At 44.2% G+C, this 72,089-nt stretch overlaps 1 long non-coding RNA gene across 1 annotated transcript; it reads left to right on the top strand.

The window, feature by feature from the left end:
* Positions 1–35,951: 35,951 nt before the first annotated feature.
* Positions 35,952–47,755, top strand: LOC118628890. The gene is made up of 3 exons (XR_004959320.1): positions 35,952–36,002; positions 42,836–42,955; positions 46,763–47,755. It is a non-coding gene; the product is annotated as an uncharacterized LOC118628890 (long non-coding RNA).
* The last annotated feature ends 24,334 nt before the right edge of the window (positions 47,756–72,089 follow it).

Raw genomic sequence — 72,089 nt, 5'->3', positions numbered from 1 at the left:
CTCTCTCTCTCTCTCTCTCTCTCTCTCTCTTCCCCCTCTCTCCCTTCCATTCTCTAAGATAAATGCAAAAATGTCCTCACGTGAGGATAAAAAAATAAACCTAACAAAAATGTTTTAAAATATACAATTGTAATAAGTTGAACATTAATTTAAAGCCCAAGTAACTGTGAATGGTCCTTTTCAAGCAAAACTACCCTCCTTGTGCATTTTTGAAAACTCAGTTAATGGCCCTGGCCAGTTTGACTCAGCAGTAGAGCATCAGTCTGTGGACAAATGAGTCCCAGGTTCAATTTCAGTCAAGGGCACGTACCTCAGTTGTGGTTCATTGCCAGCCCTGGTTGGGTAGTGCAGGAGGTAACCAGTCGATGTGGCTCTATCACATCAATGTTTCTCTCTGTCTCTCTCTCTCTCTCTCCCTCCCTCTCACTCTGTCTAATGATAAATGGAAAAATATCCTCAGGTGAGGAATAAAAACAAAAACAAACAAAAACACACTGTTAATGACCATTCTTCATACTTTAGCACTTAGTAGAAAGAATATTCAACTAAAACGTGAGATCAGAATTGTATTTCTGGCCCAGTCTCAAGGTAATTACTGCCTCTGAAAAAGCCAAATGAGAATATTTGGCTGGGTGATCTGTCTAATTAGATCATTTTTATGATGTCGTCTCTTTTGGTTATCTATTGCTGCATAACAAAGAATCACAATTTTTTTTTTTTTTTGGTACATGCCCCTAACAGGAACCGAACCCGGGACTCTCTGGTCCGAAGGCCGATGCTCCAACTACTGAGCCAAACCAGTCAGGGCCGATCACAAAATTTAATGGCTTAGAACAACAAAATTTGTTTTAAATCTCTCACAATCTGTGGGTCGGCCAGGCTCAGCTGGGTGATTCTTCTGCTCCTGTGACTGTGGTCAGCTGGGGCTCAAATCATCAAGAATATTCAAACTAGCTCACTCACGTGTCTGGCAGCCTAGTGAGGTTGGCTGTAAGGTTGAGCTCAGCTGGAATACTGGGAGGGCTGGTCCTCTTTCTTTCTCCACTTAGTCTCAGGATTTCTTTGCTCCCATGTGGTCTCTCCAACAGAATAACCAGACTTCTTTTCATGGTGATTCAGGTCTCCTCAATGAGCAATGCAGAAGCTGTCAGACTTTCTCAAGGCTTAGGCTTAGACCTGGCCCCCTATCACTTACTTCTGCTGCATTCTACTGGTTAAAGCAAGTAGCAGGGCCCTGGCTGGTTTGGTTCAGTGGTTAGAGCATCGGCCTGCAGTCCAGAGAGACCCGGGTTCGGTTCCCGCTAAGGGCATGTACCTCAGTTGCAGTTTGTCCCCGGCCCTGGTCGGTTGTGCGGGTGGCAGCCACTCGATGTGTTCCTTTCACATCGATGTTTCTCTCTCTCTCTCTGTTCCTCTCTCTCCCTCACACTCTACCTGAACAAAAAATGGAAAAATGTCCTCGAGTGAGGATTAAAAAAAAAAAAAAAAAAAAAAGTAGCAGGGTCAGCCCAGCTTCACTGGGGCAGGCGGCTACACAAGGGTGTGGCTACCAGGAGGAGTGGTTCATTGGGGCCATTTCTGAGACCAGCTCCTGTACCTTCTAATGCTCAGTCTATGACATATTTCCATCCAGCCTCTCCTCTTGTCTGTGCTCCTTCCTCAGGCTGGCAGACGGGACGTTTCACTGATGTTATCTAGCGTATGATTTTCACATCTTACTTCGTGGTTGCGTTAGAGTAAAGTATATATGTGTATTCGTGTATATTTACATGCACCAAAAGGACAGTGGAAAGATATACTATTAAAATTTAATTGTGTTTATTTGTGACTTTGTGGTTAGAGGTGATCTATTTTATTATCTTGTGGGGTACCAGGAAAAAAAAAACCTCATAAAATAATATAAAAAGTAAGAAAAATCTAGGAATAAAATATGTAAACGTGTGAGTTTATGGGTGTATGTGTGTAGGTAGGTGTGTGTGTAGGCAGGCATGTGTGTGTGTGTGTGTGTGTGTAGGAGTGTATGTGTGCATGTTGTATGTAAAGGTTTTCCTCCAAGGAAGTTGTCATTTGTTTTCGTCTCTGGAGTTGCCTATGGAACTGACCTCTTGGTTTTGGGAAACTTACCTCAATAGGCTCTTCATTTGTTTATAAGTAAGGCAAATATTCACCCACTGATCTCCAACAAAGCTATGCAGCTCTCCTTAAATTTGCATGCTGATGCCACAGACTGAGATGTTGTGTTCTGCTTAGAAATGCAAATTGAGCTTGACTTTAGCCAGCCTGTGACTTTGAAGGAGGAGAAACAGCTTTTTAAATTTTTAATGATTTCCATAGGACTGTTCAGAGAGGTGGGGGGACTGTGGACTGTCTGGATTGCCTTATGGGGACAGGGGTCTGCCTTTAGCTTGAGAGAATTTACAGTGACGACTGTGTCCTTGCTTAGAGCAAATACTTCAGGCTGAGCAAGTGGTGGATTCTAGAACCTTTCCTGACCAAGCTCTCTGAGTAATCACTGAGGGAAGAGACGGCAGCAGCGAGTCAGCATTTCCTAGGATTGCCCGGTCAGTCTAGTTTCGGGGTAACAACATGGAGCAGGCCCCATGGGCTTCTGGGAGGGTGAACTGCAGTAAGTCCTGTAAGTCCGAGTCCTTCATAGTTAACTGTTAAAAGATGTGACCTACATTATACTCCAAACTGGTGAAGTGGAATATTTCAGATCTATTTTAGACTTAATCTTTTTTATTACAATTTTTGTATTTTGATTAAGCATCAGAATTCCATTTGCAATGGCATATTGAATATCTTTGTTTTTTTGTTTTGTTTTGTGTTTTGTTTTTATTCTCATCTGAGGACATTTTTCCATTTTTTGTTCAGATAGAGTGTGAGGGAGAAAGTGGAAGAGAGAGAGAGAGAAACATCAACATGAAAGGGACACATCGAGTGGCTGCCACCCGCACAACCCAACCAGGGCCGAGGACAATCTGCAACCGAGGTACGTGCCCTTAGCGGGAACCGACCCTGGGTCTCTCTGGACCGCAGGCTGACGTTATAATCGCTGAGCAAAACTGGCCATGGCCATATTGAATATCTTTGTAATTAACAATAGCAACCTAGATGAATAGGTTTCTTTCACATTAAACAAAAAAAAAACCTTTTTATTTTGAAATAAAGATTCACAGGAAGTTGCAAAAATAGTACAGAGAGGTTTCATGTACCCTTCGCTCAGTTTACCTCCTGGCATCATCTTACATGTCTATAATATTTCACAAATTTTCTATAATATGTTGTACTTATAATTAGAAAAAAAAGTCTTTCTCCAGTTCTTGAAAGTGTTTTGTTTATCCTTTTGTTCTCAATTAGGTCAGTTCCAGGCACAGAGTAGGACATCAGTAAATGTTTGTTGAATTAATCAGTTTGTCACATGTGACGCAAGAGACAGAAAATTTCAAAGCCATTATCATTTCTGATAATTGGTCCTGATATGGCTTAGCAATTGCTTTCTGAACTAATTATGAAAGCTATGGCTACTCAGAAAATCAATTCCGCTTTTGCAATTATCAGGACCTCCGGCGTCTGACTTACTCTGATCAGCTGAAAAACCAGAAGAGATTCTCAAGCTTCTAACCCTAGACCAACAGCCAAGATGCTCTTCCCAGTCCCAAGGTCTTATCTCAGTCCCTTCCCTAGGGAGGCCACATCAAAGACCCGGTGTCTATGGCTAGACCCACGCGGGATCTTGGTGAGTTAACTGACTTTCTAAATTTCACTTTCTTTATCTATATACACCTCTTGGAAGAAAATTCAAACATTAGATGCTGTTAACATTCCCTTTAGCCACAATCCCAACAACAGTTTCTCCTTGCCCTTTTGCCTGAACTGGACACCTGGACATCAGTCCCGGCTTGGACATTTTGATAGGGCATTACCAGACCCGAAGACCTGGACACCAATCTCTGCTCCTTCCCTGCTACAGCTTCTGCCCGTTTTCGAATTTGAAGCATTCCCAGTCTGTTTCCTCAGAGCCCAACTCATGTCGCATCTCAGATTCACCTTTGTCCTTAGGGTAATTTTCCAAATCACTATCAGGCTCAGAATCCACAATCTTAGAAGGGTCTCTGAGGACCCTTCAAGTTTCTCTTTAGTTGTTCCTTTCTGCTCTCGCCCTGGCCCACCCCCATCTTTACTGACCGCAACCCGGCACAGACGCTGACAGTCCAAAAGGAACAAAAGCATAAGAAATTTCAGTTCTTTTTCTCCCCCAAGTAGAGCCTGTTGGGAAATATCTAATTAAAAATAAATGATCCTGAGGTTTCATATAATTGACGCAGAAGCGTGTGCGCTGCTAACCAGTGTTTGTCTTTCTGCTTTTGTTGCCTGGAGAGCAGGCAATGTTGGCGGGAGCTTCTCCACGCCGCAGACTTTGGACCAGCTTCTTCGGCTTCTTCCACTGATAACCAACTCTGTTAGGGACGAGCCTTTACCCTTCGAGTGGCTCTGTTTTGTTTTGTTGTTTTTTTATCCTCACCGGAGGATATTTTTTGATATTTTGTTCAGATAGAGTGGGCTCACCGGAGGATATTATTTGATATTTTGTTCAGATAGAGTGGGTGGGGGAGAGAGAGAGAGAGAAAGAAACATCGACACATCGAGTGGCTGCCACCTGCACAACCCAACCAGGGCCGGGGACACACTGCAACCGAGGTACATGCCCTTAGCGGGAACCGAACCCAGGTCTCTCGGGACCGCAGGCTGACGCTCTAACCACTGAGCCAAACCAGCCAGGGCTCGATGTAGCTCTGAAGTAGCTCATGTCCTAGCCCTGGCATTTACTACCAGTGTGAGCGTGGCATGTTTCTAAACTCCTCAAACCCTCAGTGTCTCCATCCATAACACGGGCACAGTAATAGCAGTAGTAGCTGCTAAAAGAAAATGAGCTGATACACATAAATTACTTGGCTCAGTGCCAGTACAGAATAAGCACCAAATTGAGAGTTAGCTCTTATTTTTATTTTATTTTTTTACCAAGGATCAGATGGTCCATAAATAATAAACGAATAAAAGCTGCTGCCATCAAGGTGGACGATGGCAAAGGTAGATTTTGCACAACTAGGTGACCTCGCCAGGAAACTAAGGGATACTCAGAAGCTCCAGATGCAGAAGTTTGGGCATCTTTTTTATTTCCAGATGTTGCTGCATTTAAAAAAATTACGGCAAAATACACATAACATACAATTGACCATTTTAACCATCTTTATCTTGGGCATTGTTTAGGACTGTTAACACTGTAAAATGATCAGGGATTAGTTAGAACTTATGTTTCAAGTTATATAAAATTCATTTACCTAACAAAGGGAGTTTAACCGAAAGTACAGTGGTATCTAACTTCAGGTATATTTTGACCCAATAGGGCAAGTGACTTGCACTAAAGGTTGTTTCTCTCCCTGTTTTGTCTCTGCCCTCTGCTGGGTGGGCTTTATCCACAGCAAGGCAGATTCCTGGCAGCGCTGGGCCCTGCACTCTCAGTAATGAAATGACTACCATGCAGATCAGGCCTCTAGTCCTTATAAACCACCCTTCAGGGAAGAGTCTCTTGTGATAATCCCACCGAAGGGAAGGAAAGGTTGTTCCCAGATGTTCCAGTGTCTCCTTGCACCTAGTTGTCTTCGATTGCATTGTGTGCCCATTTTGGAAAGTCCATGGTGACCAAGGGGCCTAGGGTGGCTTAAACCTATTTCATCCAACCCTAGAATTGGAACTGAGGTCAATCCCACCCAAACTAGATGGCCAGTAGTGGGGGAGGGCTTCTCCCCTCGAAGTAAAACCTGGGGCTACTAGCAGGAGAGAAAATGTCTTTCGCAATCACCTTTTCCTGCCTCCATCCCAGAGTTTCCACCCACCATACCAAATAGAACGGTTTCGTATATTTTCTCTCCCTCATCCGTATTCCAGAAGACTCTGCTGCCGCGCTGGTATTTCGCCCTCATTTTCCATTGCTATTCATACGATGGATGACAGGATAATTGGACATGGATACACAGTCACTGATCTTACAAGGCAAGGTGAAGTTACTTCGGAAGGAAGGAGTCTTTCAACGAATTTGAGATATAGCTGGAATGACCGACCCAGCCCCATAAAAGTTGGTCAACATGAGCCCTGAAACTCAGCTTTGAAAATCTCACTGTCTAATAAAGAAGACAAGTCAGCTTTAGAATCTAAAGTCAACTTCAGACTTTTGACAAGCAAAGTCTAATGGATGTGGCCTTAATCTTGTTGCATCCAGTTTAACACTGAACCAGAAGGCATTGTGAATTTTCCCAAGGAATGTGTATGCCATTACATGAATTGAACTGGTCTTTGAGAACCTTTTCAAATCCACAGATTTCTCTGGAATAGGGACTTCTGTTTGGCTACTCTGACACACTTCTCTCATGCTCTCTGTCTACGTTGCTTGCTTCTTTTTTTTATCCTCACCCGAGGACATTTTTCCATTTTTTGTTCAGATAGAGGGGGAGGGAGAGAGAGGAAGAGAGAGGAAGAGAGAGAGAGTGAGAGAAACATCAATGTGAAAGGGACACTTTGAGTGGCTGCCTCCCGTACAACCCAACCAAGGCCCGGGACAAACTGCAACTGAGGTACGTGCCCTTAGCAGGAACCGAACCCGGGACTCTCTGGTCCGCGGGCCGACGCTCTAACCGCTGAGCCAAACTGGCCAGGGCTGCATTGCTTGCTTCTTAAACGTTTCCCTTTCCAAAGAAAAGGCCCAAAAGGTATAACAATTGGAATCTGCAAGAAAAGAATCAAAGTATACTTCTCTATTGATATCTAAAATTGCTTTTAAAAAGAAAACAAATGGACATAAATTTTAGAGTTTTCATTGAGTCTTTCTTATTTCTGCTGCTTTCTCTCAGTGAGTCACACCTGAGGTGGAAGGCCTGTTGATCCCTGGTGGCTGTAGTGACATGGAACTGCTCTCTGGTGACGGCATACCTTAGTTGCAGGCAGAGCATCTAGAAGGAAGCGAACAGCATCTCACCTACTGGTGGACCAAAACCTAAACAAAAGCCATCATTAGTAGTGAAATCCTTGAAGTTGAACTATCTTGAACAATGTATACTTTAGAAAGGCAGCCCTGGCCGATTTGGCTCAGCAGTTGGAGCATCGGCCTGCAGACCCGGGTTCGGTTCCCACTAAGGGCACATACCTCGGTTGCAGTTTGTCACTGGCCCTGGTTAGTTGTGCGGGTGGCAGCCACTCAATGTGTCCCTTTCATGTCGATGTTTCTTTCTTCCTCTCTCCCTCCCACTCTATCTGAACAAAAAATGGAAGAAAATGTCCTCGGGTGAGGATAAAAATAAATAAATAAATAAATAAATAAATAAATAAATAAAAACAAAAGGTATGGCATCTTATGATTTAACATTTTAATATTTTGTGAGATGACCACTTTCTAGTCAAGTCTAGCCAATCTGATTTCAGTGTCGTGACTGTTAAAGGGTGAGGCCTTGTTTGTATACACACATACTTTCCACTGTTTTCTTTTTTCTCCATATATAATAGCTAAGAATTAACATTTTAATTTCAGTATATATTCCCTGCTGAAATTGGCAAATAAAGGAATACATAAAGTTTTGTTTACTTTTTAAAATGTAATCTTTTAAAAAGCAGATTTATTCAAGTATAAGTGGCATATAATAAACTACACATATTTAAAGCATATAATTTCCTACATTTTGACATATGTATACACTTGAGAAATCATCCCCAAGAAACAAGATAGTGAATATATATCCATCATCCCCCAAAGTTTCCTCATGCTCCCTTTGTCATCCCCTCTGTGAAGTCCCCTCCCAAGCAACCACTGAGCTGCCTTCCATCACTGTAGTCAGAAAGCTTAACACAAATGGACTCACACACTGTGTATTCTTGTGCATCTCGCTTCCTTCACTCAGCATAATTATTTTGAGATTTATGCATATTGTTGCCTATATCAATAGTTTGTTCCATTTAATTGCTGAGTAGTAAGGAATACAGAGTTTAACATCTCATCTTGAAATTCATAAAACAGAAGTTTGTTAATTCTGTTTAATCATTGACTTGAATATAAGAACAGAGGGCATTTTTGTCAGAGGTATTATGCCTGAAATTCATCCAACATGAGGCCTATTGCAACTCTTGGGATACCGGATTTACCTGTGACTTTAATTAGGTTGTCTTAATATTGCAAATTATATGTATTAGGAGAAGGTTTGACATGAATTTGAATTGTAGAATCATAGAATTTCATGACTAGAGGGAGCTTTGAGATTATCCCACCCACCTCTTCATTTTACAGACAAGGAGATGGATACCCAGAGTGGTGAAGGGGTCTGTCCAAGGTCACACAGAGCAGGCTTCTTTCAACAACATTATCTGGGGGTGGTGCAGGGTTGAAGTGGAGGATGTGATCAGTTCTTCCCTTTGCTCTCTTGGCCTCCTCTCATGGTTCCTGGCTGCAGACAAACGAGCCTCTGCATCATCCTCCATCTGGCCCCTAGCCAGTGTCCTCTCCCCAACCCCACCAGTGTCCCACCAGCTTCTGAGATGGGTAGGTGGCTTATTGCAGCCCCTCGATGCTTGAGAGAAGCTCAGAAAACCTAAACTTCCAGACTGCCTATGCCCGATCTAGCCAAGCTACCAAATTTATCTATTTTTATTGAATTTATTGGGGTAACACTGGCTAACAAAATTATACAGGTTTCAGGTGCACAATTCTACCAATTCTACAACACATCATTTGTACCTTGTATTATATGTTCACCATCCCAAATCAAGTCTCTGTCCATCACCATTTATCCTCCCGATACCCTCCTCCACCAGCCCGCCCCCGCCCTGCCCTGGCAAACACCACACTGTTGTCTGTATCCCATGAGTTTTTTTTCTCTTTTTTTGTCTTTTTTGCTCTATCCCTCCACCACCTCCCCACCCAGCCCCCTGAGCTATCAACTTTACTAGACGTGACGTGGCTACTCTCCTAGTTGCTTTGGAGCAGCCCTTAAGGTGTCTCCTTTCCAGAGACCCAAAGGGACAGCACGGAGTTTGCCTCCTTTTCTTTACCTCTCCTCTTACAACACCTCTGGGGCCAAGAAGGCCCTCTTCTTCTTCTTCCTATGTAAATCTCTATAAGCCTGGGTAAAGATGGAGGTAATGGAAGACAGGCAATCTTCTCTTGATGGTCTGATCTGCAAAGCGAGAGTCGTGTAGAAAAGTCCTGTTTTTGAGAGCCAGGAGCTGGGTTCCCCTTTGCATTCCTCTGTAACACTTTTACTCTCCCTAGGCAGAAGGATGCCTGAGAAAGCCCAGGGTGAGGATCATGTGCTCTGACAGGCTAAATATAAAAGCGAATTAATAATTTTCAAAATACATAGTACCTCCATTCCACATGCTATCAGTGTCCTAATTAATACCCACCTACTCAGACTTACAATAAAATTGCAGCTGTCCAAGTACCAGAGACCCCCTCCTTTCCACAATCTGTCCTCTCTCCATTGCAGTGGTGATACTAGCTAACGTTTTTGAAGCTCTACAATGCGCTATGTGGATGATCTCACTTAATTGGCACACCAACCCTATGTTGCAAGTAATATTACCCATTTTACCAACAAGGAAACGAGGCTTAGAAAAATGGTCACGTCTTGTAAGTCACGGAGTCAGGACTGTGAAGCTTGGCTTTTACCTACTGGTCTCCACTGCCTCGCTCCTGGTCACCATAGACACAGTAGTTACACTCCTGGAATGAACTGGCCAACTTAGTCCAGCTGGAGGAGGAGTGGTTTTTCCAAGTCCTGTCCTACCAGTTGAAATGCATAGTGAAATCTGAGGGGATCGGTTTATGGCAAAACTACAGGTGGTGAATTCAACAGATTTTATTGCTTCTAGAAATCTTGGCACTAATGACAAATTAATGATCTTCAGCAAAGATACCAGCTTCAAAGCAATCAATGTTGCAATTAAGGTATAGCTTAATAAAGCATTGTTTCGACCTTTATTTTCTCTTTGCCTTAATTTCCCCAGCTACACTTTATTGCTTTATAGTTGATGATTTTTTTTAAGCTTCTGCAAATCCTCTTGGGAACGAGGTGGAAAGAGTTAGCAAATCTAATGAATGAATTAGTGAATCACTGTATTTAAAAGTGAATTTTTTACATTTCACTTTGTCATCTCGTACACATTCTTTCCCATTAACTTTGAACTTTTCAGAAATCAATTCTACATTCCTCTTTGTGTCACCAGGATCTGTCACAATTCACTCATTCAGTACCTATTTTTGGAACTTTAGAAAGAGTGAGAGGACAGAGAGCTTGTTCCCAAAGAGCTGACAATGCAGTGGGTCGAGTGATTGTATTAGAAGAGCTTGGTAAATGTTTGTGGACTAAATCTCACTTCATCACCACAAAAGGACCTTGTGTGAAAACTAAGGGTTATTTCTAGTTTTTAGACAGACACAGAGAGGCAATATGTCTTGTTCATGACGGCTCACTGGGAAGAGGGAAAGCTACGTATTCAAATCCAGGTGTTTGGATCCCAAAGTCCTTGCTTTTTCTGCTACATGAATATAAACCCCATGAAGCAAGTGGACATGGGTTTTTTCCATTTGCCTAGCATTTCTAAGAGCAGCCACTGAGGTTTCAAGGGAGGACACAGATAAAGATCATCTTTTCCCATCAGAGGTCTGTGTGCTCCGGGGCATGTGATGTTATCCACGCCAAGCCAATTACTGTAAAAACATCCATCCCCAAACTTGGTAACTAAACAACAATAATTTATTATTTCTCACGATTCCATGGTTTGACTGGGCATTCTCCTGCCCCCTGTGGTGTTGGCTGGGTTTACTCATGCAGCCGTGTTCAGCTGGTGAGTAGGCTGAGCTGGGAGGGCTGGGGCCATGATATTGATGACCTTCAACTGAAGTGCCTCAATTTCCCTTCTTCCATGTGGCATCTCATCCCACAGGGCCTTTCTGTGTAGCTTTCTCCAGTAGTATGGCCTGGACTTCTTCTGCATGACAGTGAAGGCAGAATCTGCTGGTATTTTTATAAAATATGTTTTTATTTATTCCAGAGAGAGGAAGGGAGAGGGAGAGATAGAAACATGGACGAGAGAGAACATCCATCGGCTGCCTCCTGCATGCCCCCTAGTGGGGATCAAGTCTGCTACTTGGGTATGTGCCTTGACCTTGTGGTGCATGGGATGACGCTCAACTCACTGAGCGACAACGGCTGGGCTAGGCTGCTGGTATTTTAAAGGTCAGGGCTCAGAGGTCCCAGAATGTCACTTCTGTCACCTTGTATTGGTCAAAGGAAACCACCTCAGATTCAGTAGGAAAGGAAATAGACTCCACTTAGCGATGGAGGAGTAGCATGCTCACGTGGGCAAGGACAGGCTTGTTGGTGACCATTTGGCACATTGGATGAGAAACCCTTTAACTCATAGCAAAAGATCTCCTAGGTCAGAAGCCTTCTAATGAACAGATTCTTATTTCCTCTTTAAACATATGAAGCCCCAAATAACAAATCCTTGACTTTAATCTTGGGAAAAAAAAAAAAGAAATCTTAAGTAATGCAAAGTCCTATACCAGACACCTTTGATAGGTGAAGAACCAAACTACCATTATCACGCCAAGAGAGTGGCACCACTGAAACCTGTCACATTTTATTTATTCCCATAAAGCTGAATTCAAATCGTACAGCTGTTTCTTAGAGGTCAGACAGATCCGGGTTTTGGTTCACCTTGATAAACTGAAGGTCACTTGTATGACATGGAATACATTTATCTGTTATGAACGATATTGTTACATCTCTTATGCATCTCTGTCAATTCATAAAGTGACTACTTCTCTCCGGTTTCTTTCCTGGAATTGTAGTCCAATTCTGTGCCTGGTGGATTAGTCTTTGGATCTCAGGCGTTAGCAGTGTATCATTCTCCCCCACTCCCTCTCTTTCTCTCTGTTTTTATTGTAATAAAGTGCACATAACATAAATTTACCAATCGTGACATTTAGTACATTCATAACATTTTGTGACCATCATATCTAGGCCCAGAATACATTTTCTCTGAATTCTCTTCTGTTTTTTTTTTTAAATCAAATGTTAGAACCACCCTGACCTGTTTGGCTCAGCAGTTAGAGCATCGGCCCGAGGACCAGAGAATCCCAGGTTCAGTTCCCACTAAGGGCACGTACCTCCGTTGCAGTTTGTCCCCAGCCCCAGCTGGGGTCATGTGGGTGGCAACTACTCGATGTGTCTCTCTCACGTCGATATTTCTCTCTCTCTCCTCCCTCTCTCCCTCCCGCTCTATCTGAAGATAAATGCAAAAATGTCCTCGGGTGAGGATAAAAAAAAAAAAAAAATGTTATAACCAACTCCTCGGTTCCCTTAGTTTATAGACTTGGTCAGAGCAGGAACTGAAGGAGGTTGCTTGAAGCCTTGTGGCCTGATCAGACTGGTTTGACAGGGCTGAGAAATCTGTGTGACCGTCTGTGAGGACCTGGGCCCTGCTGCCTGCAAACCCCACGTTTGCCAAGGGCCTGGGCCGGGAAAGGATCAGCTGCCTTTTGCTAATTGCGTAACCAGTATTCTCTCTCCTCAGAAACTGGAATAAAAAAGCTTTACATTTGCTGAAATACATCGTTATTTTCGATGACTGACAGTATTTGTAGAACCATGGTTTAATTATTATTTACCTTTTTTTTTTTTTTTTTACAGAAAATTGTCAACGCTCTAAGTGTTTAATTGATTCCTTAATCAGCTAAGGTGGAGGCCCATCTTCATTAGCCACATCTTACAGAGGAGACTAGGAAGTCTGTCTGACCACTCTGCTGCATACCTGAAACTAATATAATATAATACTGAATGTCAACTGTAATTGAATAATGAAAATTTAAAACTGTATGAAGCCTCGGAGAACTTAAACAACTTGCAAGAGCACACATGTAGTGAGTGTAGAGCCAGGATTCAAACTCTGGTCTGTTTAACCCTAGAGCGCATGCTCTTAACTAACAGTGAATATGGCCATTTTTACTCCACAATGCAAAGAGCAAAGACAAACAAGACGTGTGAGGAAAAACGGCCTGAGTTTCAAGAGCAAGAAGCATCCTCAAAGAAGCTGCCTGAACAGGTGAAACCAATCCCACAAAACTGCTAGGTAACATATCTCACAGAAATAATAACAACCCTACCCCTTGTCTGTTTCATTCTTCGTCAAGAGCTGACTTTTCAACCCATGTGAAAGCCTGCTGTGGACCTCAGCCTGCATCTCCAGGGTTTGTTCACACCGTTTCCTCTTGCCTCGTTACATCCTTCCACCCTCGTTTTCATCTTCCCAGTACATGTTTCTCCCTTTGCTTCCTTTTAGCTCCTGATTCTGGCTTTCCATACTTCTGGCTAAATCCATTTAGACTTGCCACAGTCCATCTTGACAATGATCTTGACACTGACCTGTTGAATTGCAGGTGAGAAGGGCTCAGGCGTGGCTCCCCACCTCTGCCTCAGGCTCTGCCACACAGGAGACACCCACTGGCAGAACAGCAGAAGAGAACACCAGTTCCCATTCATGCAAAACTATGTTGTGTATAGACATTTGAAAAAATATCTTTTAATGCTTATGGAAGAAGACAGAGCAGGTACTATTTCCTCTATATTTTTAAATATCACAAACATTTTAAGCATACAAAAGAAATACAGAGATTAATATAGAGACATCTCTGAACACTGCCCAGAGTTGACACATTTACATTTATTTTTCCTTGAAGAAATAAAATGTTACAGATATGATTGAGTACTTTCCCATTCCATTCCCCTTCCCCCTTCCCCAGGGAACCCACTCTCTTTAAATTGGTTTGATCATCCCATCCAGGTCTTAAAATTACTGTATCAATATTTACCTAGCTATCTGAATCCACTATGGATACTATTTTTTGTGTTCTTAAAACTTTTACATGATGTTATACTATATGTATCCTTTTGCAACTTGCTTTTTCAAAGTTTTGTTTTTAAGAGTTATCTTTGTTGAAACAAGTATTTATGTTCATTTCACCTACTGTTGTCTCCCTCTTTCTATACACTATATGCATATACATACACATATATTACTTATCTAGCTTCTTATTAATATAAATTTACATACCTTTCTTTTTTGTACCATTTCAAAAGATACGGCAGTGACCAGTGTTGTACATCTGTTCTTATAGACGTGTGCCAGATTTTTTCTAGAGCAAATTTCTGGAAGTAAAATTGCTGGGTCATAGGGTGTGTGCAGATCTACAGTTTTAGAAGGCATTGCCAATTTCTCTCCCAGTGGCTGTACCAATTTACATTCCTATCATCTGACTTTGAAAATTCCCATTTCCCTTTACCCTTGACAATTCTTGGCATTGTCAGATGTTTTGATTGTTTAGCAATCTATCCACTTAAAAATAATTTCTTTTTGTTTTATCATGGGTAGGTTCTTAAATTAATGGTTCGACTCTTTATTATAATGTCCATTCAAGTTTTCTATTTCTTCTTGACTTAATTTTGGTAATTTATTGCTTTAAAAAACCTGCTTATTTCACCTGAATTTCAAATGTCTTGGCATAAAGTTGATTATAATATTTTCTTATTATTTTTAAATCTACTGTAGTTATGTACTTTTCATTCTTGATATTATTTATTTATGTCTCCTCTCTTTATTTTAAAAGACCTCCCTGGAGGATTCTCTCTTATACCAATTTTTTTTTTTTCAAAATATAAGCAAAGTATATTCTTTCTTGTTCCCTTTTTTCTGTTTTATCAATTTCTGTGCCTATCTTTAGCCTTTTGGGGGCATACAATCTGTGGGTCTTTTCCTAACTGCTTTAGTTGCTTCATAAATTAATTTTTAATCTTCCTTTTTATTTTTTTCTAATATGTGCATTTAAGGTTATAAATGTCCCTTTAAAAACTGCTTTAGTTCCCTGGCCAGTTTGGCTCAGTGGTTGAGCGTTGGCCTGCGGACCAGAGAGTCCTGGGTTCGGTTCCCGCTGGGGGCACGTACCACCAAAAAAAAAACAAAACAAAAAAAACTGCTTTAGTTGTTGGATATATAGTTTTTTGGTTGTAATTTTGTCAATATTTAATAATTTTAATCATATTTCTTAATTGATCAAGCATTTATTTTGAGAGTGTTTTAAATTTTCTAACTATATCAGAATAGAGTATGATGAGGTGATTGGTTATGGTTTTGCTAAAGAATTTTAAATTTTGTTATATTTTAGACAGCTAATGCAGCTTGAGTGAGACAAATTTATGTTTGTTGAGACTTTTCTATGATCTAGGTTGGGGTCAATTTTTATAAATGTTCCATGTGTGCTTGGAAAGAATGTATAATATTGAGTTATTGAGAAAACTGAGGTTCATAGACGTTAAATGACTTGTCTAACAAGTGGCAAATTCATTCAGACCCACCTTCGTTTGGGAATGAAGTATCTGTAGACTAAACTTCACTTGATCTGCTGACTAGGTAGTTTTTCTATGACCAGCTTTAAGGCACAAAGAATAGGTATCTAAAAATATCTCTCAATAGTAAAACAGATAAAATGGGTATTTTGTCCTGACTTTTGGTCCTAAATTGAAAACTGAATTCTTATGCATCTTGCATTCTCCACTGTGTGTACAGAATCTTATTATTACTATAAAGAAGTGACAAAAGACAGGTGATGTGCTGAGAGTTAGATTAATGATAGAACATAGAAGAGATCACATCTTCCTTCCCTATGTAAGATTGTTATCATACAAACAGAGCCATCCTTGAGACTTCTTATTTGAAATTTCAGTCTATATGCCCACCCATCCATCCTTTGATATGTGACAGCTTTATGGCTAAGGTTGGAATTGTAATTGCACAAATTTCCAGCCTACTGCCTCAATCCTCCAATCATGTTTCATATTAATAAGGCTGAGATCCCAAGTGAAACAGTTTGTGGATTGCTCACAACCTATTGTTATTGTAAGAAAACGAACAAAGCCCATTGAAGGTGAAGAGTGTCACCATGTCATCTCTGTTCATGAAAGACAACCCAATTTTCAGTTGGGGAACAAAGAGTATATTTGAGGGTGAAAGGCTGGTGAAATAGCTTGGCTGAATAAATGCTCCTGCAGCAACGATTATTGCCTCATCACTCAAAGGTGAAAGAACAAGAAAATAAAATGGTACAGATTACATCCACCAGGTAACAGATGAGGAAAAAAAGAGTAATGTAGTCTGAAAGCTAGCAAGCACTCACATGGTCTTCTGTAGACCCTGAAAGAGGACATTGGTACTAATTTCGAATTGTGCAATCAAAGTGAGCACTCATACCGCATTAAAAAAATAGATCATGATTAAGATTGGGTGCAATTTAGATAGACTCAGAAAGAAACATTTGAGAAACATATCTGTGGCTGGCACTGCAAAGTGAGGACCAGACCAAGGGTGGAATTAGTATTAAATGTCCACTTGGCCCTGGCCAATTTGGCTCAGCGCTTAAGCATCGGCCTGTGGACCAGAGAGTCCCGGGTTCGGTTCCAGCTATGGGCATGTACCACAAAAAGAAAAAAAAAAAGTCCACTTGTGTCAGGCCTTGCGTTCAGCAATTCATATACATTGTTTCAAATTTTCCTTATAGGTCTTTTGAGGAAAATCTTCATATCCTTAATTTACAGGCCATATTGAAGCCTGGAGACCTGAAGCGATTCATCTAAATTCATATAGCTAATAAGTGGAAGATCTGGGATTTAAACCTCAGTCTGCTTAGCTATCACTCTATCTTGCCTTTAAATGAGTTGATATCTGCAATTTAGCAGTTTAAGAGGTTAAACATGTGATTGCAAGGTATCCATTCTGGACGGATCCTTTTCCCACTTCCCTGAGCCAATGAAGAGGAATTCTGCACGGATGTTTTCCCCACCTAGACTGTGCAGTCCTGCAGCCTCCCCCCCCCCCCCTCCACCTCACAGTCATCACCATTTAAAAACAGGACTTGAGCCCCCTCTCACCAAGTCTTACCTCTTGTCCTGACCTGTTTCAAGGGCTGCACTCTGATCTGGATTTCAATGTCCCCTTCAAATTCCACCCCTCCACCTCTAATCTCTGTTTTTACCCTTAGCGCTCTTCTCCAGTTTCTCGCCTCTCCTTGCATGACCATCTGCATGCCAGGGATAGCCTTCCTGGCCAAGGATATGATTCTCATCTCCTCCCTGGCGGTGTTGCCAGCGTGCCTTGGGCCACTCTGGCTCAACTCCATTCCTGGGAGACCTGCCTCCCACGGCCTCCTACGCCGGTTCAGTGCAGTCTCCTGTCCTCTGCCCTTGGATTTTCACCACTTTTCCATCGTTCATGAGTGGAAGTGCGCTGAGTAGCTCTTACGTGCCAGGCACTGATCCACGATCAGGCGGTGTAAATAGGCCCACGGAGATCATGGGGTTGCGAAAGAGACAAACAAGCTAACAGAGCCCTCAAGCCATGCAGTAGGTGCTGTGATACAGCTGTGCACAGTACTCCATGTTGTGGAAACTGAGGCTGAAGTGAGGACTCGGGGAGGCTTCCCAGAGAAGGCGGACACTCACCTGACTCTAGAAGGATGAGTAGGAGTTTCCAGTTTCCCACCAGCTGGGTTGCTATGGTTATAGGTACAGTAGGCGACTGAAATGTAGGGAGGAAGGGTAGAAGGGTAGGTGGGAAAGTAAAAGGAAGGTTACTTCAGGACCTTTTATGTCTTCCACTCCATCATTTAAGGTTAAGGAAATGTTATATTCCCGACTCAAGTTTCATTCTTCTGCGGGTAGGGAGAAAGTCCTTCTCTTTTTTCCATTTTGTGAAAACTAAATGGTGCTGGTGGGGAGAGTTTGTGAGTGCTCACCCTTCCTAGGGTAATGATGACTGTCAGCGTGCTGAGCGGCCCTCTTCCTGGGCACGGTGTTCGCGGCAGTTGATCGCATTGTTTGCGGCCCCACCTGCTGGTGAGAGCCGGGAATTCACAAGTCCATCAGCCTGCGCTGGGGCTTCGTGCTCTTTTCCTTCAGGCATCCCTGAACCCCGGAGCCCCGACATGTATCTTGCGGTAAGAAGTTCAGGTGGATTTGGTGCTGATGCAGTGGATTGACTGCGTGAAAGTCACCGAGTGTGGCGGAAGCTGGTCCTGGTGGGTGGCGGCAGTCACCCAGTTCCCTGCTCCTGTAGTAACCTGGTTGTTAGAGTGGAATCTCCTGCAGGGGAGAGGTGGGGGTCCTTTGGGGATGGACTGTATGTCCCCCAGGGCTACACTCCCAAGGGGGCTCACAGCCAAACCATCCACAGTCCTCATCTGACGCCCCCATGGAGCCATATCCACCAGGCTACTCCAGGATGGTGGGGGGCGGGGGACAGCTTCTCAATGACTTTGCAAGATGGCAGCAGCAGAGCTGAGTGCAGCCCAGTCTTTGCTTGAGATTCTGCACAGACGGAGCCTCAGCTCACCAACCCAACTCCTCACTAGCAGTTTTTCAAGGGAAAAGGATGCCTTGTACTTGAAAGGCCCCTTGTCATTCCTATTAGAGCTGAGTTTCTAGGGCTATTGGTCTTAAAACACACTGGCCCCAAGGGATGTGCAGCTCGAATTACAGCGCCAAGCATTTAGAGGACCCAGAATCCCCACCTCCTCTCTGGGTTTATTGCCAAAGCCGACCACAAGTCCCAGGTCTTTTGACTCAGTTGGACCTGTCGCCTTTTCCCATTTCTGGGGTGCCCACATTCACCTCCATATGTTTCCCTAACTTCAACTCTCAGGGAGAAGGTTTGGGAATAGAGAAAGGAATCAGTCTTCTCCCTCCAAGAAGATCCCTGGGCTCACTCTGCAAACTCCTCCCTCACCCCGGAGCCCTGCAGACAAAGATGGGCCCCTTCCCTCTGTTAAAATTAGGCTTTCTAGACATTTCCTTAGGTAAGGAAGCTCTAAAGAACTCTTTTTTTTTTTTTTGTCATCCTCACCCGAGGACATTTTTCCATTTTTTGTACAGATAGAGTGGGAGGGAGAGAGAGAGAGAGAGACATCGATGTGAAGGGACACATCAAGTGGCTGCCACCTGCACGACCAACCAGGGCCTGGGACAAACTGCAACCGAGGTACATGCCCTTAGCAAAAGGAACCAAAACCCCGGTCTCTCCGGACCGCAGGCCGATGCTCTAACCGCTGAGCCAAACCGGCCAGGGCTCTACAGAACTCTTTAAAGGTAATCTATACCAAACTGTTGGCAGTTTCTTTTGCTGAATAAGAAAGAAAAGACCTGCTAACATAGGCTACCCATTTACTATTTATACGAGTCCTATCAGGTAGGCATTGTTACCCTTATTTCCTATGTAAGAATGCTGAGGCCCAGCAACGTGCAGTAACCTGCCCGAGTGGTCAGTAACGGAGCAGAGATTCAAAGTCAGCTCCACTGGACTCGACAGCCCCTGACACACGCTGCCTTTCTGCCACGAAGAACTCCTCAACCTCAAAGGATCGTATTCACCTAAGAATAAAGGACACATTGCACCAAATACTGAAATCAAGGCTGGGTTGCATATGGACCTACTTACACATGTTATTTCTGTTTGCTTTTGTCCTCTGTATTAATGATGGGCAGAATTGTGTACCCCCTTAATTCATATGTTGAAGTCCTAACCCCCCAGAATATGACTGTATTTGGGGACAGATCCTTTAAAGAGATGATTAAAGCAAAATAAGGTCATATGAGTGGGTCCTAATCCAATATGACTGGTGTCATTCTAAAGAGAGAACATTGGAATGCAGACATTCACAGAGAGAAGACCATGTGAGGACACAGGGAGATCATGGGCCATCTACAAGACAAGGACAGAGGCCTTAGAAGACACCAACATTGACAACATCTTAATCTTGAACTTCTCACTTCCAGAACTGTGAGAAAATAAATGTCTGTTGTTTAAGTCACCCATTCTGTGGAACTTGATGGCAGCCCTAGCAAACTAATATAGTATTTATAGCTCTTGTTACGGGTAGTATTTTTCATGCTGTCAGCAAAGTAGGTTTTCATCAAGAATAAGCAGGTCCTACAATATTTTCTTAACAGAATTGCTTTCTCTAAGAGTATTTTCCTGGGTGCAAGGTGAGACTGGAAAGGGGGAGAGGTTGTTGCTATGAAGAAAGACGTCATGTTTTCTTTTCCATGGTGGTCTTAGGCTTGGCTACCATGTAAAGCATTGAGGTAGTTATTTTTATTGAACACTCTGAATGTGAGGTACTTCGCACAATGTCATCCTCACAACTAGCCTCTGAGGTGATTGTTATCCTTCCCATGTTGCAGATGGGAAAACTGAGCCATGGGGAGAATATGTAATTGATGAGGTTTCACAGAGTAAGTGGCAGTAAAGATCCATGCTTTTTTTTTTTTTTTGCTTAAAAAATTTTTTTCTTTATTGATTTTAGAGAGAAAGGAAGGGAGAAGGAGAGAGAGATAGAAACATTGATGAGAGAGAACATCAGTTGGCCGCCTCCTGCATGCCTCCCACTGGAGATCAGGCCCACAACCTGGACATGTGCCCTGACCTGGAATCAAACCGTTGACCTCTTGGTGCATGGGTCTACACTCAACCACTGAGCCACACAGGCCGGGCAAGATCCATGCTTTTATCTACTATGATTTTGACAGCTATGATTCACTGTCCCCTCTTCTCCATGGCTTCTCAAACTTTCCCAGCTAAATATTACAAAATGTGGAATAGACAGAAAGGCTGGGTCTTGCCATTCAAAGTGTGGTCCTTGGACCAACAGCAGGCATTACCTGGGTATTTGTTAGAACTGCAGAACCTCAGCCTCACTCCAGATATACTGAATCAGGATCTGCATTTTGTCAAGAACCTCAGGTAGAACCAGCTAGATAATTTGCAGGGCTCAGTGCAAAATGAAAATGCAAAGTCTCTAGTTTAAAGATTAGAATTTTAAGGCGGTGGCAGCAGAGCATTAAACTGAGTGTGAGTGGGACTACACAGGTCTCACACCCATGGAGCCAGCCCTGCCCCTCAGGGATGCACGTGAACTCTGAAGTGTGAAAGTGTTACCCTAGAGGATTCAGAGATGCAACCTTTCACCAGAGGGTACTTTTATTTTCTCTTTTTGCATTTTATCTTAAGCACACAAAACATTTGCATTACATTCCTTAATATTTCCATTGGTGCGACCATAAAATAACATTTTACCCCAAGAAACCTGCAAGGGAAATTGATAGTCTTGGATGATGCTCCATGTTTACCTATAGCATCAACAGCCAGTGGCATTCTGACCATTCCAGTAGGTACATGCATCCCAGCTTGAAAGCCTAGGGTTAGCCCATCCTAGTGCAGACTACAGAGCCCTTTATTAATAAATGTGTCAACAGAATCACTTCATACAAGTTTCATGCCCCTTTCTTGCAAAATGCTGAGCATTTATCTAGTATCACTCTGGGCCATTTATATAAGCTCTCTGAACCTCAGTCTTCTCATCTGTAAAACGGGGAGAAGAATAGTACCTACTCGAGAGGAATGTTGTGAAGTTTAACTGAGATAATGCATAAAAAGAAAGCACAGAGAACATTTTCTGGTGTATGTTAAGTGTTCAATAAATGTTAGCTCATTATTACATCCTGGATATTATGTTCTTGTTTCACTTTGAAGAAGACAGAAATGAGACGGAGAGGGTGTCACAAGGGGAATTTGCCCAGTTTCCAGAGAGAGCCCCATGAGATGGTATTTATTTTAGTGAGTTCACCTTGTCCTTGGGTCTGGTCTTCATTCTGCTGATTTAGAAACATGATTTGTCAGCACCCCAAGAATGCAGCTATAATGGGAGGTGTATTTACAATACTGGACACTGGTGTGTGTGTGTGTGTGTGTGTGTGTGTGTGTGTGTGTGTGTGTAAAAGAGAAAGACAGTGAGTGGAAAAGGAATGGAAAAGGAGAAAGAAGAGAGGGATTAGAGAGACTTGGTAAGTAGAAGTTTAGAGTCTGGTGAGAATAACCTTTATACTTTTCAGTGAGAGAAGCTATTTCTGCAAAGAGCTCAAAGTTTTCTTGCAAGAATGATAGCACCAGCGGTGACAAGCCGGCCTCAAGGGACTGATCAGGTTTCAGTTGACACCATTGCCCTTTGTGGGTTGCATCCTCTAAGACATCTAGAGCTGAATGGCACTGTGGAATCTGCAAACCTCAGGGGGGCGCTCTAAGCTCCAGCTCTAGGAACTAGGCAAGAGCCTCTAGCCAGGGCTCCTCTTTTGGATATAAGCAAACCCAGGGGATTTTTGGAGAGAACAAAGTGGGTAGGTGGGTGGGCTGTGTTTGAGAGAGACTGAATTAGTCTTGGGCATGTGGGAGCTTGAGAAGTGTATTTGGGGACATTGCTAGAGAAATGCTTTTTATTGCTGAGAGTCTACAATTGAATATGATAATTAATATGTGTGTATACATATGTATATACAGGGGGTGGGCAAAAGTAGGTTTACAGTTGTTCATATGGAAAAATATACAATACAAGAATAAATAATAGTTCCGGCCAGTTTGGCTCAGCAGTTAGAGTGTCGGCCTGCAGTCCAGAGAGATCTGGGTTCGGTTCCTGCTAAGGGCACGTACCTCGGTTGCAGTTTGTCCCCGGCCCTGGTTGGGTCATGCAGGTGGCAACTAATCGATGTGTCCCTTTCATATCGATGTTTCTCTCTCTCTCTCTCTCTCTCTCTCTCTCTCTCTCTCTTTCCCTCCCTCTTTCTCCCTCCCACTCTATCTGAACAAAAGGTGGAAAAACGTCCTCATGGAAAAGTGTCCTTGAGTGAGGATAAAAAAAAAAAAAAGAATAAATAATAATACAAAAACAAACTTTTGCATACTCACAACTGTAAACCTACTTTTGCCCCACCCCTGTATATTTGATTACAAAAGTTAAACATGCTATTGTAAAATTTTCAAATATAAGAGAAAGTATAGCTCTGAAAGTGAAATCCCCTTCTACTCCCCCCACCCCAAAAAAAGCACTGTTAAGAAGAGTTTGGTATGTTTGCTATGACCACACTCACTACCTGGCCAGCAGAATGACTAACTGTATGTGTACAGGAACATGTGCATATGTACTTCTACATAAGCATGGTGCCCGTATTAAAATTCACAATGATAACCTGAGCTATGAAGCTAACTGAAAAGCTTGTTGTGTGGCCCAGTGCATTCCCTTTCTGTGATCAAGTAGCACAGAAAGCAAATGATCAGAAATGTATGAGCTGAGTGTGGGAACAAAACAGGAGTGAGTTCATCTGAAATGTCCCTCAACTAAAAGAGTGCTCTCCAGCCCTGGCCGGTTTGGCTCAGTGGTTAGAGCGTTGGCCTGCGGTCCTGAGAGACCCGGGTTCGGTTCCTGCTAAGGGCGTGTACCTCGGTTGCAGTTTGTCCCCAGCCCTGGTTGGTTGTGCGGGTGGCAGCCACTCGATGTGTTCCTTTCACATCGATGTTTCTCTCTCTCTCTGTTCCTCTCTCTCCCTCCCACTCTACCTGAACAAAAAATGGAAAAATGTGCTCAGGTGAGGATTAAAAAAATAAATAAATAAATTAAATAAAATAAAAGAGTGCTCTCCAGGTCCATCAGTGTATCAGGGACCTACTGTCTCACAGACCTCATCTTGAAAAATGTTCACCTTCTCTGTCTATGTCATTTTGAGGTCTCCTTAAGGCAGAAATTATTACTATGTTATATTGGTGTTTTTTTTTAATTGCATTTGAGTGAAAATTAATTTTTTTCACCTACCTCTAGGTTCTTTGAAAAGATATTTAATGACCTATTTAAGATGATTAAAACTATTATATTAATTTTTTGTTTATGTTTCAAAAGAGACTGAGAAAATGTAAATTTCCAGTAGTGGTTATTTAAAATAAAAGGACAGACCAAAAACCTATTAGTATGAATAAATTTAAAATCTGCCATTAATACATCAATAAAGCGGTATTAGGAATGATTGCAAATATGTAAAGTGTTATCATTATTCCTATAATCGTGTGAGTTACTTTTAAGACATGTAATACACAAACAGATGACAAATGCTACCTCAGGCACCAAACTGTTCTGCGCCTCATCCACTAGAGGGTACCTGAGGGTTGTTCAACGAAAGCATTGGGCACTCAGGAAACCAAATTTAAAAATCCGAACTAGAAACCCCAGACCTAAAGTGATATATATAAATGTGTTTCTGGTACGTTATTAACCAAATTCAGTGTGATAAAAAATGGTCACCTGTTTTTTCCCCTCTAAATTATAGAGTTTTGACATCACTTTTGAAAAAAAAAAAATTGGATCTCGCCTACATAGAAGGGTGCTGTGTATTTTAAATACATTAAACACCAATGCTTTCCTGGTGAAAACTGTGGTATTTAAGTTACTAGAAAAGGTCGGCAATTTTATTATCATAATCCCAGAATTGTTTCTCTATTTTGTGTAATTAGTATATTACTTAATTGGAATCATCCTGAATAGTCTCATGAAAGATGCAGAATGTTATTTTTTCCTTTATTAGGTTCATCTTCTACTTCTCACTCCCATTCCATGTTCCAGTAAGAGCAAATTACTGTACTGCAAATTAAAACTAAAAATTGGAAATACTTAGTCCAAATGGCCAGTAGTAGGGAATAGGAAAGCCAACAGTGATGTGTTATGGCAAGGGATATTTACAGTAATCAATTAGTTATAGTATATACAAAGTACAACACGAATGCAATAGGATTAGGAACGCATGGAAAAAAGTGTGCTGACCATCCACGAAGGATCAGTCCTTTTGCTATGTGGATGATGAATGAGAAATAAATCCAAGCTCTTGACGAGTATAAAATCTGGTGTGGGGTAGAGTGGGGTGTGTGTGTGTGTGTGTGTGTGTGTGTGTGTCTGTGTAGACCCATACTTGAGTATGTAGAAGGTAAGGTTTGTGATCATGAACGTTGGAGTCAGAAATTCAAGCTCTTCCAGTCCTTTGGTATATGACCTTGAGTAAACTATTTTACTGGTCTCTGAGCCTTGGTTTCCTCACCTGTCAAATGGGGATAGTCATCTACCTTAATTTTATTGTGAAAATTAAATGGGACCATGAAGCACCTGACACCTAGTGCTGATTATGGAGTTCAGTAAATGACAGTCGCAGCAGTGGTTTTTGTTGTTGTTGCTTTCTGTGTGTAGCAGGGAAGAACCTGTGACACCTGTGTGATTGGCTCTCAGCCGGCCGCCCCCAGGACGAGATGCAAGCACTGTTGCAGAGCCAGACAATTTCTCTGGTCAGGCGAGCTCCAGCCATCCCGAAAAGCCAGTTCCCTGGAGAACCCAGTGGTTTTGGCTGCCTGGCATATGGAAAATCCCAGGAAGAGATCTCGCCTCTCTTGGCGTGGTCTGCTTTCTGTTTTTACTTTAGCTGCTTCGAGGTCCAGTGTGCCGTGGTCCTCTTCACAAGAAGCCGCCCTGTAGTCCCGAGAGCCAGTGTAGACTCTACTTCCACTGGGGCTAGCAGACAGAAACTCCCTTCCCTGAGAAATGGGCGGGGCCCCAGGATGACAGAGGCAGTGTTTCTCAAGCTAGACCCTGGGTAATGCTGGAATCCAGGGAATCTGCGGAACCGAGTCAGATGGGGTCAAGAGTCAAATGAGCTGAGGTTAGAAAGTGAGACAAGGAAATCCAACCAGATCGCCACGCCAGGGGAGACGGAAGCTGCGCTGGACTGCAAGGTGGGAGCAGGATTGGAAACCGGGGGAGGATGCAGAGAGCAGCGAGGACCTACTGCTCACCAGCTGCTCTTCCTGGTACTGGGAGCTTACATGCAGTGAGCTCCTTTTCCGTGCTGGTCAGTGCTATAAACAGAGAGTCGAGGGTACTGGAACAGAGAGCTCCTGGGGAGGCTCTTTTAGCTAAGGAGGTGTTCCAGGCAGCAGGAACAGCAAGGGCAGATGCCCTGAGGCCAGAATGACAGCAGAAGCTCCATGTAGCCAGGAGGATAGTGAGAGGCTGAGAGGCAAAGGAAGTGAGTTTAGAGAGGTAGGCAGGGCCATATCCTGTAGGACCTTGTGGTAAGCCATCATGAGAGTTTGGATTTTATCATTGCCATGGGGAATGATCAGAAGTTTGAACTAGAACAGGAAGGTTGGCGTGATCTAAGTGATGCTTTAGAAAGACCACTTTGGCTGCTGTGTGGAGGATGAATGACGATACAAGAAACATCTTGGATTAAGGAAGAAGTAGGGAATTCTGGGTTAGATCAGACACAAATTCCCATGAGCGGGACCTGTGGAAAATCTGTGTCAAATACCTACCCCTTCTCTCCAACCCTGAGGTTGTACTTATATTCAAACCAGGACAATAGGCAGGCCTCTTGACTTCTTTGCCAGGAGAGCCTGGATCCTGGGGCTTGTTTATTCAGATTTCTTTTTTTTTTATCCTCACCCGAGGATATTTTTCCATTTTTTGTACAGATAGAGTGGGAGGGAGAGAGAGGAAGGGAGAGAGAGAGAGAAACATTGACGTGAAAGGGACACATCGAGTGGCCGCCACCTGCACAACCAACCAGGGCCGGGGACAAACTGCAACCGAGGTACATGCCCTTACCGGGAACCGAACCTGGGTCTCTCCAGACCGCAGGCCGACGCTCTAACCGCTGAGCCAAACTGGCCAGGGCTGTTTATTCAGATTTCCAAAGACATACAGAGCAATCTAAAATTTTAAGGAAACGTAGCTTGAGCCTGCCAGGATGGGGCTTCTGCTACATCTCCTTCTGTTTAAGTACAAATGAGGAGAAACAACTTAAGAGTTTTTTAAAGTGGGGGTGGGGTGGAGAAGTAGATTGATTTAAGTAGCATTTCAATGAGATGAATTTGGTTATTTAAAGGTATAACTTCAAAGTATATACAAGTAATTGCAATAACTACAACTTATTGAGTCACTATCATGGGCTAGAGGCTTCATAAATGAAACAAAACAAAAATGATTGACAGAGGAGTCTTTTTCTTCCCGCCGTGCATTTACAAAGGATTTTGGTTCTGGGACTGATCCAGGTGGGTCTTTGGCTACAATGTGGTTACGAAAGTATTTCTTTATTTACCTCCTTGAAAACTAGGCATTGCTTGTAGATGAAGTGACTAAAGTTTAGAGAAGTTGTAAACCTGGTCCGATTGAGTAATAAGCCAGAATTTGAATGCAGGACTATTCAGAGCTCATGCTGGAAACACTCCACGTGAATCACACAGGTATGGTGCAGAGAGTAAGGGTGTGAACCATGGTGGCAGAGGGTCTTGGATTTGAATTCTGCTCCATCACTGACTAGCTCTATCATCTTGGATTGGCTACTTAATCTAGGAGCCTGTGTTTCTTTATCTGTAAAACAAAGGTTACAATAGCTCCTTCTTCAAATGTTGTTCCCAAGAGTCTGTGAGACATGCAGGCTGGACCGGGCAAATGGAAGTTCAGTAAACATTAGTTATTATTATACCATACCACGCTGGCCTCTGAGAGGGTGGCATCTGTCTGAGCCAGTCTCGTTGCCAGCATCAGAAACATATATCCTGCCTTGGAAATGTTTCACATAATAGACTGTGTCCATTTAACTTACTCTGCACTATGCTTCGAACACCAAGCATCTAAGAAGTGCTCTGGATGATGATATTACCCAACTGCATGAGTGGGTTTGATAGCTTTTCCAAAGGGCTGGCATTTCAGTTGTGCAACTGTAACTGCTTCATGGCAATAGAAAAGATTTATTTTTTGGACCTCAATCAACCCTCGGCTCCATTTCTCAAACTCCAGCTATATCACAAGATGTCGAAATCGTGCGCTATTAATGTTTGGTCAAAGGTGCTGAAAGCATTTTGCAGGTGTGATGAAGAACCCATATTGTCCAAGAATGCTTTGTGAGGCTCCTGCCCCGAGCCCTGCTTGCCCTTTAAGGCCCAGATGGCAGGAAAATTCAGCGGCAAGCTCACCTGGAAGGCAGTGGAAGGACAAAAAACTGTTTGTTCAACTTTGCAGGAGCCTGGGACCTTGGGCTGGGGTCAAAGATACCACTCAGTGAGGGAAAGGGTCTCATAACCATCTTCCCCCGATCCAAGGAGGGCAAAAGAAAAGATATGTTATACTTTTAAAAATGCAGACACAGCAAAGTCATTTCCGAATGTGGATGATTGCCTGGCTCCTAAAGAGGAAACAGGAGTGGGGGTGGTGAGCAGAGAAAGATGAGGGGTCTCTGTCAGAGGCTACTGTTATCGATGAGGTGAGCTGTTATAAAATCATTTCTAATGGGTCAGTGGGTGCAGAATTCTTGACCTGAAAATGAAGAATTGTGTCCTCGCTTCAATCGAGGTCCCTTCCAGCCGGTTTGTTCTCACTCGTGTCGAAGAAACCAAGTCAGCCTGACATAGTGCAAGGGTCACATCTTCAGGGCAGTCTCTGTGCCTTGCAGCTGGATGTCCTCGTTCTCCTCTAAGTCTTGGTATGTTTGGGGTTGGAAAGGCCTGGCTCAAATAGTGGTCCAGCCATGAACCTACATTGATGCCTCAGGCAAGTTACCTGACCTCAGTTTTCTCATCTGTAAAATGGAACTAGTAAAAGAACCTACATCAATAATATGTGTAATGGAAAAATAGAGCATTTTAAATCCAAACTGACCATAGACACTTCTGCCTTTTAAGGGAGGTAGGCATACTTCATATCAGTGAGGAAATACATTTTATGCCTTTGTGCCCTTCCCAGAGAGGGACGACAGAGAGAACACAAACAAGTGATTGGGTGGAAGGTCTGTTAAGACAGCGTGTTACTGGATACACGATGCTGGAACTGGAGCTGAACGTGGCTATAGAGGCTGGACAGGGCTTTCTCATTCCATTCCATATGATTGATCTGAAGTTTTTTTTTTTATTTTTATTTTTTATCTTCACCCGAGGACACCTTTGCATTTATCTTCAGATAGAGTGAGAGGGAGGAAGAGAGAGAGAAACATCGATGTGAGAGAGACACATCGAGTGGTGGCCACCCACGCAATCCCAACCGGGGCCTGGGACAAACTGCAACTGAGGTACGTGCCCTTAGCAGGAACCGAACTAGGGACTCTCTGGTCCGCAGGCTGACGTTCTAACTGCTGAGTCAAACTTGCCAGGGTTGATCTGAAGTTTAAATGAGATCATTGAGATAATTTATGTGCTGGGCACTTAGCCTTCAGTGAATGTTAGCTCTTACCAGAATTCTGTAACAGTAGCCTTGTAACAATGGTATACCATCCTAGAACAGTGCTTTGTGGGTTTTATTTTAAAACTTACATGTATATTCAATGCAAAAAAACTTGCACAAACGTTTAAAGAACACAGAAAAACAGCAATCCCTTCAACAAAAAGATCACCAGTGTTAACATTTTGGTTTCTGTCTTTTCATCCCCCACCCCTCCCAAGTGTGTGTACATCTTTGTTCTATCTCTTCAACATGGGATACTGTTCTATAGTCTGCCTTGTTTTTTTAACGTAGCAATAGACTGTGAACTTTTCCCCATGGATGAGTTGCTCCTTAAAATAGATGTTCCAGTGAAGCAGTCATATCCTGGACCAGCAGATTCATTACTATTCTTCTTTGAAAAAAAGGGGAGAGGGTGCCTTATGGCCATCCAAATCTGGGAAACACTGACATTACATTTCCTTCTTGGAAAATTAATAGCACATATTAGCATGTTAAAGGCTCCGAGAAGCTCTTCCATAAAGAACCTGCTTGATTTTGATTAGATCAGTGTTTCCCAAACTAATTTAACTCTGTGGAGTCATTTATTCTCATAACTCCTATTAACGTCTCAGAAATCATTTGAGGGAAACACTGTAGGCTAAAGAGTCTTTATGAACAAGGAGCATGTCTTGTTCACTTTCATGTTTCCACATGGTTTTACAATTGAGTTTTTAAGAAATTATGAAAAATAGGATTGGATTGATGAATCCACTTTCTAACCAACAGCCACACATGTGTGAACCGGAGGCCAAGGTTACAGACTAGACGTGTCTCTCAGTGTAAAGCTAATTGGCCCCTTTGGGGATGAACCTGTGAACTTGGCCTCGTTAGCGCCAGCACAAAACAGCTGAGTTCGTTTATCTGGGGCCATGAGATTGTTTTCTTACCCAGATTCTCATGCTGTCCTCCAGGGGGCGATGCGGATTTGTCAACCTTCTGAGAGCCTGAAGCTCCCGCCAAGAAAAGCTTGAAATTGAGGGGGAAGCTGATGAGAATGAGGAATGAGGTTGGGAGTGGAATGATTATTGAAAACCAGAGGACACACCTTCAAGTTTGCAGCTGACAGGAAGCTGGGGTACAGCCCTACACCTGGTGCATCGGACACAAGGATTTAAAAAATCTTGCTGAACCAGTAAGCCAAGAATAAATCTTGCTAGCATTTATTGAGCACCAGCTATGGGGCCGGCAATATGCCAGATAATTTTATTAATTGTTTCTTTTATTTCCCTAAACAGACCTACAGGGCAGGGCCGACAGCTAGAAGTAGCAGAACTGGAAATTCAACCCTGGTTCTGAGGCCTGGTGCTGTTATCTGGGCTCTTTCCTAGACTGAAACAAAATATTTACCCAGGACGAATAAAGGTGAAGTGTTCATCTATCTGTCTGTTTTTCATGTTGTTTGGATCGGCCTCAAAGCACTCCCTGAAATTAAGACCAGATGTTTTTAGGGGCTGGGGGTTTGTTTTGTTTTGTTTTGTTTTTTTAGTTAGCCATCCGCTAAATACATGAGTTATAGTCCTGGGCTGCATTTTTAGAACCTTTAATATAACATTTAAATTTCCATTTAAAATAACATTTAAATCAGATTGGTGGAGGTAAGAACTCGTCTGCTCTTTTTAGTCCTGGTGGTCACTGTGCAAGATGAAATCAGCCAAACTCAATAGCTCCAAAGTGGCTGGTTTGAAACTGTTGTGAGACTCAGTGCTTTGACCGTCCTGCCATCTCCCTCCCACAGCACTTGCCACCTAGGACATGTTGAAATTGTTTCTTTAAATGCCTCCTTCCCCCAGGGGACCCAGTGTTTCTTGAGGAGAGGAACTATGCCCTTCATTTCTGTCTTCCTAGGAGCCAGCAGAGTAACTGGTACCTCGTGAGTCATTAGTAACATTTAAATGAATGAGTGAGCAAACGAATGAAAGATGTTTCTTGCAGAGATGATATCGGAGCATAAGCTGAGGTAGGAACCCAGGCAGCTTGGCCTAGATGAGAGGAAAGAAGACCTGAGGGAGATAGGAGAACCAGCTTTACACACACGACAGGCGGTGTGGACGAGATCGTAGGACAAGATCGTGCCTCTTCAAGTGGAAAGCCCGGACCCGTGTCTTCAACAAAAGAGAATCTAAGAGCTGTCTAAAAATAAAAGGAGCTACCTATTGGTCAGTGACCTTCCCATCTCTTCAGCCAGATGGCTTCTGGTGAGAATGTGGGAGAAGAGGTTCCTTCATCCAGCTGAAGGCTGAACAAGGGGGTTACGGAGCATGTGGCTGTGCCCAGTGCCCAGCACAGTGGTGGGCACATACAAGGCACTGCACATTTGTTGAACAAATGAAGTAACAGTCTTCTACTAACGGAAGATTCATTCGTCAAACATGTCTTAAGTGTTTTTGGTTTAGGTCTGTGCTCAGCGGCAGAGGATGCATCAGTGAAAAGGGTGACTCAGCCCCCATTATCAAGGGGGAATGTGCCATACTCCCCCTGGGAGCACAGGATGGAGCCACACTGCCTGGGTTCGAATCCCAGCTCTGCAAAATACTTTAGTTTTTTGTGCCTCAGTTTTCTCAACTGTAAAATGGGGATGAAATAGTACCTACCTCAAGGAATTATTTTGACAATTAAACGAACGACTATTTGGCATAATATCAACCACTCAAATGTTCATGATGATCATGGCACATGTTCTAGCAAGGGCTACAGCTATGTTACTGTCGTGTGATGGATGCTGAGGTGGGCATGTTTGGACCGAAATATGTGAGCACCCGGACAGGCTAATCACGGACACCCCATCAAATCAACATGTTCTAACTCTTTATTCAGCTTTTGTTAGAGGAGAGGCTGAGCACGTTGTGAGGCAGAATTGTGGCTCACCCACCAGGGTTTTTGTGATGGCACCTCCCTCTCACCCCAGAGCTGTCTCATGCAGCTAGACAGGGGTGTAGGGACCCTGTGGGGAGGGAAGGGCAGGGAAAGGAGCCTGCGGGTGTCAGCACTCAGCTCTGCACCCAAAGTCCACTCAGGCCCCAACACTGAGGTCCCCACTAGGCCAACCAAACCCTTGGAAGTTAAACAGACAAGCCACCCTTCAATGCTCATCTAGTGTCTCTCAAGCATGTCCCTTGGGGGGGTGTTGCCCCACCCCTGAGGGACTTGTCAGAATATTCTTCCTAACCACACAGAATACTTCCTAAGGGGATCCTAGGAGAATTTTTCTGATCTCATTACCTTCCCTATGATTTTTATTGCCTCTTACTGATCATCTGCCCGATCCTTAACCTCACCCTGCTGATGGGGGCTGACGGAGCGCCACGGCGGCTGGAGGGTGAAGGACACTGCGGGATGAGCGGTTAGCTGTGCAAAGAGGTGGCAGGGCCCGCTGCTCCAGGCAGAGGGAACAGCCATGCAAGGGCCTGAGGTCAATGAAAGCATGGTGCTTTTATTTATTTACTTATTTTTAATCCTCACCCGAGGATATTTTTCAATTTATCTTCAGACAGAGTGGGAGGGAGGGAGAGAGAGAGAGAGAAACATCAATGTGAGAGGGACACATCGATTGGTTGCCTCCCACACGACCCTGACCAGGGTTGGGGACAAACCGCAACTGAGGTACGCGTCCTTGACCGGAATCGAACCTGCCACTCATTGGTCTGTGGGCTGATGGTCTACTGCTGAGCCAAACTGGCCAGGGCAACCATGGTGCTTTTAGGGGACTAAGAATAGTTTAGTGTGGCTGGCACATAGGGTTTAGGGGATGTGATGTGGGGCGAGAGAGTGAGGAAGAGGCTGGAGAAGTATGCAGGGTCACGATTGAGAAGGGCACTGTGGCCAGTTTGCTCAGTGGTTAGAGCGTCCGCCTGTGGACATAAGTGTCACAGGTTTGATTCCCAGTCAAGAGCACGTACCTGGGTTGCAGATTCTAACCCAGTCCCCATTGGGGTCCTGTGGGAGGCAACCAATTGATTGTCTCTCTGACATGGATGCTTCTCTCTCTCTCCCTTCCTCCATCCCTCCCTTCTACTCTATCTAAATTAAAAGGAAAAAAATCAGTGGAAAAATATCCTCGGGTGAGGATTAACAACAAATTAGCAACAACAACAGAAAGATTGTGAAGGTCCTTGTAAATTGTGCTAAGGAGCTTAAACTTGATGCTGCACAGGGAATCTCTGAAGGGTTTTAAGGAAGGTGGTGCAATGAACAAGTTTTCCTTTTAGAAGGACCACGCTAGCTGTGGAGAAGGGATGCGGAGGGATGGGCGTGTGCCTGTGTGCATGCGCCAACTGTCTCCAACTAGAGTTGCTGGGGCAAGGATGGGCGGTGCATAGGACCAGAAGCAGGGAGGGTGGTTAGGAGGGTGCTGCAATACCTCCTGCAGAAATGAGGAGGCACTGAACTAAGGAAACAGCAGCATTGTGAATGGAGAGGGTTGTGAGTGAGTTTGAGAAGAATTAACAACCTCTTTCTACTGACTGGAAATTGAGGATGATATTTTTGGCTTCTCTGGTTCTTAGAGTATATACAAGGTATTAGGCAAGAACCAGGTGGCAAAAATGCTCCATATGGGATACCAGACCCTTCCCTCTTTATCTCCTTCTGGTATTGCCCCCACAATTTCTCTCTCTCCCTCTTTTTTTTTTTTTTTTACCTTTAAAAATCTTTCCTCCTACAGCATGCAGTAAAGAGTGTGGGTCTCAGAGTCAAGAGGATGTTAATCACAGCACTAATTAGGTATTTATTGCATTTATTTAAGGTATTTATTTTAACTTCTTTGAGCCTCATTTATTCAATTATAAATGGGGATAATTATAAATAGGGCTGGGATTATGATTCAGTGCAGGTTTTTTCATTTAGACCCCACCCAGTTCTCTCTGGAAGACGCCCCAATGGAAGGTGGCAAATGGCACCACCCTACAATCCATTTACCCAAACCAAATCATCACTCATCACTCCCCCTTTCCGCTTACCTTAACCACCCCTCACCCCCGAGTCACCTCACTTGTTGCTTTGATGGCAGCAGTAGCTTCTTCTTCATTAAAAAAAAAATTTTTTTAGAGAGAGAGGAAGGGAAGGGGAGGGAGAGAGAGAGAGAAACATGGACGTGAGAATAGAACATCGATGGGCTGCCTGAAGTGGGGGAATCGAGGTGCACCCCAGGCATGAGCCTTGACCAGGAGTCAACCGACCACCTTTTGGTGCAGAGGATGACGCTCAGCCAACTGAGCCACACCTGACAGGGCAGCAGGAGCTTCCCACTGGTCACCGGCTTCCACTTTCTTCCGTCCAGGATCCTTTCTCTGCTTACTCCATAGAGCAGCCAGGGTGGACTTCTTTGTTGTTGTTTGTTTGTTTTAAAACAGTTTTATTGAGCTCTGGCCGGTTTGGCTCAGGTTAGAGCGTCAGCCAGCAGATCAGAGAGTCCGGGGTTTGGTTTCCGCTAAGGGCATGTACTTCGGTTGCAGTTCGTCCCCGGCCCCAATTGGGGTCGTGTGGGTGGCAACCACTAGATGTGTCTCTCTCACATAGATGTTTCTCTCTCTCTTCCTCCCTCCCGCTCTATCTGAAGATAAATGCAAAAGCCCTGGCCAGTTTTGCTCAGCGGTTAGAGCGTCGGCCTGTGGTCCAGAGAGACCCGGGTTCGGTTCCTGCTAAGGGTGCATAACTTGGTTGCAGTTTGTCCCCGGCCCTGGTTGGTCATGCGGGTGGTAGCCACTCGATGTGTCCCTTTCATGTCGATGTTTCTCTCTCTCTCTCTTCCTCTCTCTCCCTCCCACTCTATCTGAACAAAATTGGGAAAATGTCCTCAGGTGAGGATAAAAAAAAAAAATGTCCTCGGGTGAGAATAAAAAAGAATAAAACAGCCCTGGCCAGTTTGGCTCAGCGGTTGAGCGTCAGCCTGTGGTCCTGGGTTTGGTTCCTGCTAGGGGCATGTACCACACACACAAAAAAATTATATATATATATATATATATATATATATATATATATATATATAAAACAAAAAATGGAAAAATGTCCTCGGGTGAGGATTAAAAAAAAACCTAAACTGTTTTATTGAGATGTAAATCACATACCATAAAATTCACCCTTTAATGTGTATAATTCACTTGGTTTCAATACATTCACAGAGTTATGCAACCATCACCACTATCTAATTTTAGAGTATTTTAATCACCTCTAAAAGAGGCCCCCTGCCTCCCCCAGCCCCTGGCACTCACTAATCTACTTTCTGTGTCTATGGATTTGCCTATTCTGGACATTTTGTATTAATGGAATCAAACAATATATGTTCTATTGTAGCTGACTTCTTTCACTTACCATAGTTTTTAAAGTTCATCCATGTTGTAGCATGTATCAGTATTTTATTCCTTTTCATAGCAGAATAATACTATATTGTGTGGATATCCTACCTGTTGTTTGCCCATTCATCAGCTGATGGGCATTTGAGTTGTTTCTACATTTTGGCTATCGTGAATAATGCTGCTATGAATGTTTGTGTATAAATTTTTGTGTGGACACATGTTTTCACTTATCTCGGGTGTATACTTAGGACTGGAATTGCTGATTCATGTTTATTTTTATATTTAACTTTTTTTTTTTTTAATCCTCACCCGAGGACATTTTTCCATATTTTGTTCAGATAGAGTGGGAGGGAGAGAGAGAGAGAGAAACATCGACATGAAAGAGACACATTGAGTGGCTGCCACCCGCACGACCCAGCCAGGGCCGGGGACAAACTGCAACCGAGGTACGTGCCCTTAGCAGGAACCAAACCCGGGTCTCTCTGGACCGCAGGCCGATGCTCTAACCGCTGAGCCAAACCGGTCAGGGCTATATTTAACATTTTTGAGGGGCTTCCAAACTATTTCCCAAAGTGGCTGTATCATTTTCTAACCCCACCAATAATGTATGGGGGTGCCAATTTTTCTACATCATTTGTTATTGTCTGTTTTTTTAATATACCCGGCCTGGTGGATATGAACTAGTTGTAGTTTTAATTTGCATTTCCCAAGGACTAATGAAGTTGAGCATCTTCTCATGATTATTGGTCAATCTTTAGAAAAAATGTCTATTTAAATCCTTGCCCTATCTCCCCTTTAAACTTTTCTTTATTATGATATAATATACATAACATAACAATGACCACTTTAGCTTACAGTTCAGTGGCATAAAATACATTCATGTCTTTGTGTAGCTGTCACCACACGCCATCTCTGGAACTGTTTCGTCCTCCCAAACTGAAACTCTGTCCCCATTACCTTCCCTCCTCCCGGTGCCTGGTACCATTACCTTCCCCCCTCCCGGTGCCTGGTACCATTACCTTCCCTCCTCCCGGTGCCTGGTACCATTACCTTCCCTCCTCCCGGTGCCTGGTACCATTACCTTCTGTCCTCCCAGTGCCTGGTACCATTACCTTCCCTCTTCCCGGTGCCTGGTACCATTACCTTCTGTCCTCCCGGTGCCTGGTACCATTACCTTCCCTCCTCCCGGTGCCTGGTACCATTACCTTCCCCTGTCCCGGTGCCTGGTACCATTACCTTCTGTCCTCCCGGTGCCTGGTACCATTACCTTCCCTCTTCCCGGTGCCTGGTACCATTACCTTCCCCCCTCCCGGTGCCTGGTACCATTACCTTCCCTCCTCCCGGTGCCTGGTAGCATCTGGGTTTGTTTGGTTTTTAATAATAGCTATACTAATGGATGTGAAGTGATATGCCATTATGGTTTTGATTTGCCCTAATGATTAGTGATGCAGAGCACCTTTATGTTTGCTTATTGTGTATAATTTTTGGAGAAATGACTATTCATGTCCTTTGCCCTTATTTATTTATTTATTTTTTATTTTCTTAATCTTCACCCAAGGATACTTTTCCATTTTTGTTCAGATAGAGTGGGGGGGAGAAAGAGGAAGCAAGGGAGAGAGAGAAACATTGACATGAGAGAGACACACTGAATGGCTGCCTCCCCCACAACCCCAACCAGGGCCGGGGACAAATCGTAACCGAGGTACGTGCTCTTATCTGGAATAGAACGTACAACTCACTGGTCTGTGGCTAACACTCCAACTGCTAAGCCAAACCAGCCAGGGCCTCTGCCCTTTTTTTTTAATCTTCACCTGAGGACATTTTTCCATTTTTTGTTCAGATAGAGTGGGAGGGAGAGAGAGGAAGAGACAGAGAGAGAGAGAAACATCGACGTGAAAGGGACACATCGAGTGGCTGCCTCCCACATGATCCAACCAGGGAGGGACAAACTACAACTGAGGTATGTGTCCTTAGCGGGAACCGAACCCAGGTCTCTGGACCACACGCCAGTGCTCTAACCGCTGAGCCACACTGGCCAGGGCCTTTGTCCTTTTTAAATTGGATTATCTGTTTTTTTGTTTTGTTTTTTTTAGTTTATAAGAGTTCTTTATATATTTTGGATACAAATCGCTTATCAGATATATGATTTAAAATATTATTTCCAATTCCATGGATTGTAATTTTACTTTCTTGATGGTATACTCTGCACCAGAAATGTTTTTAATTTTGAGAATTCCAATTTATCTGTTTCTTTTTTTTGCTGCTTGTGTTTGGTGTCATAGCTAAGAAACCACTGTCTAATCCAAAACTTTACTCTTATGTTTGTTTTTTTAGATGGTATATCATTTTAGTTCTTATATATTTATGTTTCTGATCCATTTTTGAGTTAATTAGCACGTATGGTGTGAGGTAGAGCCAGGGCGATCTTTCAAAATCACAAACCAAATTCTGTGACTCTCCCCGCTTAAAATTCGTTACTGGCTTCCCACCGATACTACAACACGATCCAAGTTCTCAATACAGGGTCTTCATTCTCCCCTCCTTCCCCTGCCCCCCAAGCCTGCACACTTGTTTGCCGCAGCCATAGCCACCTGCTAATAGTTCTTAATCATGCAGACTCCTTCCTGCCTCGATGTTTCACGCTGCTGTCCTCACAGCTAGAGCTCAGAGTGGTGGCCACTCCTCTTCTTTGGTCTCAGTTTTTTTGTTTTTATCCTTACCCGAGGACATTTTTTCTTTTTTGTTCAGATAGAGTGGGAGGGAGAGAGACGAAGAGACAGAGAGAGAAACATCGACGTGAAAGGGACACATCGAATGGCTGCCTCCCGCACGACCTAACCAGGGCCGGGGACAAACTGCAACCGAGGTACGTGCCCTTAGCGGGAACCGAACCCAGGTCTCTCTGGACCGCAGGCCAACGCTCTAACCGCTGAGCCAAACTGGCCAGGGCTCTTTGGTCTCAGTTTTAAAGAGCCTTCTTCAGTAAGACCTTTGCTGATCACTCCATCTAAAGTAGGTCTCCCCCAATTCCCTTATTCCTTTATTTGTTTCCTTGATAGTAATGTTAAAAACAAAATTCAATTGAATAAAATTAAAACATTTTATTGGATTTGTTCAACGATTAAACATTGGGCAGCATCCAATCTAGCAGATAGAATGAAGCTCTGAAGAGATGTACAAAATGAAAGATTTTACAGGCTGAAGAGAGCAGGAGAAGGGAGGTTACACTAGGCAGAAACAGTGCACTGGTTACGCACAGGTCATTTTCCTTTAGAGGACACAGAAGTTCATCAGGCAGATTACCTATCTAGTGCTAATCAGGAGATTACCGATTGACTGGTTTAAGATTCCATTTCTTGGGCAGAGGACCTGAACAGACATTTGTTCAAGAAATACAGATGGCCAACAGGCATAGGAAAAGGCGTTCAGCATTACTAATCATCAGAGAAATGCAAATCAAAACCATAAAAGATATTACCGTACACCTGTCAGAACTGCTATTATCAAAAAGTTAACAAACAGCCAGTGTTGGCGAGGATGTGGAAAAAGGGAACCCTTGTGCACTGTTGGTGGGATTGTGTACTGGTGCAGCCACTGTGGAAAGCAGATGGAGGTTCTTCTCAAAAATTAAAAAGAGAACTCCCACATGACCCAGCAATTCTACTTCTGGGTACTTATCCAAAGAAAACAAACACACTGATTCAAAAAAATATATGCACCTCCATGATTATTGCAACCTTATTTACAATAGTCAAGATATGGAAGCCCATTGATAGATGAATGGACAAAGAAGATGTGGTCTATATATACCATGGAATATTACTCTGCGATAAAAAAAAAATGAAATCTTGCCATTTGTAACAACATGGATGGACCTAGATACTATGCTAAGTGAAATGTCAGAGAAAGACAAATACCCCGTGATTTCACGTATATGTGGAATCTAAAAAAACAAAATAAGTAAAACTAAAGAGAAACAGGACTTCCAGTCAAGAAGGCGGGTAGGTAAACGCGGTCTCCGTCCTCCCACAACCACATCAAAGTTACACCTAAACTACAGAACAACCACATTCAAAACCGCCTGAAATCAAGCTGAATGGAAGTCCTACAACTACGGAATTAAAGCAACAGACACATCCAGACTGGTAGGAGGGCGGAGGGGATGGGCTGGACCCACATCCACATGTGGCGGATAAAAATCAGGAGGACACCCCGGCTGGGAAGGTCCTCCCTGAGGACTGAGGGGTCCCCTCCCACACCAGACACCCTGCTCAGGGTTCCAGTGCCAGGAAGAGAGTCCCCATAACTTCTGGCTGGAAAACCAGCGGGAACTGAGGCTCAGGGAGGCTGAAGAGGCTGGAGCCCCAGGCAGCTCCTTAAAGGGCCCGTGCACGGACTTATCGGACTCTCTCCCTCTAAGCTCAGAGGGGAGGCAGCTCGAGGGGCACCAGAGACACACAGGGAAGAACTGAGCTGTTTGGCACTGGAGCGAGGGCTGAAGAGGTGGCTTTCTCCGGGACAAACGTGCTGTCAGAGGCCTTTGTTCCTTTGGTGAGCCCTTCCCAGGGGCAGCAGACAGCCACCATATCTGGGACTCCAGCAACCTGGCTCACACTGGTAGCCCCACCCTGCTGACTCCCTGAGGCCCCGCCCCACCCCACCCAACTTTCAGGCCCACCCAAGCTGTTGCCACTTGCTTAACCATAGGATTGGCCTGTCTTGGATCCTGCTTCAGGTTTTTACTAAATTCTTTCAGACAAGCAGCATCTGGTGTCAGCTAGCCCCATACTGCTTGTTAAATAATACACAGAAACAAACACAGGGAGGCAGCCAAAATGAGGAGACAAAGAAACAGGTCCCAAATGAAAGAACAGAACAAAACCCCAAGAAAAGAACTAAGCGAAATGGAGATAAGCAACCTAACAGATGCTGAGTTCAAAATACTGCTTATAAGGATGCTCAGTGAACTTAGTGAGAACCTCAGTGAACTTAGTGAGGGCCTCAAGAGCATAAAGGATCAGTCAGAAATGATGGATGCATAGTCAGAAATGAAGGAGGCATTAACTGAAATCAAGCATAATTTACACAGATTCAATAGTAGAGTATGTAAATCCAAGAAGCAAACCATCAATTTGGAATACAAGGAAGCAAAAAACACCCAATCATAACAGCAAAAAGAAAAAAGAATCCAAAAAAATGAGGGTAGTGTAAGGAGCCTTTGGGACAACTTCAAGCATGCCAACATTCGCATCTTGGGGGTGCCAGAAGGAGAAGAAAGAGAACAAGACATTGAAAACCTGTTTGAAACAATAATGGCAGAAAACTTTCCTAACTTGGTGAAGAAAACAGACATACAAGTCCAGGGAGCACAGAGAGTCCCAAACAAGATGAACCCCAAGAGGCCCACACCAAGACACATCATCATCAAAATGCAAAAGGTTCAAGACAAAGAGAGAATCTTAAAAGCAGCAAGAGAAAGGCAGCTAGTTACCTACAAGGGAGTTCCCATAAGGCTGTCAGCTGATGTCTCAAAAGAAACTTTGCAGGCCAGAAGGGAGTGGCAAGAAATATTCAGAGTGATGAAAAGTAAGAACCTACAACCAAGATTACTCTATCCTGCAAAGTTGTCGTTTAGAATCGATGGCCATATAAAGAGTTTCCCAGACAAGAAAAAGTTAAACCGTTATTATATGAAATGATGAAGGGTCTTTTTGAAGAAAAAGATAAAATATATGAACCAACAAAATGGCAATGAATACATATCTATCGACAATGGAATCTACAAACAAAATGAACAGGCAGAACAGAAACATTCTCATAGATACAGAGAACATTTTGTTGGTTGCCAGATGGGAGGGGTGTTGGGGGAATGGGTGAAAAAGGTGAAGGGACTAAGAAGTACAAATTCATTGCTAGACTGACAAACCTCAAAGGGAAGGGGGTTGGGGGGTGGGAAGAAATAAACCAAAGAACTTATATGCATAACCAATGGACACAGACAATAGTGTGGGAAAAGGTGGGAGGGGGGCGGGAGTGGGGAGGAGGGGGTCAATGGGGGAAAAATGAGGAACATCTGTAATACATTCTACATTCAACAATAAAGATTAAAAAAAAAAAACTAAATAGAAACAGACTCATAGGTACAACTGATGGTAGCCAGAGGAGAAAGGGTGGGGCATGGGTAAAAAAGGTAAAGGTAAATAAGAGGTACAAACCTCCAGTTATTTAAAAAAAATAATAAGTCACAGGGATGTAATGGCAGCATAAAGAATATAGTCAATATTATTGTGATAACTTTAAATGGTGGCAGATGGTTACTAGACTTATTGTGGTAATCACATTATAAGGAATATAAATGTCAAATCACTATGTTGTACACCTGAACTAATATAATATTATATGTCATCTATTCTTTAATTTTTTAAAATGCATCTTGGGTTAAAAAAAAAAAGATTCCCTCTCTGGTAGAGCAGGAACCTTAATTAGGTTATCTCTCAGTTTGGTGACATGGAGCTTAGCCTAAGTGACTCCATTTGGGGCCTGTCGTCTTGTTTTTAGCAATAATTAACAAAGGCTGTATTCATTTTGTTTATTTGCTTACTTGTTTATTGCTCCTCTTCCTCATTTTAGCGAGGACCATGTCTGTCTTATTTACCTTTATCCCCGGCACCTAATACAGTGCCTGGCACATAACAGGTGTTCAGTAAATATTTGTTTTAAGAAAGTAAAAACAAAAAGCAGTTTTTCTTCCATTCCCAGCATCCTTTTCCACTTTTGCCCATTCTATCACACTCATCTTTCATCACCTTTTCCTGTAATTTCTTCCATTTCCTGTTTTCATGGAATATGGTATTATGAAATCGAACATCCGTTTTTGCTTCTTTGTTTCTTTTGTTTTCTTTTCTTTCCTTTTCTTACTGCTCATAGCATCTAAAAACCAGTGTCGAGATTTAGCTCTCTTGCCCACAACAGCTTTTTTCTTTTCTGAAACTTTCTTAGTAGAAACTCAACATTAAGCTCTTTTGGACTTTTCTTTACTCTTAATTTATTGATTTTAGAGAAAGAGAGGAAGGGGAGAGAGGGTGAGAGAGAGAGAGAGACATGGATTTGTTGTTCCACTTATTTATGCATTCATTGATTGATTCTTATATGTGTTTTGATCAGGAATTGAACCTGCAACCTTGGTGTATCAGGATGACGCTCTAAACAGCTGAGCAACCCAGCCAGGGAGATCTTTTCTTATGTTTCAGTATGAATAAGACTTTTCTCCTCATTGCAGGTGAAGACTCTCTAAGAAGAGAATTTCTTTTCTAACTCTTGGCTGAGTTCTGGGCAAGTAAATCTCGATAAACACTAGGGAGTTGATCAGCAGCACTTCTTAAAACCATATAAGACTCAGGTATGCTATGCTTAAAATGTCAACAAGTCCCAAACTGGTGCATTCTGAAACAGTTACAACCCTACAGCATGCAACATTTAATTAACCAAGCACTGTGTAGAAATTCTATTGGAAGTAATCACCTAATAATAATATGTGTTGGCAAAAATCCTGCAGAAGAATTTCTTATAGATAGATAACTCCCTGTTTAAATGGAGGAACTGGGGCCCTTCAGTGACATATCTCTACACACATTTCTGCTTCATATCAATCCAGCAAGATTATCATCATAAAAAAAGAAGATGCTTTTATCTTAATGTTAAGCTCTGCTCCCCGCATGGATAGAAATTCTCTGGATGAAGGCGGCGGCTACCATTTCACCCAAAAGCCTCACATTCCGGAATATATATATATTTTTTTTAGTTTGCCATCTTGCTTATCATTTACAGATATCCAAACACCTAAGAGGTGAGCCCAAAAGATGATTGAAATTTTTGATCCAAGAACTAGCTCACACATTTGTTTTGCTTTGCTCTAATCTTCAGAGCTGTATATCATGCTGACAGGTCCCAGGTTTTTAAAAACCAGATTTTCCTTTGGGCTTCTCCCACCCCTCTTTGTTGTGGTAATATTTTCTCCTATCTTCCATCTTCTAAAAAAAGTAGGTGTAACAGTCTAATCAGCCTTTACCAACTTTTCTGCAAGAACAAGGCAGAAAATATGAAGATATAAATCAAGAATTGTTATTATTGTTTATGTAGCAGTGATATATGGTTTCACTGGGCTTTGTGTTTTACGTGGCCACTTTGAAAACACAGAACGCTGCTCAGGCACAAGCGATTTGTTTCTGAGCCCTGTGCTTGGATGTTTCTAATAAATATTATTCTGTCTCTGATTTTACGATATCAACAAGATACCCATGCAATAAAATATTTTCAGATTCCTGGTGTTAGGTATACATTGTCAAACAAAGATAATGTCCCTAAACTTCAAGAACAGTAGGTAGAGAAAACATTCAGCATAAAATAACGAAATATTTGTAAATCATCATAATTGATTGTGTATGGGACAATGTCTAGAAGGATGTATGTATCAGTATATTAAGCCAAGTTTTTTCTGGGTGGAAAAATCAGAGGTGATTATTTTAATTTTCTTTTTCTTTTTTTGCTTATCTATATTAATTTTTTTAAGTGTGAATGTATATTACTTTTGAAATAAAAAAAAAATATCGCCCTGGCCAGTTTGGCTCAGCCATTAGAGTGTGGGCCTGCAGACCAAAGAGTCTCAGATTCAATTCCGGTCAAGGGCACGTGTTGTGATTCGGTTCCGGCCCTGGTTGCCTGGTTGGGGTCGTATGGGAGGCAACCAGTTGATGTGTCTCTCTTACATCAATGTTTCTCTCTCTCTCTCTCTCTCTCTCTCTCTCTCTCTCTCTCTCTCTCCCTCCCTCCCTCCCTCTTACTCTATCTGAAGATAAATGGAAAAAAATATCCTCGGGTGAGGATTTAAAAAAAAGAAATAAAAAATCTTTTTCAAAGAATAGTACATAGGAAAAGTTGATAAAACTAAGTATGAAAATAGAATGAGCAACATTCCTTAATGGAAAATAGGGAGGATAGCTTCTGAGAAAGTGAAAATCTGATTTATCTTCTATTAATCTCTGAGTTCATATTATGCACATTTTCTTTAGCTTTAATCAAAACACCCTCGTCCACCCCCACCCCCGTAGCTAAGCCAGGCCACTGTGCCCACAGCCTCATGCTAGGAAACGCAAGTGGCAGATGCTCTTCTTCCCCAGTGGAAAAATAGGCTTCTCATTTGATTCCCACGGGACTGGCTCCTACTCCAATTCTATTTCCACCTGGCTCCTGTCCTGACTTTTTCTTCTGTCTAAAGCCACGTGAATTCCCTCAGAACACCCTAAAGACTTGGTCTGAACTCAGCCTCCTAGCTCTGCAGGGTGGTGACTTCATTCAGCCCACAAACCCATGTGATAGATCCCATGCCCTCCCACCCTACCCCAGCTCCTTCCCCCATGGTCTTCTCTCAAGATGGTCAAAGAAGACACGATTGGAAGCTCTTTCTTTATTATTACAACCCCACCATTTCACCTCTTAACGCCTCATCTTGCAATCTTATCTGGAAAATGAAGAACTTAGGTGAAATGACAGAGAAGGCTGGACCAAAAGATAGAATGTTGTAGTGGTTAGAACAGTGGCCTCTGGTATTCAGCTGTATGAACCAGAACTATCTTCATACATAGTCATGGCTAGCGTCTGTACTGACTGGTCAGTACCCATGCCTTATCAGTCCTTAAATATTTTGATATGCTCAGAGTAAAATTGTAGTATTGAAAATGGACTTACAAGAGACTTGAACCTGAGTATGATTTAGGGCCAGCTTTGGTTTATCCATTGGGAACATGAGAAGACTACTACCGCCTTGTCCACTTCCGAGAGTTGCTGTGATGATCAAGTTGTCATAGCGGATGCGGAAGTTCCTTGTAAATTGTGAGAGACTGTGCACAGGCAAGGAATGATGATAAAAATAATCAATAATGATAACAATGTTGGTGGCGAAGGTCAAGGTGATGGTGATAATAAAGAATAAAAAGAAGACAAACTTGGGAACTCCAGGACTATCCTTTTCTAGTTCAATATGCTACGAACATTGCTCCCTGGATCACGATGCACAGTAACAGACAGAAGCATATAAACTGGCCACATCAACCCTCTCTGGTTTATGTTATCAAAGCCCGGGTTGTTTACTGGCCTAGTGCTGATAGGCATTTCCTTTTGTCCATGGGCATTCATTCCATGATTTATTTCATATCCTGGCTGGGAAACCTTCTATGTTGTAATTCCCAGTATCAGGGACAGCTCTTGATGTCCATTTAATGATCTGCTAGGACCTGGAGCCAACAAAATGGAAATGTGCACTCATCCCTGTAGGTTCCTGCACCCCTACCCAGCGTAGTCTGAGCTGAATTCTCATGTGCCCCCTTCTGATACATGTCCCATGATCCTCAGACCCACTCTGCAAGTGTCTTGGATGAGCTGTTGGCGTGGCCAGGTGGAGTTAGTAATTGACTGCTTCCTTCCCTCCCTCCCTCCCTCCTTTCTTCCCTTTCTTGTTCTTCCTGCCACCCCCCCCCCACTCCCCACCCCATTCAGACTCTGGGTCTGTGCTGAGTCATGTAAGATGCTTTTGGCTGACCTTGACAAGAGCCCCCACCCTGCCTCCGAGAGAGGCGCAGAAGAGCTCCGTGGAGTCTATTCCAACAGAGGCCGCACATGCTCGCAGAATAATTGGTTCCTGTAATTCATTCAGAGCAATGGCTGGGTGACAGGGAGGTTTAAATCCTGTGGCCTTGAGGGAAAAACATTCTCTAGAATGGTTTCTCTTTGCTTTTGTTAATTGCGAAATAAACATACTTCCTGCAGAGGAGGCTGCCTCTGGGTGAGGGCTTCTCTGTCCCTTCAACATAGTAAATGGCCTCTGGGACCCTCTGTTCCCCCTTTCCCTTTGGGATCAGATACTTAAAAGCTGCACAGCGTGTAAGACAGTGGGGAGAAGATATGAGGAGCCAGGCTGAAACACTCCTAAAGCCCTCTCATACACAGAGCGAGAGCAGGGCTGTGGGTTAGGGGTGAAGTGGGAAGGGGTCATTTTACAATGGCTTCACAGTCACGAAAGGCCTCCAGTTGCACTTTATACAATCTCTCTAAGTGAGATCTGGCATATAGTCACAAAAACACGCCAACAGGGGTCAACCATGAAAAATCACAATTTCCACTTAATCCGGTTTTGACATTTCTTAATATACAGGGAGACTCTCTTGATGACAGATGCTGGATATAACCAAGAAGCAACCACACGGACTGTTTGGGCTTCCGTTTACTGGAGTAATTATTCTACCTGGATGTGACCATCTTGACAGTCCTGTGAAGTTGGTACCGATATCAGCTCCGTTTCACAGATGGGGAAACTGAGGCCTTGTTCAAGGTCACAGCTGGGAAGCTGTGAAGCTGGGGTGCAAATCCAGGCTGGTCTTTCTGTCCTTCCATTGTTAATGACAACACAGCGCATCGTTTTATAGCTAAGCTTGTACTTATTCATCCATCATGGGCTCCTGGGATCATCTTCCTGGTGGCATCTTTCCCAGGGATGGTCCTGCTAGAGCTGTCAAGTGGGGCTTAGGTTTATGCCTGGGTTAAAAATCCTCTAAAACTCCTTTTGGAGCATCTGAGGCGTCTGATGCCTTGATTGCCCTGGGTGACATCATGTTTAAGTTAGTCTGACCTCCCTGAGCTCATTTCTTTGTCCTGGTCACCTCTGCTTCCATCAAAAATAACAGGTTGCTGATAAGATGGCTCTCAGCTTCCCTGCGCGGATGGTGGACTCTGAATCTGCACTCAGAGGAGGTCTCTCAAGTTCAAAAAAGCCCTCATGCTCTGTATTTTGACAGGTTGAGAAATCCAATCCATTTATTTTGAAAACCCATTAAGCCCGGGCAGTATGGGATATTTAGAAAGGCCAGAATTTTGCTTCTGGTCAGAAGGTCAGTGCTGTCATAAAATAACAGCTAAAGGAAGCAAAACAAAACATATTTTATTATACGGCTGTTATTCCCAAACATTCCTTAAAAATATACTTTCAGTTAAAATAAGACAAAATAAAAACACAGCACATTGAATTGCCGGAAATTGCCACCACTCTAACCTCTTTGTTCCGAGTACTTACTCAATTTTGCACGCCCAGTTCTCAGACCAGGACAGCCACATAGTAAATGCTCAATAAGTGTTCAATAAACGAGCCTCAAAACGGTTTACTTCGCTATTTAATATTTTTTTCTAGACATTATTTTTTCTTGTTCCCAATGGCTGTTAAATCATCCTCAAGAAGAGAAGATCTGATTTTAGTTCTCTGGGGTTTTGGAAAGTGAATTTCAGAAAAAGTAAGTTTGATTCTTCTTGGCATCTTGAATTATATTATTGATGGTACAGGTAACAGGGTCTTATGGTCAGACTCTCCGAAGATAATTTATTTGATCCTTTTAACCTTGTGAAGGAGTCATGGGAGATGTTATTATTTTTGTGTTACCCCTAGGAAGGGTGGGTGAGTACAGACCATTACCTGAAAGAAAATAACCTCACTATTAGGTGACTCTGAACACAAATAATATTCAGAAGATGGTGCAAAACATTCTTGTACTTTCCTGCTGAGTTATTCTCCAGTCCACATACTGTCCCCCTTTAATGGGTATCTTGTTGACCCTCTTTTTGCATCTCCCCTCCCTCTTCTCTTACCACAATCTCCTCTATCTTCTCCACCCCATCTCTCCACGAGCCACCTCGAAGTATCACCAGAAGACCCTCAAGGTTCTAAGCATCGCTCCGGCCTTTGCCCCAGTGGCATATAGCAGGCCCTAATCCCGCATCCCAAGATTTGGTTTATAGACAGAGGGAGCAAATATATGGTCTGGGACCAGAGCTGACTCCAGGGGTCTGGAAGTATACCCAATAAATAGGGCACATTCTCTGCCTGATCTGTGAGCCTACTGGGAAGAAAGAACAAAGAGCAAGCTGATGAAGGTGATGCATCGCCTTAATGAGAAGTGGATACTGGGGAATATGGCTTACAGTGGAAAGCCAACAGGTCTCTAACATGGAATCCACAGTTTGAGACTTACCCACACTGGACTGGGGTAGGCTCCCTTCACCAGGGCAGAACCCTGTGGGTAGGTAGCTCAAAAGGGAAAGGGAGAGAAAGGCTCTGAATTATAAACACCCAGTTCCTACTTCCAAACCTATCCATCAGGTGAGTTATTTTTCCCCACTGGGGGAGGAAGAGTGGGTAGAGGCCAGGTGATACTCTTATAGATGTCTCTTCTCATGAGAAATGATCAAGAAAGGAAGTCGTTCCCCTTGACACAGCATATTGTATTGACTCACACCATTTCCCAAAAGTTGGAGTAGGTAACATTTAAAATGAGATTTTTGCATAAAAGTCAGTATTTCTGGCATTTCTCGAAAAGTGGAATGATTTATCGGTGACGAACCTGTGTTCCCATGTGGCAACAATAGTTTAGAGCTGAGTCATGGCTGCTGCCCTTTAGGCAGGGCTGTGTTTGAGCTCATCAAGGACCCCAGTCCCTGTTGTATAGATATCGCACACTCTCTCTGATTTCACTCATTTGTATTTCCTGCCTGGTCCTTCCAGGAATTTTAGTGTGTATCCTCTGCTTTACCTGTGTAAGTCTAGAGTGGAGTTTCTACAGCACCTCTTATTCCACCCGCCAATCTGTAGGATATACCTGTTCTTTCCCTACGAACTTGGCATAAACCAGAGGGGAAGAGGGTTGCTGTGATGGATGAATGGATGACTAGATGGATGGATGGGTGGACCAATGGACTGATGATTCAACTCAAGGAGTTTTGAGAGCCTCTTCCATGTGTTTTCAGAAAAAGAAAAAATGTGGTTTGTTTTTAGAGTCCTACTTTTCTTTTTTAATTTTTTTTATCCTCACATGAGGACATTTTTTCCATTTTTTGTTCAGAGAGAGAGAGAGAGAGAGAGAGAGAGAGAGAAAGAAACATCGACATGAAAGGGACACATCGAGTCGCTGCCACCCGCACAACCCAACCAGGGCCGGGAACAAACTGCAACTGAGGTACATGCCCTTAGCAGGAACCGAACCCGGGTCTCTCTGGACCCCAGGCCGATGCTCTAACCACTGAGCAAAACCAGCCAGGGCTAGAGTCCTACTTTTAACACCTCTAGTTCAAATATCAAGGCTGAAAAAGCAGAGATTGTCTATCTCTAATAAAAGGAAGCAGAGGTTAAGAGCATGGGTGTTGGAGCAAATGTGATCCTTATTAACATCTTTGAGACTTCATTTCTTCCTGTATAAAATGATAATAATAATAGTATCTTTCTCAAAGGTGCTTGCTATTAGAATGAAATTAAATAATTTTTGGAAAATACCAGTAACTCAGTGCCTGGAAAATATGAAGCATGTGGGATATGCTAACCCTGATTCAACCGAGAGAAATCTGTTTCACACTGAGCACGTACGACATGCTTAGCTCTAGCACAGGGATCAGGTGTGTGTTTGTGGATACTAACGGGATTTGGAGGATGGGCCTCTGCAGAATATAGTTCTGAGATAAAGTACAAGGACCTGCTGATGTAACCAGAATGGACTATCCTGAGATACCTTTTGGGGAGTGGTTGGAAGGGGAGAACGCTACTCTGGCTGGAGCTGTCGAGAAAGGGAAGAATAGGTAGAAGGAAAAAGGAGTTGGGAGGTTCCAGGTCAGGGAAACCACAGGAAAGGGACAAAGCAGGCCACAGGAAGGAAGGCGATGGATAGAACTGGAGCTGCCGGTCAATTTCCTTTTACCCCTGATCCAGGGAACTTCCAAGAAGCAGATTCTGCACTAAGAACTTTCAGCTGAGTCCTGTCCCTTGCTGGCTCCTTCACCTGGCCTTAGTCACTGAAACCGCTCTGAGCCTCAGTTTTTCACCTGTTAAACAGGAAGCATTCCGTGAATCTCATTCGGTATTGTGACGCTGATGAGACGGCCCAGGTGGAGGGCCTTTGGTGAAGGGAAAAGCTCTGCACAAATATAAGGGCTGGTTGCTGATGGCTTTCCCACCTGATGGTCACAGTGGGCTGTTTCATACCCTAAGTGAATCATTTCCCTGCTGAAAACTCCTCCAATGCTTCCCTGCTGCGTGTGGAATCCAAGCCTTTTACTCTGGCCCATGGGACCCAGGCACCCACCCACCTTTGTTTACCACGTTCCAGCCATACTGGCCTTGCTGTCCCACCAAAGGCAAAGCCATTCCTACCTCGGTGCCTTTGTACTCGCCAGCATGTCTGCTAGAAGCTCGAGTCTGGCTCCCTGTTCTCATTCAGGTCCCGTCGCTGACGTCATCTGCTCAGAGAGGCTGTCCTGGGCCACCCAGTCTGAGGTATCATCTGTTCCCATCCCACCCTCACTACTCTCTGTCACCTTGTTTCATTTTCCCTGTGTTGTTTATTACTAACCAAACATACCACGATCATTTAGTGTTTACTTGTTTGTTGGCCGTTCTCCCGTCTCCCCCATACAAGTTCCTTCCAGAAAGATTGAGTGAGTCTTGTTCACAGCTCTCCCAGTGCCTTGGATAGAGCCTGACACCCAGAGGGGCTCAATAAAGATGTATTGGCCAAGCTGAACTACAGTCCTCCAACCCCCAACACTTTTCAACCAACAAGTTCTATTCATGGGGGAAATATTTACAATCACCACAGACTTCTAACCGAGGAGAGTTCTGAATCATATGGCACGCTTTTAACTCCTGCTATATGTGAAGATCACGAATACTGAGTCAGAATATTACCGAAAAGAAGGCAAAACAAGAAGTTTGGTCTGTCTCCTTCAACACCAGTCGTCAAAGGAAAGTGCATCAAGCTCACAGCTGTGTGCTCAGAGGAGGGCAGGGGCAATGGGCATTTAAAAGGAAACTAGTGGGCGGCAAGTGGGACTCTCAGAGCAGCAAAGCCAAGGAGGCCAAGAAGGCCTTTGCTGGAATTGGCAGGCAGCAGCTGGTTGGTGAGGTAATTTGTGCCTGGCTGGCCCTGCCCACTGAGATGTCTGTCGGAGGGAGGTGTTGACAGATCTGTGATGCCCCATGCTGTTCTGCAAACTGCTGCTGCTGCTGCTGCTGCTTAATGAGCTGGTCAGCCATTAAAGGCCTCCCACACAATGGCAGCATTTGCAAATTGAGCAGCTGAAGGAACATACTGGAAAGCAGAGTTTGAGTCTTGACCGAAGTCCTCCATATCCTGTCCACTCCACCTATCTCTTTGACCTTAACTCCTAACATTCTCTCTGTTCACTTTGCTGCACCCACACTGGCCTTCTTGCCTTTCTCCCAAATACCAAGGGCATGCCTACCTCAGGACCTTTGCACTACTGTTTCCTCTGCCTGGAACTCTCTCCCCTCACACTTTTGCCTGGCTGGCTTCCTGACTTAACTCATGTTTCTGCTTCAATGTGGCCCCCTCAGAGAAGCCTTCTCTAGCCACCCTATCTAAAAAGATCACCTGTCCTCCAGCCACACTCAAGTTCCTGATCCCCACTAGTTTTTCTTCAAATGAAGCTGAGAGCTGATATTTATTTATTTATTTATTTGCTTACTGTCTATCTCCAATCTACCAGCTACTCCTAAAAGTCTAGTGTAAGTTTCTGGAGAGCAGGGACCATGTCTGTCTTGCTTTGCACTGCTAAGTTAGAACCATGCCTAACTTAGAACATCAGTGACAAGTATCAATCCAATTAATGAATGAATAAGGTTCAGGTTCAGAATGCACTGGGTTAGGAAGGCATTGAATACCAGAGGTGAGTACAAAACACCAGGGGGTCCAGGGTAGGGAGGGGTGATGACTGTAGGTATTAAAGCAGGTTGAAGCCTGGCCGGTGTGGCTCAGTGGTTGAGCCACATGTACCAAGAGGTCGCTGGTTCGATTCCCAGTCAGGGCACATGCCCAGGTTGTGAGCCAAATCCCCAGTGGGGGACATGCAGGAGGTGTTCTCTCTCATCGATGTTTCTATCTCTTTCTCCCTTTCCCTTCCCCTCTCTCTCTAAAATCAATAAAGAAAAATCAATAAATAAAAAATATAGCAGGATGAAGAGGAGCATTTTAAGAGCTTTATAGGATCCAAGCATATACATCCCACACTAGGCATATTTCGCAGACAAGATTTTGATAATTGTCACTTCTGAAATCATTTGGTTACAAATACATTTGTTAAATTAATTAAACAAGGAAGCCATTACACTGAAGTGGTTCTAATGCCTTAGCGGCCTATGTGAGTAAAGCCAAACCTAAGCCTACAAATGCCTCGAGGTTAAGAAATGGAAACCTAAGGACCACCAATCACAAACAGCCAGTTAGTCTTTCCCAAATAAGACAATCTCTTAAGCTATAGCCAATCAAATTATTTCCTTGCTTTGCTTCCACATCTTCTCTACAAAGTCTTGTCCCTAGCTCCTATTGGTGGAACATCCTAACTTCTGGTTTGGTGTTGCCCAATTCAAATTAATTTTTGCTCAACTGAACTCTTAAAATTTTTAATATGCCTCAGTATATCTTGTAACTCATTTATTTTACAATTGGTTGTGATGCCTCAACAATTACTATGAACACCCAGAAAATTTTGCAAAGTAATAACCTACAATTTACATAAAAAATTTTGTTGTTGTTAGTCCTCATCTGGAGATATTTTTTCTATTGATTTTTAGAGAGAATGGAAGGAAGAAAGGGAGGGAGGGAAAGAGAGAGAGAGAGAGAGAGAGAGATTGATGTAAAAGAGATGCATTGATTGGTTGCCTTCTGCACTCCACCGGACAGGGACCAGGGGTTGAACCTGCAACACAGGTATGTGCCCTTGACCGAGTATTGAATCCACAACGCTTTGGTGTGTAGGCCGATGCTCTAACCACTGAGCAACACGAGCCAGAGCCTAAAAATTATTTTTGAGATGAAATCTTTATAGATACAAAGTTTAATAAATTAACTTTCTGAAAGTTTACTAATTTCACTTATTCTTTTTTTTCCTTCAATCCTCACCTGAGGACATTTTTCTATTCATCTTCAGATAGAGCGGGAGGGAGGGAAAGAGAGAGGAGGAGAGAGAGAGAGAAACATTGATGTGAGAGGGACACATTGATCGGTTGCCTCCCGCACGACCCTGATCAGTGCTGGGGACGAACTGCAATCGAGGTTCGTGCCCTTGACTGGAAACAAACCCATAACTCTTTGGTCCGCAGGCCAACGCTCTAATCGCTGAGCCAAACGGCCAGAGATACACTTCTTTTTATATTTTGATGTCTGTTAAAACATTTTTTAGGTTTAAAATATTATCCTGGAAACTCTCTTCCCCCCCCTCTCCCCCCCCATAAAAAAAAAATAGTGTATAGGCCCTGGGCCTTGTATCTAAAGTCACTGATAATTAAAAGGACCTGAGGAGAGCTGAGTTTGGGGAAGATCTTGATCGTATGTGGTCAGGAGGGTCTGCAGCTATATAAACCCCTCAGGCCATATCACCTCTACCCAGATGGAAGAAGTCGAGGATCTGGCTGTTGGTATCAGCAGCAGGAATGAAGAGAGGGAAGTGGACCCAGAAGAGGTTCAAAGGCAGGGACGCTTCAGATCCAAAGAGATAAAGAAGGTCTAGGAAGGAAAAAAAAATGCTTGGTGTCAGACTCCAGGGATGTGGGGTTAGGAGGGAAGATGATGGGGTGAGTTTGGGAAATATTAATGAAAAGGGTGAGTTGTTATTTCCTTATAGTAAAGGGGATGTATTCGTGTTCTCTAGAAGCACAGAACCAATAAAATGAATATATGTCATTATTTATAATTAGTTAACTAAGTATTATTAACCTATATTGATTATTAGGAATTGGCTCGTGTGATTATGAAGGCCTAGTCCCAAGACCTGCATTTGGCAGGTTGGAAACCTGGGAGAGCTGATGGTGTAGTTTCAGTCCAAAGGCTGGAAAAAACTGATGTCCCAGCTTGAAGGCAGCCAGGCAGAAGGAGTTTCTTATTTCTTGTAGGAAGGTCAGTCCTTTTGCTCTATTCAGGCTTTCAACTGATTGCACGAGGCCCACCCACACCAGGGAGGGCAATCTGCTTTACTCACTCTGGCAATTCAGATGTTCATTTCATCTGAAACACCCTCACAGATACACGCAGAAAACTGTTTGACCAAATATCTGAGCATGCTGTGGCCCAGTCAAGTTGACACATAAATTTAACCATCACAAAGGGGTAGTAATACTACCCATCACCTAGGGTTGTGAGAATTAAATATAAGTAAAGTACTTAGCACAGTGACTGAAACATAGTGAGGGCTCAATAATTGGTAGACGTGGTTATTAAGCTTATTAAAACAGAAATTACTGGAAGGTGATTTCTCTTATTAAGATATGAAAGTATATTTACACCAGTATAGTGCCTTTAAAAAGAAAACACAGAATAAATATTTGTCGAATTGTTGAGTTCATAGAGCTTTTGGCCAAGAGTTGAAGAACCTACCTCTCCCTTTCTAGGAAGCTGATATTGGTCCCAAATTCATTCATATGGGCCACAAGCAAGCCCTGATCTCATAAGGCCCTAGGAAAGTCAAAATATAGTCATCACTTTGGGGTCGTTCAGTGTGACCCTTAATTCAGGAGAACACCAGGAATACGAAAAAATATGGCAAAAGATGTTGTACTCTTTGTTTGATGACAGGTCTCTCATAGCTAATAAGAGGCAGAACTTCTAACAGGACTGTAGGACTCAAGAGCATGATTATACCCACCATATCTCTTCCTTGTGACAAACTGAGCTTGGTCAGTTTTCTCACTCACAAACATGGAGAATAATACCTATCTCTCCCAGTACCCATGGGTGTTTGAGGATCAGAAAATTATGCACATAAAAGCATTATATAAACTCTAGAAAACTACACAGATATAAAACTCCATTCAGTCTATTACTTTAATCAAGGGCAACATGGTTAGTCATAGATACACTCCTGCATCCACACATATTAAGTGTCTACTGTGTGCTGAGGATGGTGCTAGGACCCTGGGAAGCATGGGACGGTATACAGAGTAAACCAGATGCATACTGTCCTTGGGAGCTTTCTCAGCTCCGGTCCCCACAGTGTCATATGAGCTCCTTTGTGAATAGCTCCTTCAGAACTTTGCTTCTTTTCTTTATAATATTTTAATTGGTTTGTTGTTCTGTGTACATTTTAATAATTATTTAATTAATATCTGTTACTTAGATGTAAGCTCTGTCAAGGAGGATTCTGTCTGGTTTTGTTCGCCACTATAGCCCAATGCCTACCACCGTGCCTGGCACACAATTGGAACTCAGAAACAAGTTGTTGAATGGATGGGTGGGTGGCTGGGTGGATGGATGGATGGATGTTTTCTAAGTGCCCAGATGCATCTGAAATAATAGAATATCTGCTGCTGGTTTCTGACACACACAGAGATCCTAAAATTTTTGTAATTCCTTAAGAGATAAGAGCACTAGGAGCATCTTTTGTTGTAATATTTTTCCTTTGATTCCAGTTCCTGACACAGAGCTCCTGAATTCCTTGGAATGTCTGGGGTGATAGGAGTGTCTTTTGTTCTAATCAGGTGACTCTGGGTGGGCTCCTGGATGGGGGCTGGTCACCAGAAAGACCAAGCCATGATTAGAGGCTTGAAACCTTCAGCCAATCTCCCATCCTCCAGGAAGGGGAAAGGGACTAGAGATTGAGCTAGTAACCAATTATGCCTATGGGATGAAGTTTCCATAAAAACCCCAAAAGTACAGGGTTCAAAGAGCTTCCAGGGTGGTCAACAAATCTACGTGCAGGGAGAGTGGAGCACCCAAACTCCACAGGGACAGAAGCTCCTGAGCTCAGGACCCTTCCAGACCTCACCCTATGCCTCTCTCCACCAGGCTGTTCATCTATATCCTTTATCGTATTCCTTATTATATAATAAACTGGGAAACATAAGTAAGTGTGTCTCTGAGTTCTGTGAGCTGTTCTTGCAAATTATCAAACCTGCAGAAGGGGTTGTGAGAGCCCCATTTTGCAGCTAGTCAGTCAAAAACACAAATATACAAGGGACAGCCTGGAACTTGTGACTGGCTCCTGAATGGGGACAGTCTTGTGGAACCAAGCCCTTAACTTGTGAGATTTGACACTAACTCCAAGTAGAGATTGTCAGAACTGAACTAAATTGTAGGACACTGCTGGTGCCAGAGAACTGGTTGGTGTGGGAATATACCCGTACATCTGGTGTCAGAAGTGCTGTGAGTGTGGTATGCCAGCGTTGAGACTAAGATTATCTTCTGAAGCAGCCAACTGCTGTGTGCAGAGGAAGGAGAGGGAGGGCTCCTGAGCCCAAATCAAGTACATCGAAGACTGTAGTGTCCCTTCCCAGATCCCAGATGCTCACACAACACGGCTTGAGAGATTAGGGCTGACCGTTCTGTGGTTCCCTGATGCCACTATCTAGTTGTTATCTGGCCCAACCTGCTGCCTGGCCTTCAGGAGGCTGAGCCACAGCCCAACTTCCAAGGGGCCCTGTCACTTTTCCATTAAAGCTACTGCCAGTACTTCAGGAAATGCCCCACCAGCCACAGGACATTGGAGTTTACTTGGTATCCAGAACCAGCACCCGTTATTCAACCACCTCCAACTGTTGTGGTGCCATAGGCTTGGAGAGTCACCTCCGTAACGAAAGATGTGAAACTTGCAACGTGTTTCCTGCTGACTGAGGGAGGCTTCTGGCTTCTTTGATCTCATCCTCCCATTAGAGAGAAGGTGATGAGTTGGGGACAGGTTCCAGGGAGAGACATCAGCCCCATAAAAGACTCTCAAGCTGTCTGAATGAAGAGATCTCAAAAGGGGCGTGTCAACTCTCTTCAAATATTTGAACTTTCCACATAGAATGAAGATCAGACTTAAATTCCCTGTGATTCTGGAGAACACAGCAAGAGTCAAGAGATGGTCCCACAGAGACAGCCTTTGATTCAGTGAAAGGAAGAAATGTCCATCAACCAGAACTTTCTAAAACTGAAATAAGCCACCTAGCCAGACAGTGAGTCCTTAGTCCCTGGAGGTGTTGAAGACTGCCCTGGGTATGGGCCAGATAGTCCACTCTATCATACATGTAATGAAGAATGTTTCATAGCCCTGCTGTTCCTGAGATAGGTCTGGGTGCTGGGAGTAAGGGAGAGGGATAATCTAATATGACAAGAAAATTAAAAGCCATCAGGAGCTTAATGTGTAGGTTTTGAGCACTTATATCCACCAAGCACTGTACTACTTTGTATGCATGATGTCATTTAACCCTCACAACAATCTTGGGCATTGAATCCTACAATTATCAACCTTTTAGAGACAGACTGAAAGACATTAAGTAACTTGCTCAAGGTTACACATTTAGGAAGTGCAGGGCTAGAACTAAAACCCTAACAGCCAAACTGTGACCCATTCTGCTATAGTAACCTCCTCACCGCTGCCTTCCCTCTCGCTACCTCCCCACTCCCATCTATCAGAGCATAAAAACTATTAGAGCATAAAGAGATTTCTCTCAAGAAAGTTCATCAGAATGGGCCCCAGCACAGAATAGCAACCCTAACAACAGAAAATGCCCAAATTGGGGAAATCAACACATTTGAGTACCATTTGCAAATCACCCCCAGCGAGAGTCTTCCCACAAAGTGAGAGCCAATTTTAAAACACCCACATCCTCTGGCCTTACTCCCTTCTCCCCAAAGGTTCTTCTGGCCTTGCTCAGGCAAAAATCACTTTGCCTTCATTTGCATTGTTCTTGGGAGGAGGAAAGTAAGCAAGCTGTGAAGTCATTCCCCTGAGAAGACTCAGAGTCACACCTTCAACTTGACCAACCGTGACTTTGTAGGAATTTGACATACAGGTCCCAAACGCGTCAGATTAGTCAACCCTCCCCCCTCCCCCGCCCCCAGAGAATGTAGACACTTGGTCCTTTACAAGAAAATGAGTGTGCCCCACCCAGTGACAAGCAATGAGGATGCTGGTCACCTAAAAGAAAATAGGACACTGGAAAGAGTGGCGTTTTTTCGGAGGTATAGTTGATACAGAATTATTATTTTAGTTTCATTATATAAAATATAATGATCTGATAGCTGTATATATCGCAGAACGATCACCACTATAAGTCTAATGAACATCCATCACCACATATAGCAGGGGTGGGGCAACTTTATTCTGCCAAGGGCCATTTGGATATTTATAACATCATTTGAGGGCCATACAAAATTATCAACTTAGAAGTTCGCCTGCTCTATTTGGTCAGGCTAATTTGGTGAGGTGTGTGATGCTAGCTGGCATTGATTTCGGGGGCCCTCTATGGCCCGAGGGCCGGACGTTCACCACCCCTGATGTATAGTTACAGTTGTTTTCCTGTGATGAGAACTTTTAAGCTCCACTTTCCTAGCCACTTCCAAATATACAAGGAAGTGTTGTTAACTATAGTCACCATGCTGAACATGACATCTCTAAGATTTGTTTATTTTATAACTGGAAGTTTGTACCCTTTGACTCCCTTCACCCATTTTGCCGCTCCCCCACCCCTGCCTCTGGCAACTATCAATCTGTTCTCTGTATCTATGAGTTTGTTGTTGTTGTTGTTGTTGTTGTTTTTCCTAACATAAAAGTGAGATCATACCGTATTTGTCTTTCTCGGTCTGATTTATTTCACTTAGCATAATGCCCTCAAGGTCCATCCACATGGTTGTAAATGGCAATATTTCTTTCCACTTTATGGCTGAATAATATTCATTGTACATATGTATAACTTTTTTTTTATCCCTTCATTCATCAACAGACACTTAGGTTGCTTCCATACCTTGGCTATTGTGAATAAGGCTGCAATGAACTATTTTCAAGTTAGCATTTTCATTTCCTTCAGGTAAATATCCAGAAGTGGAATTGCTGGATTGCGTGGTAGTGCTATTTTTAATTTTCGAGGAACCTCCATAGTGGCTGCACCAATTTACATTCCTGGTGTTTCAACGTGCTCCCACCTCACTGGACCTGGAACTCTGGGTGGAGGGCCTCTGAGCTGCCACCGTTTGTCAAAACGATTTCACCCCAAGATTCAAGGAGGCTCTGGAACTGTGAAACGTTGCCTCCCAACCACATGCAGAGAACCACAGAGAATTTACACAGGGCCAGATCATTTTCGAAAGCATTTCTCTATGCCCTACAAAGCAGTTCATCCCAGGGAGCTGAGGCTCTTAAAACCCTAGAGTCCTGGTATGATCCAGAGGTCACTCCCTATTAACCTTTTCTAACTCTGTCTTCCCTTTAACCACCTCACAAGGTGCCTACGTGTCTGTGGGTTCTGGTTCTATCCCAGATCATCAATTCTCCACCAGGGTTCTGGGGTGGTCTGAAAGTCATGACTTTTGTTTAGCAGAGGAATGGTAATTTTCATTTTTATGAAAAATCAAAATCAAGCAGAATGCGTGTGGCTCTCCTCGGCTTCCCAGGGACCCCAGGCTGCTGTGGCCCTGGGCTGCCAGGGAGGGAGAGAGAATGACTTTGCGGCATGAGGGCTATTGTCACTAGAACAACAAGGCAGAAGGCCGGCAGTGCTGCCCTGCCCTTATCAGAGCAGGAGGCCTAGCTGGATTCTATTAATTGCTGAATGCTGTTGGGTTTGGCAGATACAGGAAGCAGTTTACATGGCTACACAGTGCCCTGGCTCACAGTCTCTCTGAAATGGTATTATTGTAGCGGGATAATTGTGATTAGGGACAGTTCCCCGAGGAAGACTAGGCCTTTGATGATTGAGTCATTTCCTCCCCACTCAGCTTCAGTGTGATAGTGCTGTTCACCCCACAGACACACACCCTTTGGTGGCCAGAGAGTCCCGAGACCCACAGTGAAGCTCCCAAGCAGGGGCAGCCCCTCGTCAGAGCTGGGACACTGGGAGAAATGGGGGCAGGTGGAGACCACCCCTCCCCCAATTCTTTTTTAGGTAATGATGACAGGCAACCTTGTGAATGATCTCAGTTGTAAGTGTGTCTCCAATTCATGTGCTTTGGAATTGGGGAGACCAGGGTCTATGTTTACTGGTTTGGATGAACTTGGGAAGTCACCTCTTTGAGCCTCAGTTTCCCCATTTGTAAAGTAGTGATACGAGAATTTACCCACCCGCCCTGGCCCCTTTGGCTCAGCAGTTAGAGTGTCAGCTCGCAGACCAGAGTCCTGGGTTTGGTTCCCTCTAAGGGCACGTACCTCAGGTGCAATTTGTCTTGGGCCCCGGTTGGGGTCGTGTGGGTGGTGACCAGTTGATGTGTCTCTTTCACATCGATGTTTCTCTCTCTCTTTCTCCCTTACTCCCTCCCGCTCTATCTGATGATAAATGCAAAAATGTCCTCAGGTGAGGATTAAAAAAAAGAGAGAGAGAATTTACCCCCAATGACTGTTGTTAGGATTAAATGGGATTTCTTTGATGTTTAATAAATGTTTAGTATTTAATAAGTTATTATTATCGTTGTTTGTGCTGTTAAGAATGCCTCCCCTCCCCCCACCTGCGCCAAGCAACAGTGTCCTGAGGACCAGGTCAAGTCGCCTTCACTTGGTGGAATGCAGCCACCTCAGAGGTGAGGGGTGGAGAGGGATGAGGCTGGCTAGGTGTGAAGGCCAGGAGTGGGGTAGATCTGAGCTCCCCAAGAAACAGATCCCCTCTCTCTCACCCTGCACTTGGCATGTGGTCTCCATACCACCGGGTGCTACCCGAGTCCACCCACCCTGCCAAGGGTTTTGAACAGAGAAGCCTCTCACAAGCTGCCCTGAATCATGCTTATCTCAGCCGCCCTCAGGCTTCTGGGAGACAAACACCCCTCTGAGCACATGGGTGGGAACGGCATTTGCCCAAACAGGGGACTCCTCCCTGTTACTGGAACCCATGAATGGGCCCTGCAACTGCCTTCAGATGCGGATGGGGGAGGGGAGAGGTGTGCTGGACACGGCCGGGCCCACAGGCTGCCATGCCAAGGATGGAAGAAAAGCTGAGCGCTGACAGCGTGGGTGGGTTTTTGAGCCAGATGTCTTGAATTCCCCCCACCACTTACTAGTTGTGTGCTCTCGGGAAAGTCACTTTTCCTCTCAGAGCCTCAGTTTGTTCATCTGGTAAATGGGGATAAAAATAGCTCTCTTAGAGTGCTGTGGTCAGGATGAAATTAGGTATATATGCAAAACACTCAGTATGATCCCTAACACAGAGAGCATGCTTAATAAATGGTAGCCAAAGGAGTAAGCCGGAGAGGCCAAGGAGAGCGCCGAGCACCACCGACCCACTCGAGGCTCCAGAAAGGGCAGGGATGCTCCCACTGCCCCAGAAATGCTTCTGGACCTAATGTGCTTTAGGAGCTGCCGGCCAGACACGGAGTCCCCAGGCACTGGCAAGCTCCAGTTCTTAAGGGCAGACACCATGTCTTTTTGTTTACCGCTGTCCACTCAGTACCAGTGCGTTTGTTACCCGTGGCTACCGTAACCCATTACCACACACTTCGTGGCTTAAAACAACACCCGTGTATTATCTTTTTTTTTTTTTTTTTTTATTCTCACCCGAGGACATTTTTCCATTTTTTGTTCAGGTAGAGTGGGAGGGAGAAAGAGGAACAGAGAAAGAGAGAGAAACATCGATGTGAAAGGGACACATCGAGTGGCTGCCACCTGCACGACCGACCAGGGCCGGGGACAAACTGCAACCGAGGTACGCGCCCTTAGCGGGAACCGAACCCGGGTCTCTCTGGACCGCAGGCCGACGCTCTAACCGCTGAGCCAAACCGACCAGGGCACCAGTGTATTATCTTACCAATGCATTTCAGCAGCCTGAAATGGGTCTCATGGGGCTAACGTGAAGGTGTTAGAGGGCTGCATTCCTTCTGGAGGCTCCGGGAGGGAATCTAGGGGCCACCTGAACGTCTTGGCTGGGAACCCCCTTCCTCTATCCTCAAAGTCAGCATTGTAGCATTTTCAAACTTGTCTCTGAGTCTCACTTTTAAAGACCTTGTGAGTACATAGGGCCCACATGGATAATCCAGGATACTCTTCCCATCTCAAAGTGAGCTGTTTAGCAACCTTCATTCATCTGAAAATCTAGTCCTCCCTTGCCATCTAAAATAACATATCCACAGGTTCTGGGATTAGAATACGGGCTTTTTGAGGGAGCCATTATTTTGCCTACCATACCTAGTATGAAGCAAAGTGGATAAAAGTCTAACAACAACACTGACTAGGCACCTGTTCGGACTGAATTTCTGTTAAGCAGTCCAGAGGACCTTGCAGTCCACCCAGGACACAAAATATTCACTTGTGAAAGTAGTCATGAGCATGTTACAGGTGATTACAACCTAGAGAGTGGTAATGGCATATACAGCCCTCAGAAGAGGAAGAGCCTCTGGTCAATGCTCAATACATCATCATATTGATTTAGCAAGTATTGAGAGCACGAGTCGGGTGCTCAGTGCCCAGGAGGCAAGGAGGAACAAGACTGCCAGTCTTGTAACCTGGAGGCTCAGGACAACCTGTTGGAAGAGGTAAGAATGGAACTGGGGCTGGATATAGCAGAAGGCCAAGGATCTGGCGAGACAATAATGGTTTTTTTTGGCTAATCCTCATCTGAGGATACTCTTCCACTGATTTTTTAATTTTTTAAATTTTTTTATTTTAGATAGAGTGGTAGGGAAGAAGGGAAAGAGAGAAACATTGCTGTGAGAGAGACACAGTGGTTGCCTCCCACACAACCCTGACCGGGGCTGGATGATCAAACCTGCAACTCAGGTACATGCCCTTGACCGGGAATCGAACCCTCAACCCTTCGGTCCTCAGGCTGACGTTCTAACCGCTGAGCCAAACCAGCCAGGGCAGGATGATGGTTTGAGAGGCAGTTTGCATAGTGGTTACAAGCACAGACTCTGCAGCCGCGGCTGCCTGGGTTCAGAATCTGGCCCTTCCATGTACTAGCTGTGTGACCATTGGAAAGTTTATTAACTCCTCTGTGCCTCACTTATTTCATTTTTAAACGGGAATAATAATAGTACCTGTGCCATAGGGTCATTGGGAGAGTTATATGACTAAATATATTTGAAGTGCTTAGAGCGATCTCTGGCACATTGCGGGTGTTAACTAATATTACTGTCCACTTCTTATCCTTCTCAGTCTTAAAATAGCAAGCAAGGAGTGAGGGACATTCCAGCAGATACTGGAAAGGAGACAGTTAAGACAACTTATGGTGCAGGTAGGAATGCTCATTGAGAGGTAGAATTCTCTGTTTTCAAAACCTTCGAGGTGGGAAAAAACTTTTACTGATGGCTGTGGGGTGGTAATTTGTCTTCAAGTAGATTTCCTCATGACCCCCCTCCTATAAACAGACCAGGGCACCGAGTTTGATATGAGCAACTCAGTCCTGCCCTGAGGTGACCAAACCCTGGCGTTGTTCTGCATTGGCCCCTGGCCCCTGACCCCAGATACTGGGAGTGGGGAGCGGGCAAGCCAAAAGCTCCAGGCCCAGGCTGGGGTAGGTACTGGGGCCCAGACTAACTTTGGCCACGGGAATCTTCAACTGAATAGATCTAAAAATATTTTGGTTACTGGGCATTCTAAGTGCCCACTTAAAACTCAGGGCTAATGGTGGATTAGAGAGCGAACATCTCTATTATCACGGAGGGCTCAAACTAGATTTGTTTAAAGCATTTTCTCCTTGGAGGTGCAGTAATTGCTCTTCGATCAGACAGGAAGTCCTATTGCTCGAAAGGAGCCAGTGTTATCAAGAGAAAACACATCAGCGCCTGTCCTCCCGGGAAGGGAACTGTGAGTAATCAACAAGGCTCCTCTCCAGCTGGCCGCGGGGCCTTTGTTCAGGCGGCGGACAGGTCAGGGAAAGTTTGTGCAGGCGGCGCAGTGAGGGCGGGTGCGATCCCAACCCTTTCTCTCCATAGTTTTCTCTCCGGGGGACAAGCAGTCCCCGGGGAAGGAGGCTAACCTGGGTAAATTGTGCTGAAGCCATCAGACAGATCTGATTACCTCGCTCCCCTACGTGACACCCATCAGTATCAAATCCAGTTCCTCGGGGTGGGGTACCAGGCCTTTCATCAGCTGGCCTTGCCTGCCCCCTCTCCTCCTGCTTGGTCTGTCATTACTCCAGCCCGGTACCCTTCATCCCAGGTCGTTCAGTGCCTGGAAGGTACACGTATATCCCAGGAGTGCCATTTCTACACAGTATGGTGTGTTGGCTGTTGGACGTTGTCCGTGAGCCCAGGAGACGAGATGTACAGACAGGAGAGGGAAGTCCTGCAAAAGTCATGAAGTGAATGCGACAGTGCTGACTGTGACAGACGCCCCCCAACCAGTCCCACGGCCTAGCAGCTGATCTCCGTGTGGTGTTCTGTGTGTTCTTGTCCTAGTCTACATGTTTCTTGAGGACAGGAGAAATTCCCAGGACCCTCGTGTCTCTCACCAGAAGATAATATTGAGGTAATAATGATGATACTGACAGTAGGTGTTTAGTAAGTGCCGTCACTCATAGGTATCATTTATTGAGCACATACTATGTGCCAAGTTGTGCTAAAGAGTTTATGTGTATTATCTTATTAATCCCCACAATGACTTTAAAAGGTAAGTATTGTTATCCCCCTTTTATAGATGAGAATGTCAAGGCTCACGAGGTGGTCGCTTGCCCAGGGTTTCACAGTTATAAGTGGTGGAACAGAAATTCAAATCCAGGTTTTCCGGAGCCCAGACCCATCTAGAAGTCAAAGGCACACAAGTGCCCATGCGTGGACGTGCGGACATGTGCACGGAGGGTCCAGGCCCAGAGCTGCTCCAGGGCCTGGGGGGCTCCAGCAAAGGCAGGACAGACATGCTCAGGATAGGGCCTCTTTTGTTTGGCTTCACTTCAAACACAGGCAACAGCAGGGAAACCAAAGCCCCCCACTTCCCTTCTCTGAAGACCAAAGCAAGTCCAAAAATAGGAATCAGGAAGCATTTGATCCCAATGTGTCAAATGAACATAAACATCCTGCCTACTTTGCCATCAGGAGTGCCTGAGAACAGCTGCTACAATGAGGCTAGTCAGGAGGTCAGCCTGCTGGCAGTGCCCAGCCAGACCCCCTCAGGTTGACATGGGTCTGGGTCTGCTGGCACATCCCCAGGGTTCTTAGAACATTGGACCTCAGAGCCTACAGGGTGCTTAGAGATGGTGATCATGGCCAAAAGAATGCACTTTGCAGACCTCCAACCACAGGAGGCCCCAGCTGCTTGCTCTGAAATCTATCGCTGCATCTGCCTGAAGGCGGCGCTTCCCACAGGCTGCTCCCAGGTTACAGTGCACAGCAAAGATGCCGGGTAGACCTGTCCTGGGAGAGGCCGGACCCCTCTGACCGTCGTCTTTCACTCGAGGGCTCCCAGAAGGCCTCCCTGAACTCTCAACATTCCCGAACTTCCACTTAACATTCCTTCTCGCTCTTCTAGACTCACAGTGAGACTTACGTTGTGGTCAGTGGGCTCTCCCAGCCTTTCTCAGCTTCTCCCTCATTTTCTCTCTCAGGCATTTCTCCTCATAACATCCTTGCACATTCACCCCCCTCTTGGCATCTACTTCTTGGAGGACCTGGACGAACTTAGAGGTCATCTACTAATTGCTTCATCTTATAGTTTTACGTTTGAGAAAAACCAAAACTCAGAGAGGCAAAGGGATTTTTCTGAGGTCACAAGTACACTCGTGTAGGGCAGGAAACGGTTCTCCCAGCTACAGGCCATATCCGTTTCCTTTCCATCATGTGTGTTTGGAGTTGGAAGCGAGGGGAGTAACGAGACTTGTACAAGAGTTTCTTCAAAATACGTTCCCTTGCATGCTCACTCATAGTTCCCTCTAGTTCCAGAGCCAGAGAGGGAAAGACAGTGTCTATCTTATTCACTTATTTGTACCCAGACACTCCACGCTCCAAAGCTTGGGCCCTTAACCACACTGCCTGCCCGACAGAATCAATGTAAGAGCACCTTTCAGATGAGAGGGGTCATTAACGCTTTTGCATTTGGGGCGGGTGAAGGGGATGAATTTCCACCATGTGTGTAGAGAGTAGATCAGAAGATAAGCCAAAGGGGGGATCTTCCCGGTCAGAGGAAAGGGAGCACCAGCCTTTGCCCAGGGCCTTCTCCCTACTGGGGCCTAAGCTGACCTGTCAGTTAAGAGGCTTCCTATTAATTTCTTCTGCACCTGTCCAGGAGCTGGGGCTGCTTCATGGCTTCCATCAGGCTAATTGCCACCATCTTTCCAGTGACACTGAGCTCAGTTCCTGATAAGGTGCTTCCTTAATAGTCTCCCATTTCCCTGCTGACACCGGAAAATAGGCCTGACTTGGCAGTATATTTTGCACTGAGTGAGGCAGAACTGTCACACCAAGCCTCACAGCCCGAACCATTAGTGGACCTAGAATCAATAGTGTTCAGACAACCCTTGTTTCCCTGAAAGCATTCATTTGGCACGTTTGCTGTTTGTCAGGCAGTTCCTTTCTCTAACGTCCTGTGGTCCCTACCCTGGCTCCCGAGTCTCTCCTCCTTCCAGAGTGCTGAGGGAGTGTGCAAGTTCCAGCCAGCCTCTGCTTGCTGTCTTTGGAACAAAAGAATTATAAGACTGTACCAGGTTGTAACCAACCACAATTTTTGTTACAGTTCTTTGGTTGCAAGCAACAGAAATCAACTGCGGTGAACATAAGCAAAGTAGGACCTAATAGGAAGTCATTTCAGAACTTAGCAGTAAGGCCAGACAAGCACCAGCCAGGATTCTTTAGATTCAAGTTCAAGGGAGAAAATGTCATTTGGTCTGGTTTGAGCCACCTGCTTACCCCTTGACCAAAGGAAGGTGGGGGAACTAGATGGTCTGTGTCTGACAAAGGTGAGTGATGTTATCAGAAGAGGAGAGGATAGATGTGGGTGAGGCAAAAATAAAGGCAGTTCACTAGTAGCCAGACAGCGGTGGATATGGCCCAAGGAAGGTGCTCACAATGCTTCAGGGTATAATTCAGCCCCTCCTCTGGCCTTCACATCTCCCCACCAGAACTGTGAAAAGTGCCTGGCACTGGATACGTGTTCAGTAAGTGATAGTGTTTAAATTATTGCTTTTGTAGCACAACCTAAAGACTAAGCAGCTGGTGGAAGGCTGGAGGTGTGATCTAATTATTATCTTGACATATAGGAAGGATCCTGCTAGGTGTTCTGACCGGCTCCTTTGGAAAGATTGTTGCTAAGTCTAACAGGTAATGGGAACGACCTGAGATTTGGGGAGACCTGGGCGAACCATAGGATGAACCTGCAGTCCCTGGAAAGGGCTTTAAAAGAGCACTGTGGGCCCTGCTTCTCAACAGACATTGTTAAACAGAACAGAGTTCCATCCGCACGGGACACCTTAGACCTCTCCCAGCACCATCCTACAGAGTCGGCATTGTAATTGCTTGTCTGCTTGCCTAGAGCACTTTCTAGGTGCCAGCTCCTGGGAGAAGGAGGGCAAGGGCTAGGATCTGCTTATTGCTGTATCCTTGGGACCCAGCACAGGGCATGGCACACTGTATGCGCTCAGAAAGTATTTATGGACGGAAGGAAGGAAGGAAGGAAGGAAGGAAGGAAGGAAGGAAGGAAGGAAGGAAGGAAGGAAGACAGGATAAAGAGCTGATGACTTTTCAAGGTCAATGGTGAGCTAATTGCAAAAGGTTGCAGCCACTATACCACATATACATGTAGAACCAGAAAAAGTCTCCCGGAGCCACTTTGGGGCTGTGGAACTCATCTCATCGGGGTTCGTATCTAAAGCCTTGTAGTGCTCGCCGAATGGAGGGGAAGGAGGGAATGGAAGGGCTGGCGGGAAGGTCATGATTCAGAGGTGAGGCCTGCAGGAGAGGAAATGGAAGGCACAGAGCAGGGGTGTTGACAGGAAATTGCTCTGGTGATTCAGGGGTGGGTCCAATGCTAGGAACTTCATTTAGTCCTGACCTGGAAAATGCTGACCAGAGGTCCCCTCCTGACTCAACTTCCCAGAGGTTGGAGGCAGAGAGGTCACCCCTATACTCTACTTGCTCCCCAAAAGGAAAGTGTGCGATAGCAAACACAGGACAAGTCAAAGGCAGTTCTTGACGGAAGGCCACATGCAAGTTAAGGGAATAAATGTTGTAGGAGTTCAGGTGCATAGTAACCAGAAGTGGTCAGGGATGGCTCCGTGGGTAAGAAGGGGCTTCAGGTTGGAGTCATAAGATAGGAGAGATTCGGATACATGGAGACAAAGGCGCACAGTGCAGGGAACAGTTTCAACAGAACACAGAAGGATGAAAGTACAGGGTGTGCTTCTGAGGCAAAAAGATCCCGGCAAACAGGAAAAGGACTAGTCAGAGAAAAGTGAGACAGGGAGGCCACAGGTCAGCCAAGGAGAACTCTTAATTTCAAGCTAACTTATTATTTTGGGTTCACAGTATTTTATAAATACTACCTACGAATGAATGAATGAATGAATGGGAACAGGAAGGAAGGAGATGACTCTTCTGCTGTTTGATTATCCTTGTCCAAACCAGGGATGACAAAAGGTTTCCAACAGGCAGCCTCCCAGGTGAGTGGTGCGCACCTGCAGCTGTCCCCTGAGCTGTCATCCGGAACTGTGGCACAGGAGGTGGCCAAACTAAGACAAACTGTGCTGGAGCTTCTGGGACAATGCCTACAAGCTGAATGAAGGTCCCCAAAGATCTTCTCTCTCCTGTCAACCAATAGAGGGGTTCAGCCAAGTAGGTTAACCTGGTAAGGGAAGTAAAATAGGCTATTTCTCTTGGGTGAAATTTTAGGGACACTGGGAAGCCTCCCTGCCTTCAAACTGCTCACCCCATCCCCTAACTCAGAGGGTGCCTGAAATTCCATACCCCAAGCGTCACCTCTTAGCTAGGAGCTGTGATTGTTCACATTTAAAGCTGTTATCAGTTCATTACACCTTACTGTAAATGAAGGATCTGAAAGCAGGTTTTGACAGGGAGGCTGGAGAGGAAAAGAAAGATGTAACCCGAGGACCAGAGGTGGGAGATCATCAGGGACACAGATGGAAAGTGCTGGAGAGAGCACGGAGAGGAGGAGGGGGAATCGTGACCAACTTCACCAAGGGCAATTTTGCTGAGTTCTAGCAACTAATCCTGACACCAGCTAGGCTGTCCAGTTATTAACAAAAACGTTTCGTGCACTCAGACTGATGACGGCATCAGCCAGATGATTTAAATGACTGCATTAGGCAGCCTCTAACACATAGGGGAGCTTGGCTAATCTTATCATTAGCAGGTTGCAGCGCCTCATAACAGCTGCCTGCTACACGGCGTGAGTGATGCTGTACTCAAGATCCCGAGGAGGCCCGGGGAGTTCAGGAGGATGGAAGTGTTCATTCTTATTATAAAATCCCCTGAGAACAGCAGGCTGTTTAAAGGATCAGTGTGTGGGCCATTTTTCTTCTGAGGAACTTGCCTTATAGTCTTATGCTACATAGTTCCTGGTCATAATAGTTTGGAGAAAAATATTGCTAAATGGTTGCATAAACAATTTTAATTGGCCTGGGCTCCCAAAATGTGCTATTTTTGTTCTGCTGCCAAGCTTGCTTTTTTACTAGCTAATTATGCCCAGCATTTAACTTTAGGCAAAAAAAAAACAGGAAATAGGGCATTCATTACTCGAGTGACAACTTTTCAACAAGCCCACATTTCAACATCCATTGTGTAATTTCCTCTCCCCAGCTTACAGTTAGTTGTTCCATCAGGCCTTTGGAAACAAGCAGCTCCTTTAGCGAGGGCTGGGAGGGGTTTCGTCCAGTGTAAATGCGTTGCCTATCTCCAGCTCGGGCAGAAGGGCTCCCGTGAGTCACCCCTGTCCAGGAGGTGGGTCCCCCATTTTGGGCTCCTCACGGAAATTCCTGGACTGTGGTTTCTGCTGGGCTGGGTTTCTGCCACCCTGGGCTCTCCCATCAGGAGCTGCGCTGTGTCTGTTGTTTATGCACCCTCCCAAGGCCCCTGGGACTTCAGGCCACACTCAGGGGGACACCCGCTTGTCCCCTGAGGAATCACTAAGGACAATTAACCTCAGTTTGTTTGGCAGGAACTCCTAGACATTTCTGTAAAGATATATCTTATTGTATTTATTTATTTTATTAAAAAATCTTATTGCAAAGTAGGCCATATATGCATACAAAGTATACAAATTCTTAAGTATATAGCTCAGTGAGTTATCGTAAGGCAAATATTGTGTGACTACCATTCAGATCAAGAAGAGATTATTATCGGCACCCCAAAAGCCCCCTCATGTTCTCTCCCAGTCGCTGTTCCCCTATCCTCCCCAAAGGTAACCACTATCCTGACCTCTAAGACCATAGTTTGGTTTTAGGTGTTTGAACTCTATAAATGGAAGTATATAATATATGTGTGTATATGAGCAGGGCATGTGGGCATGTTTTACATCTGGTTTCTTTTGTTCTGCTTTGTTTTGTTGCTCATAGCTATATCGCATTCATTTTCATTACTTGTAGTGTATTCCACTGTGTGAATATAGCAGACCTAGTCAGTTTTACTATAAATGGACATTTGGGTTGTTTCCAGTCTGTGGCTATTCTGTGTTTTTGTTGTTGTTGTTGTTGTTGTTTTGATACATGCCCCTAGCGGGAACTGAACCCAGGACCCTCTGGTCCTCAGGCCAACGCTCAACCGCTGAGCCAAACTGGCCAGGGCTGTGGCTATTTTGAATAATGCTGCAGTGAACTCTCCTATGCATGTCTTTTAGTGCCCATGCACACACCTTCCTGTTGGGCATCAACTAGGAATAGGCTGCGGGTCATTCACACAATTGCGTGCATGTTCGATCTGTACAGCTGCAGCCAAACTGTTTTCAAAGTGGTGAATGTAGGTTGCCACCATACCATGACCTCATCAAGACTTGGAATTTTCAGTCTTTTTTTATTTTAACCACTTTGATAGATGTGTAGTGGTATCTCAGTGTAGTTTTGATTTGCTTGACCTTGATTTTAATGAGGTTGAGTACTTTTCATATGTTCAATGCGTTATTGGACTTAGAATAAGATAGAGGGTGGAGAACCAAATGGCTGAAATAAGGAAAATGATATGGGAGAGGAAGCTGCCAAAATTTCCACTTCCTGAAGTTCTGATTATGATCAATAAGAAATGATCGAACCCCTGTGGTGACCTATAGTTGTGCTATGTAATGCGAGAGAATCCAAAGAAGCTGATCACCCTACACACTGTTAGCACCTTGCTTTTCTCTCTAAGCAATGTCATTAGCATCTTTCTATGTCATGATATTCCCTACAAGATCACTTTTAATGGCTACATTGTATGTCATTATATGAAGATATAATTATTTAGTCAGTCTCCTGTGGTTTTTGATTTTCACTGCTATCAACAATCATGCACTGAAAATTCTTGTGACTAAATCTTTGGGCATATCTGAGATTATTTGCTAACATTAGCACACTTCAAAACTATGGTACTTTGAAGGCAAATTGAAGGGCCCATAGGGACATATAATGA

Source organism: Molossus molossus, unplaced genomic scaffold (genome assembly GCF_014108415.1).
Source record: "Molossus molossus isolate mMolMol1 unplaced genomic scaffold, mMolMol1.p scaffold_m16_p_13, whole genome shotgun sequence".
NCBI lineage: Eukaryota > Metazoa > Chordata > Mammalia > Chiroptera > Molossidae > Molossus > Molossus molossus.
Note: the sequence above shows the minus strand (reverse complement) of the source record. Positions and strands in the feature narration are given on the sequence as shown.